Raw genomic sequence first — 72,089 nt, 5'->3', positions numbered from 1 at the left:
TCCCCAAGAAACGAGAGAGGAGGAGCCCGAATTGGTGGTTGAATGTGGTACATAGTTAGAGGGAGGAGTGGTTGATTATTAGTTGTTTGTTGATTATGTAATTTGTTTACAAATATGTATGGTGGGATATGCTAGCTAGTGTGAGAGAGAAACCCCAGAGAGAGGGAGAAGAGTTAGAGAGAGAAACCCACCACATGGGTTTGTTCTTACAGAATGACATATATTGTTGTAGTATGATTGTTTGTGAGTACTATTAATTTTTTTCTCCCACGATCACCAAGTAAATGAATTTGCTCTCTCTTGAATTTGATTTCTCTTAAATCTCACCTAAGTACTTAACTTATTGAACAAATTCAACTAGTGAAAACACATCCGGATAAAATAATTGATTAATATAATAAAAGACTTGCTGAGTACAAAATTTTCATATAAAAACATCATTTCACATGACACGTAATTTGAATTTCATTTTCCGCATCTTCTCTTGTTGTGACCTTATTGACCACATTTTGAGCACGTCTGTGGCGGTTGGTGCTCAATCAAATCATCCATCTCATTTCGGATTCGATTCACTTTCGGGCGGCTTCGGCCTCAGAGACGTTCATTGTCTGGAAGGAGATTGCGCACCTTCGGAGGTCGCGATCGACGTAGAGTGAGAAAAAGAAATATCAAATAGGAGGAGAGATGGGGATGGTTTGATTAAAGTCTGAGTTTTTAACCTATAGCTCCTTTCCAAAAGGAGCTATAATGCTTACAATTCGCCTTTGTAAAAAGGCGTTATAAATTTGACTTGGGACTTTTTGCCACGTAGAAAACCTATAACACCTTTTTGAAAAAGAGCGATAACATATTTTTACAAAAGAAAAATGAGTATTCTCTCAATTTGATTACAATTTATGGCCTTTTCGGCCAAAAACTAACAACAAAAGGGGTTCGCACGATCCGGCCTGTGTTCGCCCCGCCGAAGTCCAAATGTTATTTTGGCGGTAGCCCAGAAGGGAAGAGCTCGTCTTTTTTAACAGCTTTTCCAGTTCACGTCCAATCAAACGTTCCTTGTGTTGACTGTTGAGGCCGGACGCAATATCGATCACCCGTGTAGGTTCCAGCTTCTCGCTCTCTCTGTCGAAGCTTCCACCATTCCTGCCATTCAAGTTTCGATCACGCACAGTTCTTTAACTTTCCAATGGATCTCTCTCTCTCCAAAATTCCTCCACCGCTTTCTCTCTCCGAAAATACATCCGTTCTTTGTTCTCGGTACTCAATAAAGCCGCTTTCCACTTTCCCCTATCTGAATTTCAAACCCAAGGCCTCCATCAGAAGGCCATTGCTTTGGCGCCATGTTCAACCAATAAGAGCTCAAAATCAGGATCAGATAATCAATGACGGATTTGTCCTCGAGGACGTTCCTCACTTGACGACCTTTCTCCCCAATTTACCGGTAATTCTTTCTTTCAATTAAATACTTTTTTTTTAAAAATTTATGTAAGACATGCATACTGCAACATTCTGCTTAAGTATTATTAGGTTAAACGTGTAAGTTATAATTTTGGCAAAGTCCACTTTCACTGCGGTAATCGCCATGTACCGATACCCATCATGGTTCAAAACTGAGCATATTACGTATATGTGGTTTTGAAAATGTGCGGATAGACCCTGCTGTCATGTTTTCCATTCATATTAACGGAGGTGTATTTCACACGCCTCTAGAATGCAATATGAGTCGTTCATAATGTATTAAATAAAGAATATAGTATCTCTGTAAAAAAATCATCTCGATCATGCATCAATAACCTAGTGATCTAATTTTTAGTAAATTCAAATTTGAAATTTTAATTTCATAACAAAATCGATTTGACCATGAGCTTTTCATTTTTTGATTGATTTGAATTTTGGCATAGATGTAGTACTCGTCAAAATTTACAATATCAACGGTTTGGATTCAATTTTTGGTATAGAGGATGGTATGGTTAGATTTAAAAAAGAAGAAGAATCAAGGGACGTGATGAGGGTATATCGGTATTTTAATGTTGTGTTAGTTAATATGGATGAAAAATATGACGGCAGGGGGTCTATCCGCACATTTTCAAACCACAGGTAGGTTATGTGCTCAATTTTGAACCATGGGGGTATCCGCACATGACGATAACCGTAAGGGGTCAAAGTAGACTTTGCCCTTGTAATTTGGTTAAGCTGTAGTCTTTTTATTTTGTCAATAGATGGAAGATATCATTTACATCATATATGGAGTACTAAGTGCAAATCCGGGACAGAGTCAACGAGATAACCAAGCCCAACAACTCAACCAATATTAGAAATTAGCCCATCATAGGAAAGAAACAAAGAAAGAAAAGAAAAGTCCCTCTAAGGGAAAAACACCCACACGCAGGTGGAGAGATTTGAACTTCCGACCTCCGAGTGAGATGCAAAAGTCCTGGCCAACTGGGCTAGCCCCAATTGATTGGTTAAGCGGTAGTTAAAGACTTAAAGTTGTAGCGCGTATCCAATCCTAAATAAGATCCAAATTTGGAGAGACTATGAAAAAGGCAGAAGACTAGCATCCAGGGAAGGGAATTTTATTTAGGAGACATTTTTATAACTATCAAACGTGATGCAGAGCAGGTTGCCGAAGAATTTCTCAAGAAGTTGGACAGTTGCAAGTCAAAGTAGTCTAATAGTTGCTTATTAACACTATGGGAATTCTAAATACAAAAATGCTATTTGCACAACCGTTGTGTTGATTGTGTGCGTAATTCTGACCGTCTAGATGTATTTGGACGGTCTAGATTTTATAAAAGCTCTTCCAAGGAAAAGTTTAACTTTTATGGGGAAGAGTTTGAGCGAATCCTGGCCATTTATTATAGCAATGGACGGCTAGAGATTGGTTGTGTGTTGTGTTTTACACAACTGTTGTGTGTGTAGCACTTTTGTTCTAAATAAGTGTCTTTCAAAGTTCCTAGGTTGGTTCTTTGGATTAACTAGTCTTTTGCATCAAGTGTAGGAGTCTAAGGGTTCTTTGTATTTTACACAAGAGTCGAAGGGTCAGTCAATTGTTTGGCTTATCTAGTTATCTTTTATCTAGTATAAATATGGGTTGTAATCCTAAGGGAAAGGCATTCAATCAAAACTTTTAAATTAAGAGATTTATCTACTCCTTGTGTTCAAAGTGTTTATCTTGCTCTTGTGGATTCATGAAGACCGTCTATTAGAACGTGGTCTAACCAACTCATCTACTATAACGATATCTAGTCATTACTTCCGTCTTCCGCTACAATGCTGCTTCAAAACGCTAATGTCTTTCCAAAGGATTATAATTGGTAAAATTGTATTAAACTGAAGTAAAGAAGTAAGAGATTTTTCACATGCAACTATGCAAGTGTGGGCATGTATCCTTGAAATGGAGAAAATGAATATGTTGCTGAGGTTGTAAGTTTTGTGAGTGATGCTAGTGCAGTAAGTAAATGTAAATATTTCTATTGGATTATTCATGAGAAACAATACTGCATAAGTACATTTGACTCATCTATCTGTGATACCAAATCGTCATCAACAAGGAACCATCTTTGCTTTGTGTTAAATTAGCAATATCTTGATTGTACAGTGGGTAACGTTTCGTGTTATATTGTTTTACTTTGCTTGTTTTTCTAGCTATGTGGTTATGCCTTAGTGAAATACAGTGGGTAAACAGTTGTTGCGGAATCACGAGTTGGAAGTTGGCCAATCTATCTATTCTAATATATAAAGGGAGAGCACCTTTGGTGTTTCCCCTTTTTGAAGCCCTGTCACAAAAGTGATTTTCATCATTGTCCTTATGAAAGGAAAAATTTGCAATTACTTTAAGGTCATGTTTGATAGGAGGTTTGGGAGGGGGGGATTGGATTAATAATCCTATGGGGCCCCTAATACCTTGTTTGGTTAGGCTTTTGTGGGAGGGACTAGTTGTCCCATGGGATTGTTAATTCCCCAAAATGGGGGTATTAGCAACACCATTGGGGGGGTGTGTTTACTATGAATCTCATTCCCATGGGATTGAGCAAGACCAGTCTAAAAATCCACCTCAATCCCAATCCTAGCCCAAACAAACATGTTATTTACAATCCTACAATCAAATCCTGTGCAAAACAAACATGAATAAATGATTCATCCCCTCATTAATAATCGCATCTCATTCTCAATCCCAATCCTAATCCCACCTCATTACGAATCCCCCTAAAACGAAATCTGCAATCAAACATGCCCTAAGTATAACACAAATTAACTGTTAGGGGGCAACGTGGTAAAATCACTCATGCTCAACTACCCCACTTCCCTATCCCACGTTTCAATTTCAACATACATGCGCACGCGTCTCTGTGTGCCTAAACTGCTAGTATGTATTAAGTTGTTTAAATTTGAGACCTTAATATGTAGCTTGGGATGCAAATTTTATAGATTTACTCCCTCTGTTTGGTCATCTTAAGGATCTGATTTCAATCTTTGGATGATTAGTTGAGATTTAAATTTTCTTTTTTGTTGTTTTTTCCAGTCCTACCCGAATCCTTTACAGAGGAGCCAAGCTTATGCCATAGTCAAGTAAGTTCACATTTCCTTTACATTTTTTCGTCTGTTAGGTATTTCCATTTTGAAGCACATACCAACTTGAGTTTCTTTGCATGGTAATTCGATGTGATTACTAGGCAAACTTTTGTCAGCCCAGAAGATGTGGTCGCAGAAGAAGTATGTGACCTCTCTTTCTCTTGTAATGTTTTTGTTCCAAAATTTTCTGTTTGTATCTTAATCTATGTGTCATTTTTGTCCTTCAGATTGTCGTTCAAAAGAACAGTCCTAGAGGAGTACACTTTCGGCGTGCAGGGCCTCGGGAAAGGGTAGGTCATCAGTATACTTTGTCAAGGTTGGCATTGGGTTAATCAGATGCTGTTGCAACTTTGAACAGCTTTCACCTATGTTTTTTCCCGTATCAGGTTTATTTCGAGTCTGAGGAGGTGCGTGCTTGTATTGTCACTTGCGGGGGTTTGTGCCCAGGGATCAATACAGTGATTAGGGAGATAGTTTGTGGCTTGAATTATATGTATGGCGTTGATAACATACTTGGAATAGAGGTGAGTTTGTCTCGGACCTATATGCTTAATGCTGAAGCATTGGCAGTGAAATGTTATCGGCTGTCTATTTAGTACTCCTCTTTTGTAAAAGTTTCCGACCATATAATTGTTTCCGTTATATAACATCATCTAATTAAACAGTTAGTCTTTTAGTTTACACAAAATTGTGTTGTATTCTAGTAGTTGTCTGCTGATCGGTGTTATTTTTATGGCTGCTTTGGCCCTTCATGCGATCACAGCGAGTAGTGCACAAATCTGAAAGCTTGAAATATTATAAAAGATTGAAGCTTCTATATGAATCTTTTTCACCATTTCAGTCTATCATGTGCTATATGCTCAGTTACGTCCTATCTCCTTATTTGCATAATACTTGGATTCATGTTCACATCATGACGCTATTGGAAATTTCCAGGGGGGATACAGGGGCTTTTACTCTAAAAATACGATGCAGTTGACGCCTAAAGTTGTCAATGATATCCATAAACGTGGTGGCACCTTTCTTCAAACTTCAAGAGGCGGTCATGATACAAACAAGATTGTTGATAACATCCATGACCGGGGGATAAACCAGGTGACTTGCTTTTTCCCTTTGGCTTCCATTTGGATGAAGGTTTTATTAGTTTTCTTTCTGATTTATAGGTTTATATAATTGGAGGTGATGGGACTCAAAAAGGGGCAGCTGCTATTTACAAGGTATTGAATTCCATAAATATGATCTTGTTTCTCTCTTATCCACTCTTTGCTAGGAGTGTGCCCCGCAAGATGCTAAACGTGCATACTTTTGTCAAGGAAGTTGTGAAACGTGGTCTTCAAGTGGCAGTGGCAGGAATTCCCAAGACAATCGATAATGATATTGCAGTTAAGTCTTACCAACCATTCCCATACCTTGTTGTTGTGTGAAGCATGCATGCTTCGAATGTAAATCTGAAGGCTGAGCTACAGAATTTTGACGAGTAGGGTAGGACACAAAATCAGTTGACGAATATGTATATTTGTTTGATTTTTCCTTCATGTAGTTTGGTGTCTTTACTTGGGATAACCTATGCCTGCAAATAAGTGTAGCTCTAATTTATGGGCGACTATGTTACGTTTTAACATAATGTAGTGACTATTTCTTCATCTCGGTCCTGGTTTTATTGAATTGAGTTTTGGCAGACAATTTCTTTAAGAGTTATTTTGATTTGCATTTAATTCGTTTTAGATTAGTTTTTTGCAGCATACAAAGCCTGAAAGCAGGATCCATTCTATAGCAGATATGTTGTTGCAAGAAGACTCTTGTCTTTAGAAATACAGTGAAGTTACAGTAGAAAATCATGACCAATTGACCATACATATATTTTTTTTTGGTCGAACGGAAATTCTACCATACTTATATATGTTCTCCAAGAACCGTCTATTCGGGAGACCAGTGAAGGGAAATGGCATATAGGGACCATGTCAGCAAACTTGAACGTATTTGAAAAGAGAACTTAGTTGACAGCCAAGCACTAGTCTGGAACTTAAAAATGCATGTTGGTTGGGGACCAAACACTTTCTTTGTTTAAAGTCTCTTCTTTGCTTCTACATAGTCTAAATGGGATGAAGAAACATAGTGAGATTTATGGCTTCATGGTGTCCCTAGCACTTACCTTCCTGAAGGAGGATAAATAAGTATACATGTTCATTAGGATAATGATGTGCTTCCTGGTCTCTCTCAAGTTGAGGCCCTAAAGTTTCGGTAACTAAGCTAAACCGTGCCTTAAGTCCCAATCAATTGGGGCCCTAAAGTTTCAGTAAATAATGTAGATGATACCATTCACCTCAGATGCAGATTGAAGGTGCTGAAGTTGAACACAATCATTAATTGAATATGAAGTTGTAGCATTGTCTTAATTTCGAAACGTACTCTTTTACTTTCAATTTGATTGATCCAGTGGAGGGGATTCGTAGAAAAGAGGCATAAAAAGAAACTCATTTTTGCTTAATCGAGCTATTTTGGTTGTGTAATTTACTTTGCAAGTGCCGTTTTTCTGATTTGGTCGGACTCACATGGATTGCTAAGAGCCTGGGTTGATAAGTTGTGCGGATTTCATCTTCCATTCTCATGCAGCCTGAAATTTTACCACTGCACCAAGCTAACATAACTTAATTTTCGTATGCATGCTGTTTATGTTCGTTGAAATTTGGATGTGAATTCATGGGTATTTTCATCACAATTGGGTTTAATATACTTAACTTGTTTCAGGTGATAGACAAATCTTTCGGTTTTGACACAGCTGTTGAAGAAGCTCAGAGAGCCATTAATGCTGCACATGTGGAGGTTGAGAGTGTGGAAAATGGAGTTGGAATAGTGAAGCTTATGGGTCGATACAGCGGTGAGTTGAGCACGTGCAATGCATTGATTACCAGATAGATATTTAGCGATGGATTTCTTATTTCTGCTTCCATTTTCCGACTTTTCTGCTGCAGGCTTCATTGCTATGTTCGCAACTCTGGCTAGCCGAGATGTGGTGAGACAACCCGATTATGATGGTTTATACAGTAAACTACTCATGTATTCTCTATTGTTTAGATCATTGTGAATGGTTCTCAGTCCATTTTGGTTCCGGTTAGAGTTTATTACATAACTACCTCTTTTATCTCCAGCTTTCTTGATCTGGCCATAGTGTAGTTAGAGTGCACTGTTTTATGCATAGATGAGGAACTGTATCTGTAGATATACGGTGCCGGACACCACGTTCAGAACTTCAGACCCAGTTCATCTTGTTTAGTAGTTTGCATAAATTAGTGATCATAATTATAACCAGTTGTGCAAATAATACAGTTTACGAGAGTAGACACCTTTTTGCAAACAATGCCAAAGGTTAGGCCTATCTTGTGTCTCTAAGCATCCTCGATTAATGGGGACCAGCACCAAGTAATTCCTTTTGACATCCTAGTTGTATTGACGTATCTATAGGGTGCCTCTCCAGAAGTTTCCACTGGCGAATTTCAATTGCCTAAATTTCTTGCTGACATATCCCATTTGTAATTTCTAGTTTGGCCTGTATTGACTTAACATAGCAGTTCTTTCTTTTTTTCCATCGGTGTATACTATACAGTGGTATGCATACATGTCAGATTAATATAGAGAAAAATTGTGTCTATACAAGCTTCAGTTTTGTGACAGACAATACATCTGTGTCTATCTGTTATCATAAAAGACATTTTCACCTGTCACGCATGTGACCTGTTAATTCCCTACCCATCATATTGATTTGGTGAGATAACTGACAAAGCCAATAGTTGCTTAATCTGGAAGGACATAGGCGCTCAAGCAGACTTATGATCATTTGTTGGTTACTGTTTCTCCTTAATCTCAACACCGTGCATGAAAATCTGTATCCAAACTTGTATTTAGTGCTGGAGTTGTATGTTTATTGGAATTTTCGTTTGGTGAATGTATAGGATAAAGTTTTTTCTTCATAGTAATTTAACCTAGTAAGTGCCTGCTATCATTGGTCAATAGACTATATTTACAGCTCAAAAGTAGAAACAGGACTGGGGGATTTGAAACATTTTTCACGTTTGTTATTACGTCACTGGTCTTATTAACAACATGACTGTTACGAGATTGGTTGATATGTTTCTGATTGCAACAGGATTGTTGCTTGATTCCAGAGTCTCATTTCTATCTAGAAGGCCAAGGTGGGCTTTTTGAATTTATTGAACAGCGGGTGAAAGAAAATGGGCATATGGTTATTGTGTTGGCAGAAGGAGCAGGACAGGAATATCTTTCTCAGAGCATGCATCCAGTTGATGAGAAAGATGCATCCGGAAATAGGCTACTTCTAGATGTTGGTCTATGGCTAACTCAAAAGATTAAGGTGTTGTACCATTTCCTTTACAAGTTGAATTTTTTTTCCCCCTTTGGTAAGAGTACATTTCACTAAAAGACCAAACAAGGACACAAACACCAGTCCAAGCAAAAGATCTACGCTCTTCTGATGGTCATGCAAAGACCAAAACTAGAAACACAGACATGCCATAGCAGAACCATGCCCAAACTAAACCTAAAAACAAATGGAAACCATCCAAAATAGATTACAGAGGGGCAGCCTGAAGAATCCAATGAGGCACACTCCAAATTCTGCATATATCTCTATTCTCCTGTCTAGGCTTCATATTCCTCCAAGACATCGTAGAATCTCTTATAACATTGCATACCAAAAGGTGGATTGCTTCTGTGTGACTTATTGTGATTCATTAGCTTTTTCAGTAAGCTTTTGGCTCTTGATCACGCCCCAAAACATGAGAATTGTCATTTCCTATATATTTTCTTCTGTCAACCATGCACTGTCCATGACAGTGGAGATTCTGCAGGCATCTAGTTGTATTTAGGAATCTCTCAAGTGGTATTTATGTCGTGGTGTAGAACTATGACTTTTATCCTTTCAATTGTAAAATCTATCCCATAGGGTTGACTTGAGAAAGCAATTTTATCCATCAAATCCTTTTTCTTCAATGTTGATCTCATCAATTATGGAAACCTCTATTTCTGGTCTTGGCAGCCCAAAGCATGAATGGTTTTGACTTTTGTCCATAAGAAAGAAAAGGTGAAAATGTTTGCAGCTTAAGGTGTTTGACTACTCTTATTTCCATATTTTATGATGTTCTAGCTCCAGTACCATTCTCAATCTTTCTTCACAATCCGGCCCTTTCCTGTTTGGTGTTTTAAAATTGCCAGTAGCCCAAAAAAGGAGAGGGAGGGGAAATAAAAGAGTCAAGACCATGGATTATGTGTTACTAATATTCATCCTGATGGGTTGTTTCTTACTTTGTCCAGTGTCCACTATTTCATTTCTTCTCCTCATTATTATACTGGATTTGTTAATTTGGTGTATATGTTCCCCATCACAGGATCATTTTACAAATGTCCGGAAGATGGCAATAAACCTGAAATATATAGGTACTTCCCATTTTTCTGTATGATAACTTCTTTGTTGCAGTTTGGGAACCATGTACCTCCAAGTGACATTTATTCTTTTCACCCCCCCCTCCCTCCCCAACACCACCACCACAATTTTTTGTTATACGTCCCTATTTGTTCTTTTCTTTAAAATTATGGGTCAGAATGGTGAGAAAAAGGAGTTAATTGACTTAATATTCATCATTCATTTAACTACTCTGATGTAGAAATCTGTTTTCTATCTAAATGCTGTTTGTTTGTGAAAGAAATTGTGGGGAGAATAATGGGCTCAACTGTCTGAAATAAATATTAGAATATTTAGATCACAGTTTGGTTATTTTGGTCAGTATGAACAACCAATGTGGGTGCTATATATAACGAGGGCTTTTGGAGTTGCATGCAATACCGAGTCATCGACTCTTAAGTGATCATCTGAACTCATCATATGCTTCACAGTTTGGAGGAGTAGTTGCAGGCGTCATAGCTGATATTTCTGTAAAAGAGGACCATAATATAGGAACGGACAGTTGTTTAGCTGTGTGACATTGCTTATGTCATTCTTGCGGATAGAATTCTTTGGAGGGTGAGAACAAATTTTACTCTGGGCTAGGAGAGGTAGTCGTGTAATCAACCAGAGTAATTTCGTTCACATGTTTATGTTTAGACCCAGATTAGATTAAACACTTGCAATGGAAGTGATTGTGGAGAGTCTTCATTTAAGCATCCTTTGGAAGCTTCATTACCACTATCATTAGTGGTAACCGTGCTCTAGTAGTCCAGTGTCATGAAAATGATAGTTTTATACGTATATCTATACAAGAGTATCAAAATCTGCTAAATGAACTTGTATAGTTTCACAGATAGAAGAAGGTTTTCTCTAAATGTCACTATACAAGGTCTAGCAACATGTACAAGTCAGAGCATTCAACATACAATCTTCTCCTACACTTTCTTTGCTGAATCTAGTTACTGTAGATATTGTTGCTTAAACAGTTTTCATTGTTCTGAGATTCCTTTATAAATTTTCTTCAGATCCTACATACATGATCCGAGCTATTCCAAGTAATGCATCCGATAATATTTACTGCACACTGCTTGCTCAGAGTGCCGTGCATGGAGCAATGGCAGGGTACACAGGCTTCACAGTTGGTCCTGTGAACAGCAGACATGCATATATCCCAATTTCTGTAAGCACTTATGTTGTTTATTTGGGTTTATGCTTGAAGCTGTCTGTAAATTACAGTTCACTGCCCTGTAGTTGGGATAAGTTTTACTTTGGTCAGTGTAGTTGGTCAGTTGTTCACTCTCATCAAGGATTTGGATGAAATAACCACGTGTCGACATCATGACTTTCTTGACCATGTCGGAATAACCGTGACGCCGTATGACTTTCTTTACCATGTGGATCTCATATGGATCCCTCATGGAGGTAGTGCCAATGTCCTGTGGAGCATGTGGAGCTCATGTTTTATTTATCCCCCTTCAAATCCCGAACTGGAGTCAGTCCATGGTTACTGGCTAGACCCAATTGAAACTGATAGAAAGTATTATACTTGGTGGCAAGAAAAATATAATTGACCTTCCTCTTCATACTGGTAGTTTAGCTCATAATCGAGCCTTAAACGAGTGGTAATGGCTCTGTCACCGTTAAATAAGTTAAAAGTAACTAGGAGGAAAGCCAACCTTGGGCTTTTGCTAGTCTGTTATGGTGAAAATGGAGACAAAAGGACTCATTTTTTTCTACATGGGATATAAGAAGTATTATCATTCTTGAGGATATGAAGGTTCTAGACTTTGAATTATTTTCTTGTACTTGATTGACGTAATTGCTGGATCCAAAAGAGGACAGCATAATTTTCACTTGTTACCTGATGTGAAGTGTGCATGCAGAACCAATGATGTTTTTAATCCCCTTACAGAAAATTTTATTTGATCTCGTGATCTAACAACATGATCTTGTTGAAGTCTAATACTGAGTGCCATTGGCATGGCAGCGTGTAACGGAAACCCATAACATTGTCAAGGTAACAGACAGGATGTGGGCTAGACTTCTCGCGTCGACAAATCAACCCAGTTTCTTACAGAATGAAGAAGGGACGGAAAGCTTTGACAAAAAGACTCTAGATGTGATCAACTAAATGTAGATTACTTCTATTTAATACTCAAGGATTGCAGCTGGAGAAACTGAAAATGAGGACTTTTTAAGAGCCACCCTCTTTTTTTAGCATTATACACTGAAAGGCCTATCAAGCAGCTCTTAAAGGTGACTTCATTATTGTCTTTTTACAGTATTCTTGCTGTGCAGTCAAGTACAGATTGGCTTTAAGGATAGATTTTTTTACTAGATTTCCAGGGAGGTGTTACTGTGGCTGTTTATGTTTGTTCTCAATATATTGGTTTCTTAGAAAATATTTTGAATTATTTTAGGTGACGTCAAGTAAATATGTTTTGGTAAAAGTTCCAACATGTATTATTCGTGGTTATTGGTTGATGGCAGTCAACAATATCAGTATATTGATTATTGAGCATTTCAGCTCTTGTTTGCACATGTGTATTGCGAAGTTAGTTAGTCCCTTTTGTCTTATTGCTTGCAAAGTTGCAATACTGGCAATTGGGACCTGAATATCGCCTACAGACAACTGCTTGGAAGTAAAAAAATCTATCTTCATAGCTCATATTACTCGCATCAGGGAAGGGAAATGATTTGAAAAAGATTGCAAAACAATCATTGAGAGGTGTCGCACCTTTGTATCTCGAAACTAATAGAAACTCGAACATGGTGCATCACACGTCCTAAATTGCGGTAGAACTGCAGTAGGGTAACAATCGTTACGTTATTTGCACTTACTCTTTCGAGTGATCAACATCTAACAAGGCTGAGTAGTATTTCTCACAATACATGTAGAATCCACTTTTTAGGAGCATTTTAACCTATTTTTTCTATCGCGTTTTGCCCAAGTTCAGTTTGTCTAGAGTTTTAGCCTATAAAACATAGATATGGATACGATATGACACGGATACGGTGATACGTTAAAACCTAACAAAATAGGATATAGATATATGTCAGGGATACGTCTGCGTAAATTGTGTACTTTTACAATTATAAGTCTTGTACTAGGCAAAAAAATGAAGCCAAAAGAAATAAAAGAGTAGTTGATAGGCAAATGCTAAAAGTCATTAAAACAATAGTATAGGTATATAGAAGAGGTATATATGTACTTTATGTACATCAATTCTGCATATACATAATTTTGATAGGTAAATTTACTAAAATATAGTTAAAGCGAAGTGTATGGAGTGTATATAACACGCATACAGCGTGTTTAATACTCCATAATGTATAAAAAGAGTATATAGATACACACAAACACGCAAAAATAGAGTGTAAGAACACTATATACGAATGTATATTGTATCACAAAGGATATGAATATATAGTGGGGGTGTGCGACTATGTATGAGTGCGAGAGAGAGAACCTGTGAATCTTTACTTGATTCTTTAATTCTTACTTGTGCATGTACTATTATTATAGTTTTCCCCTTAATAGTTTTTCTTGATTCTTTCAAATATTTCATTTTTCTCCCAGCTGTATCCCCACGTATCCTTCATGTATCCAAAACGTATTTGATATTAAAATTAAATAATTTTAATATAGGATCCTTTTTTTCCGTATCCGATACCCATACTCGAGGAGTTTCGGAGTATCCGTGCTTCATAGGTTTTAGCTCATTACATTTGATTTTTTATTTAACTTCGTCATGCTAAATTGCTGTTTTGGAATGAACTTGTGTCATGTTTCAGACTCGGCATGTCAAAACATAATCCGGTGAGGTACTAGTAAGCATTTTCCGGTAAAAATACCTTCGCAAGGATGCCAGTCCAAGTGACGCGCGCCAGAGGGCAGAGGTAAATAAGGTAGGCAATCTTACCCTCTAAATTTTGTGGGGATGCTTATTATTGTCGGTACAAAACTACGAGGCCAATAGTATTTGTCACTATGCCGGATTGGCGTTTCAATCTGAGTGGACCAAAATCATCTGTTACAAGATCTGAGACCATCCCTATAGCAACAAATTAGTCCCAGAATAGCCCTGGATATGATGAATAGAGCGACCTTACATATTTTGTGGAGGAAAAAGCTTGGGTTATGAAGACAAAAATAGGCTTCCTAGGATAAATATCTTACCCTTGGAATTCAGAGTTATCACTTGCAGCTGTTGGGTCCGATGGGAACGTTTGTACAGAGACATGAAAGGGGATTTCGGAGACAACTTATGCCAAATGGAGGGTCCTGAATGCAAGTAGAAGAAACAAGCCTTTTGTCGCTTTCTCTGTTAATTGTGAATTATTAATTTATTGCAGAATGGCGTTATAGGACTGATGTCGAGATGACTGAGCTGCCATTTGGGCCCCCATTATTTAAACCCTATCCTCAACTTGGGGGCTACGGCCGACTTGCCCATGGATGATGTACCTGCATGAATGTAGTGGGGTAGAGGTTTTGACACCTGGAAGGGTATAAAATTTGGTGTATATGTTAGTTGTTAGGTGCTATCAACAGTTTTGCTCCGATTTTAATTGGGCTCCTCTCAGGTAGACGGTGAGATTGGACTCCCAATTGACCTGAGTGTAATAAGTTGGTTCGGACGCCTGAGTTGTCAAAAGATTTGGTGTATATGGTACTTCTATTTGCAATTTTTTTGCCAAGTTATGTGTAAGGGCAAGGGAAAAGGTCAAATCCAAGCACAACCTCTAATAGTGTCAAACTTTTTTAGGGACCCAAAATGGAGATGATAGGTTGGAGTCGTCTCATTCTCCAAAAGCTAAAACTGCTAATTGATCAACCAGAGCAACTTCTGCTTCTGCCTACATGGCTGTCGTCAGCTCGTGTCGTGAGCCCTTTAACGCATTCTATAACTGAATATTCTTGGAAAGGGGTTAAGTTATCTGTTTTATCCCGCCTCATAAATGGAGTTTTGAAGAGTTGGGTTGGAGATGCTATGAAAACAGGATTGACAAGAAATGAGTGGACAAAGATAGGTAGAGAAACGAGGTTAAAATTGGAGTAAAAATTTACTGGAGACCATGCTGAGGGTACTGAAAAAGCAAAGTTAACAAAGTCTGGTTGTTTGCTTATTAATTTGTTCTCCTTCATTAGTTTGCCATATACTAGTAGCAATGTGTAACTGTGATGATCACACGAAGTAGGTAATCTCTCTCTTATTCTTTACGGTGAGTTGAATGGTTGAGGTTTAAGTCTTGCTCGAGTGTGAACAAAGAGAACAGAAAAACAAAAACCAAGAAAAAAGGAGAACCTAGTATTTGAGTGTGCCCAAGTTTTCTCTTGCCACTTGTTACTTCTTGATTTGGACAAATGAGCTATTGAGAATGCAAAAATTAGGGTGTTGATCATATATTCCTTGTGCCCTCCCATGCATGGATTTTGTCATATTTCCAGTTCAAACAGTGTGTGGGTGACCATAGAAAGAGAGAACTATACAAATTTTGTAAGAAAATTAAAGTCAATTGGAAATATCTTCCTCCATGGCGATAGGTCATTTTCCCTCTTTCTCATTGTGTATAAGCAAACCCATGTGCTGTCACTTGCATTAATGCAATTGACAAACTTTTAGGTCGAGAAAATAAAGGCAATTGATTAATTTTATCTTGGCATCCTTTACGTAGGCTGATGTCAGAGAAATGGATCATCATCAATTTTTCTTGCAAAATGCTAAAAACAGCCCACTAGTCCGTTGTGAAGGTTGAAAAAGTGTATGGAAATTTAAGGAAATATATTGAAGAGTGTAAAGTTTATTTGAGTATGTGTTTTATTGTCATTTTCTTTAAAACCACCTCTCCTCTCTCTTGTTGATTCATAAAAAGAAAATTGGTTTCCTCACATGATTATTCTATGATTAGGCTTTTGTTTGCTTGATTTTCATGTTGACTCTATTCGATTGATTTTTGTTGTGTCATGTTTTATTTGATTCTTGAATTAATCAGGACGGTTCATGATAAAGCTTTTGAAATCTTTATCTCATGCGTAGCTTGTTTGTTAAAAAATTATGCCTTTTTAAATTTGAGTACCAATCATTTTCAGGACTTTGAAACATGGATCCAAAATAAACATTAGGCTGAAAAAAAGTTTTGAGGTCATGATTAATAATTGTCTCTCGGGATAGTTGTGATGATCGAATGGTATGTGTGGTGAGTCTGGTGACTTGATTTAATCGCAAAGAAGATATATATCTCATGCAACTCTACGAGAGCATAAAAAAAAAAGGTGGAATTTGGTCACGTAATCCATTGCAGGATGTAATAATTTGGTTAAGTTCAGGGTGTTTGATGGCTTGTCGTTCTCTTTTGTCCCCCCAATAAGAGTGTCCGGGTCATTGTTCATGTTGTAGATGCACATTTTTTTTTTTTAATCAATTTTTTAAGCTCACGATCGAGGAAAGGTTTTGGTGGCACTTATTGTCGTTGTTTGATACCAACTTTCATGTAGGCCATGTTCCGCGCTAAGGAAAATAATAATAAACTCCATCCTCTTATTTTTTAGAGTTCAGTATTTCATTCTGATTGTTTTTTAATAAGTATTTATTTTGTAAAGTTAGTGGGTACAAATTGGTACATGATGAGTATGGGCTGACTTGGACGCACCATCAACCGATTCATCTGTATACTTTCCATTTTGTCTTCAAAAGTAGATTTCATTTTGAAAAGTTAGTAAATAAAAGTGTAAAGATGATGTCTCCTTAATAAGTTGGAGTTACGAAGCTGGACACTTAAAAAGATACGAAGAGAGTACTTATTTTTCAAATAAGTACTCATTTTTTGAATTAAAAGGTGATTTATTGTGAGATAATGATTTATCTTATAAAGCAGAAAATAAGTACTTAAAAAATAGTAGAACTTTAGCAGAATGAGTAAGTAACATTTTTAAGTGCATTGAGAACGAGTTTGGCTCCTCTCCAATCCATGAGGAATTGGAGGATCCTCCAATTCTAATCTAACGGCTAAGAATATAACATTGAACACAATCTATGAGGATGAGCACACATAATTATTTACCCCCACACACTCCCTCTCTCCCCTCCCTCCCCATTCACCACCATTGGCAATTTTTTTTTTATGCATCACCTATTTCAACTACTGCTCCATCAATACTTCATCCATTCTAAAATGTTTATCCGGTTAGCAAAACAACTTAAAAATTAGTACATTTTTTTTTGAAAAAATTCAAACTTTTTAAACAAATCAAAAGATTTCATTGTACATAGTAAATCGTTGAAAAAAACTGGATTTTTTCTTGAAAAAAGTGTATTATTTTTAAGATCCCCTTTATGGACCGGACAAACATTTTGGGACAAGATGAGTAGTTCATAATTTTGCCTCCGGAAAACATGGCCGCTAACTGATTTTTGTTGACCGTGATGATTAAAGATTTGAGAGTTAGGGGTGGGCTATCGCGGGGAAGGGGTAGTGGGCATTAGCGAAGAATTTGTCGGAGCAGAGAAAAGGGGACGGAAGAGGCGGAAAACAGTGGTGATGGCTAATGGCGAGTTGGACGGAAATGGAGGGAAGGGGCGGTGATGTTGTCTGGAATAATGAAGGGGAAGTGAAATTATTTGGTGTTTCGCTGGATGACAAGGATTATGTGGCCATTAATAATCTTGGCCGTTAAATTTTATACTCCCTCCATCCCTTTTTAAGTGTCTTGCTTCGTAATTCCAACTTATTAAAAAGACATCATCATTATACCTTTCACATCAATTTTTTCCTCTACTTTTCCTACTTACCCATCATCATTACACTTTTACTCACTTACTTTTTAAAATGGAATCTACTTTTAGGGACAAAATAGACAATTCACCAATTTTTACCCTCTAACTTTACAAAATGAATACTTATTAAGGGACAGCTCAAAATGGAATACCGGATTATAAATAAGGGACGGAGGGAGTAGTTGCCATGTGTCGCCTTATTAATACGACTTGAGGATCCTCTAATTCCCGAAGGATTGAAGAGGAGCCAAACTCATTGAGAACATTGTATTTGTATAAGCACGTAAAATTTTGCATCATGCATTTTGTTAAGACAATATTTTAACAGTTCGATTATTGGCACATATTTTTCATGCACAGATCGTACACAGGTCTATGTGTGGGGTCCATCCTGAGTCTCACAAAAAAGATCCGAACTGTTCACTAAAATTAAAAATATTTTGTTGACTGACCTCATAAAAAATCAGCTCAATTGTATAAGTTAGTAATCGATTCAATTTTCTAACTTTTCATTCATATTTCAGGATAAAAAATCTAAATGAAAAGTTCAAAGATTGGATCAAGTATCCAATTGAGTTGGTTTTTTACGAAGATATTCGAAACAATATTTTAAATTTAAATCGCTCAGATTATTTTTGTAAGACCCGAAATGCGCAGAAAAAATCAGTGCCGACAAACTTTCCGATATTTTAAGCTTGACATTATTCCGAATATTTCACCATCATAAGCATGTACAGTTCTTACACTGGAATAGGATCAAGTCCACATAACTAATCTACACAAGCATTCACTTGATTGCTGCTTCGGATTAAGACCCCGTCGTTTAACCCGAGAAATTATTCAGTGGGACTTGGGCACTGCCGTCCTAACACCGGCACCATTCTCCGTTTAATCCAAGAAATTATTCAGTGGACTTGGGACACTGCCACCATAACACTGGCACCAATCCCCGCCCCACATCCATATTGTTCGCAGTACGCTTAACTAAGCGTGCGAATCCTGTATGAACGCGTTGCGAAGAAGGTTTTTGGGCACCTTGTTATAGTCCCAAAAACCAATGAATAATTACTCTGTTTTTAACACATGCCACGGGGCCCCACAAAAGTCCCTGAGCTGTCGGTGATGCGTTAAACTCACCGTTAACCGACACCAATCCTATTCCTCCCTCCCCACGTAAAAACCACCTAATTTAACAACGCTCTGCTCCTGCTCCGCCGCCTCTCAGCCTCTTACGGCCGGTGCTCACCGGCGGTTCGGATTTCCCGGCAGCCAGCGGGAAGTTCAAGATGGCCTTGGTTCCCCTCATCTTGAAAGCCGCGCAGTCGTAAGCTCTGGCAGCATCCACCGCCTCATCGTACGTCCCAAGCCAGACCCGGGACCCTTTCCGGGCCGGGTCCCGGATCTCCGCCGCGTACTTGCCCCACGGACGCCTCCTCACCCCTCTGTAATGACTCCTGTCGTAGTTGACACCCGAAGGATCCCTCGGGCCCGACCCGTTCGCAATCGGGTCCGGACCCGGTACCCGACCCTTGGGGTCGGGCTTGTTGGCTTCCGGTGGGAGGGAGATTAGGATTGGGGGCTTGGATTCGTAGTCGGGGAAGTCGAGGTCGGAGTTCAAGTAGTCGAGGACGGATGCGGGCGAAAGGTCGGATTTATCGGAGGAGAAAAAGGTGTTGCATGCATCGGAGGCGGCGGAGGAGGAGGAGGAGGGAGAGAAATTGAGGGTGCTGGCGATGAAGGACTCCATGGAGGTGAAGTCTTCGAGGAGATGTTGGCTTATGAGCTCTAGAGTTAAGAACTCGTCGGTCGTCATCTCACTTCAGAGAGAGAGAGAGAGAGAGAGAGAGAGAGAGTGTCTTTGAATTGGGAGGGAGTTTTGGAAATGAGGAGGGTGGGGTGGTGGTATGGTTATGATTATGGAATGGGTGTCGTGAGGATATATAGGGAGGGGGACGGGTTTTTTTTTTTTCACGTGGTGTATGGACCAGCTTATGAGCATCAAGATTATTGTCTTATTCAGTTCGGTAAAAAACAGATTATTCATACCGGGACTAGAAAGTCACGAGATTAATTTCTCTCCTCTGACCTGGCCCCAAAAAGTTGCACTTAAAGATGTTTGGATTTTTAATTAATTTATGTTTCCACGTGAGAATTTTTGGGGTACAACGATTATTTTAACGCATTTTCACATGAGGTGAGTCCTCGTATATGTATAAGTACTCGTACATGATGTGAGAGGAGCATTACTAGTCACCGTTCTATTGGAAATTTTTTTCCTTCCACTTGAGCTGGGTTGTGGGAGTACCATATACTATAGTATATAGAAAACGGTTTACACGGTGAGCTAATCATAGATATTTGTTTATGTTGTCTATGACGAGATCATAACAGCTGTTCAAAATGCTTTATGAAATACTATATGAGAATTTTTTCGGTGTCGGGTGGGTATATCCTAAGTGCTATCTGCTCACAATATCCGGGGTCATTCAATACACTTTTAGACGACTCGGATTGAAACACTTCCTCTCTATTTTTCTCTCTCCAAATTCGAGCCATTCAAAAACGCAATAGACGGTTTGGATGCGCCGAACGGACATCACTCGGTACACACCCAGCACTGAAAATTTTTCTTGCATGTATGGTATGGTCTTCCGTCCCACTTGTGTAAAATTCTAAATTAGTGATTAGTGACAGGTTGAAATAGAGAGTAGAATGAGCCCAAAGTATTGGTCCACTAATTTGGTAAATTCTACTACAGCTCAATGGTCGTGTTTTAAGAGGCCAAATGACAGATAATGATCACATTTCTGTTGGGGGTCTTGTGTTGTGAATTGGGTGGGACAAAGCACCTACACATCTCAAATCCACTGTAATCCGTGGACCGAGAGTTATATGAGCTCCGATCAGACACTTAATGATATCCAATTAAGCTGATATTTTGCATAGTTATTCTACTCGACGAGCTCTACAAAGTGAACAATTCCGATCATCGGAGCGAGACCGGAGTGGGCCCAGAAATCGGACACAGCAGCACGCTGCTGTCCCCGCCCCCACCCCACCCCACCCGCCCGCTTCCCCAAACTTCTCCCCCAGTAGTGGCGTGAGATAATTGTTGAATTAATTAAGCCAAGCCGAGTTCTGTAGCGTTTGTTTCTTTTACGAAGTTATTTGCAATAAGCAACAAGAACAATGTTTGAGCCAGAGGTACTCTTTCTTTGAACAAACGAATTTGAGAAATAATCTTGATTTTTTTCATTAATAGTAAAAAATAATCATCTTGCCCTAAGTCTTATATCCTTATTTATAACGATAGCATTCTACCCTAAAAAACTAAAAAAGAAACAAAATAATGAAAAGTTTAATATAAGTCTTGGAGAACAAAAATAATAATAAAAAAGAAACAGAATAAACTTAAATGAGAAAATTTAATATTCTAGGTAGTTTATGCTAAAACGAAAAAAATAAAATAAAATTCATATATTTTAAAATATTGGCTTGCATCACTTAATCTGCTAGTGTTTGAGCTCGGCTCATTTGCTTAACGTGCCGAAAAGCCGAACTCAAGCTCAGCTCATTTGTAAACGAGCCAAGCTCGGATAATTTTCATAATGAGTCTCTGTAAATGAGCCGAATTCCACACGAATGAGCAAATCGATCAGCTTTTTCAAGCCGGGTTGATTAGTTTTATAGCATATCTTGGCTTATTTACTGCACGAGCCTAAGACTCAAGCTTGAGCATGACTCGATTACTAAAGGAACCGAGCTGAGTCTCGAACTGCTCACGAACAGCTCTGTTCGTTTGCAGCCCTGGTTATACTGCAGAGGTACGTCTCTAGCTGACACCCAATCCAAACCGACCCGACCTTATCCTTGGTGCAATGAATTTTGGGGGACAAGGCACACAACTTGGTACTGTAATCCGGTACCAAATGATAGCAGCTCTGATATTATCATTTGCCAATCAATTGGGTAGGGACGTAAATAATTGACACACTTGATGGGGAGAGATTCCTCCTATACCGGTTACATGAACCATATTATCGTTTGTTATGTAGTAAATTTTTTTTGCTTTGTTGGTTAGTTGCGGTTGGATAATATAAAGTTGGTTTCAGTTTCCCCTTCTTTATCTATCAAATCCGTCTCCGTCTCCGTCTCTCATCACAAATGAGAAAATTCACTTTTTATCCTACACGAAACGGGTGTCTGCACAGTAGTATGTATTTCCGAACATCGCGTTTGTATCCAAATGCTTTTTTTTTTTTTTGATAACTTGAGATCCAACTGAGTAGACCGATTAATCGCATGTGCAACAACTTAGCTGAAATAATTTTTTTTTTATAGCTATTTTTGAATTGACAATACGTAAAAATAAAGTTCCAACAGACTCAACAAATTAAATAAAAATAGACAATAGAGACAAATAAAGTTCCAACATCCCTCATCCGTAGGGTATATATCAAATAAGCTTTCAGTTTCAGCCGCCCCACTTGCCATAGTTGGAAATCTCTACTAAAAATACAATAAATAAAATACTTATTCTCTGTCATTACTTTTCTGTTACAAAACCAGTGCATACTAAATTTTTGTCCCTTACAAAATTACGAATGAGATTTATTCTAATGACTGTGCCTTAATATTACTAGGCATAAATGAGATGTAAATCTAATACATTTGCAAAGGAGTATTTTGTCAACAGTAATGCTACGGACTCGCCTACCGACCAGAATCCAGAGGTGATTTCGAGTGCCACGAAGGGTGTGAGTAGCATGAGAAAAAAGGAGAAGATATGCAGTATTCTTGATTACTAATTAGTTCTATGTCTATTTTCTGTTGTAGTGTCAGACACTTAGTTCATGACTCGTTTAAATCATTTTGTTGGTCGTGAACACATCAAATATTGGAACGAGGGAAAGCTTGTGAGCGCTTGAATTGAGCTTTGGGATTAGTACACTCTTATTGAACATTCACGAGAGGAGGAATATTACCATTAAAACAGTGCTCTTAGCACGCCTATCATTATCAGAAGCTAGCTCTTTCGTACTTTCACTATTTTCAAATCATTCGATTTTCCCTGAGTGTATTTTCATGTTGATGTGTTTTATTAGTAATTTTCGTGCTAAAATGATACTTTCATTAATACTAGTTCTAACGGCCGTAAAGTTGTCCTTTGAATGAGTAGTAGAATATTGTTCTAGATGACGCGAGAGAGAGAGAGAGAGAGAGAGAGAGAGAGAGAGAGAGAGAGAGAGAGAGAGAGAGAGAGAGAGAGAGAGAGAGAGAGAGAGAATGGGTGATGAATCTAGAGCCATAATATTGGACTTCTGAATTTTGGGATTTGGCGATTGGGATCTGTTGGGAGGGGTATACCTTAATTTCAAAGTCAGAGAGATCATAACTGCCCAAAGGTCATGAATTGAAATTATACCCGGCTTACAAAGTCAACAGTCATGTCCGCACGAAGAAATTAAAGATTCAGTTTTGAATTGGCTCGATCCTACATTAAAATTTGTGCTATCGATATAAGCTACTTTAGTACTGTCTGTTTAAACACACAATAGGAGCCCAACCCAACATTAATAGACCGACCAGCAGATAAACTGTCTTACCCTTATTAAGCCACCAATACGGAGACGGCGAGGTGGTTGCAGACAGCACTTGCTACAGCTAAAGTTACGGCAGGGATGGTGGCGGCCCGAGGCCGGGACACAATAAAATTCCACGTTTTACTCATATCGTTAAATAGTTTATTGTACATATCTAGTTTGCAATCGATCGTCTTAACTGTAATAATCCTCTATACAATTATACAGATAGGTTAAAATTAGACAACAGATCAGTTGTAGAAGTGAGGAAATAAACATGTTTTTTTGGTACTGTTTCCACTTCATGCCAACATACTAAAAGAATTTAACTAGCTAGGTGCATATATATATATATAGGTCAATCGCTTGAAAAAAATGGAGGTTATCTTAATTTTTTTTGGTAATGCAAGGTTTTCCGGGCTAGTCCACCTCTAACTAATTCTTACTGCGTCTTCCATAGCCTTTTCATATGCTTATGCGTGGGGTGAGGTGACTTCAAAAATTGCTGGCAAGGAAAATAAAAAATGAGACTTTTAGAAGGGAGCAAATTTCGAAATCGCAGGCCATGCCACCGGACCAATTCCTTTGTTTAGGTTTTGTCAAACTAAAAAGAAGCAGAGCAAGAACACAATGGAGTTTGGCCAAAGTGCACCAAAAAAGTCAATGAAGAACGTGAATATCTGGACTACTACTAAGTAGAATTTATCTCTATACATGTTAGGAAATGATTGCCCTATTCCTACGATCCAGCCTTGGAAATAGTTGTTCAGCTTGACGATTAAGTAGAATTTGTTTGAGGAGTAATTGTTGAATAACGAGTTCGAAACCCTCTTTCTATGTAGACCAAAGAAAACAATCATACATATTCACCAATGATGCCAAAGTTCGGATGTCACTTATCGGGTCTGCCTACTATGGCGGACTCTGCAAAGCAAGTTCAAGGACTAATGGTGTTTCCAACCACGAATGCTTTGATGTTCAAAATTGGTCAGGAGGTATAGAAGTATATGTATGCTCTGCGATATTGGATAATGTGATAGCGTGTAAATCCTTGGAGGCGTGAAACACCATCAGTCTTGTCGTAGCCAGAAAACACCATTAGCTCCGAGGGCTCTGACAATGTTGGTTACTAGAGAAATTTTGATGGTGTAAATAGGGTATGGCTGCGTGGTCTTTCGTACAGCACATTCGAGTCGTCCAAAAATACAACCGATGGTTTGGATTGAAAGGTACCGAACGAATTTAAAAAAAGAAAAAAAAAAGGGTGTTTCGATTCGAGCCGTCGGTTGCATTGTTTTGATGGCTTGAATGTGTTGCACGGATACCCGTGGTACTCGATTTGCAACAAAAAAAATTTCTCTGGTTAGTTTGAGAGTCAGATTATGACTCATCATCCACTATGGGACTTGTACCTTTGTTAGATAGTTCTTAATTATCATTCATAAAGAAAAGATTTTTTTGATCAGCTTCATAAAGAAAAGATTAAAAATTAGTTTTGGGCTTTCAAAGTTTATACACACCAATACTCCATTTGCCAGGGTTCCTTCCCAAACCCAAGCTCTACATTTGTTGGGCTTTGGAAGACTCGAACTGTAAACCTAATCAAACAACGATGACCACTACGGCTGCAAACGAATCGAGCCGCTCGTGAGTGGCTCGCAGCTCGGCTCGTTAATGGCTTGTTCAAGCTCGGCTCAGAAGTTAAACAAAAAAACTCGAGCCGATTTTTTCAGCTCGTTTTGTAAACGAGCCGAGCTCGAGCTAGAATAAGCTCGGCTCTCGAGCCCGGGTATATACACTTAAGTTTAGAATTTTTATTGTTATTTCATAATTTGTTCTTTTTGTTTTCAGTTTCCAGTCAACCAAGGGAGGCGAGAGCACCTACACACCAGCACACCATCCCTCTATAGGAAAATGAAAGATATATACCTTCACAATCAAAATATTTTTGGTTGTATTAGGCTTATGCGAGGATATATATACATTTTTTATTGGTCCGTTGAGGCTCGTGAACAAGCTCGAGCTTGAGTCAAGCCAAGGCCCGTTCGGCTCGAGCTCGACTCGTTAAGTTTTCATTGAGCTCGAGCTCGTGTTCGTTAAAAACTTAATAAACAAGCTTAAACATAGTAAAACTCGGCTCGGCTCGTTTGCAGCCCTAATGACCACCATAAGCCTCAGCCTCCTCATTACAACGGAATGAGAGGAGCTGTAGTGCACCGCCGCACTACACCGTGTGGTGCGGCGGCGGTGGTGAAACATCACTGAAATTATGAGTTTTCCATATTCACTATTCATGCATCCATGTTGCATTGGATAACTCGAGTACTGCAAACAAACAAATTAATCCAAATCCATATTTCTATTGTCCCCGTACAGATCCGAACATAGATATATTTGCGATCGCCGGATGTGTTTTAGGTACACAATTTATGCTCCAAATAACTCCAAACATAGACGGAGAAAATTCCACCCTACCTCTCTCACATATGTACGAGCTTCATAGCGATTTCGCTCCTCCACTCTCTCTCTTCTCTCTTTTCTCATTAGTTTTTTTTGTTGTGTTTACTTTTAGTATAGTTCCCCATTACATCACCTTTAGACCATTTGGCATCAGGTGGTCCTAAACTTAGTAAACGCCGTCAACCACCTCCCGTTTCCTTAAATTAGTAAACGCCGTTTTTTATGACCTCGTTCGTGTTGGTATTATATGACCACGAGCTGCGAGTATCCCAGGGTAGGGTGAGGCGATAACGGCGATAACGGAGGCACATCGAAAATGCCCTTCAAATCACTCCACTCTCCCCAAACATCCATCCAACTCGACGGCGTTAACGGCGTAACCGCCGCTGCCGCCGTGTCGTCACTCTCCCCCACCTTCTCCCTCTTCGCCTCCGCCCTCTCAACCTCTCCTCCTCTGCACCTCTTCCGTCGTTTCTCCACCGCCGACGTCGGATAGCTCTCGACCGTACTCCCAATCTCGTGAGGGAAGTTCAGTATCGCCTTGCTCCCCCTCAGCTTAAACGCCGCCCTGTCGTACGCCTTCGCCGCCTCCACCGCCGTGTCGAACGTCCCGAGCCAGACCCTGGCCCCTCTCCGGTTCGGGTCCCGAATCTCCGCCGCGAACTTCCCCCAGGGCCGCCGCCTCACACCCCTGTAGTGCTGCTGCCCCCTCTCTCCGCCGCCTTCCGCAGGCGGCGGCGGCTGAGACCCCTGGATTTTCTTGAGGCCCGCCACCGGAATCGATATGTTTATCAAAGGGCGGCGTTCGCTTAATTTAGACGTCCTTGGGCTTGTGAGTTGAGGCTTTGTTTCGAATTCGACGTGATCAATTCCGTTTTTGGTGGAATCAAAAGAGAAGTCTTGTTCAGCAGGACTAGGATTCAGCTCAAAAGGAGGGGATTGGAAATTCGGAGTTTGTGGGAAGTACTGGGTATTGGGCGAATTTGAGGAATTGGAGAGATCAAAGGAAGTAGTAGCACTGAAGGATTCTGCAAATGAAGAATCTTCTAGAAGGTGTTGGCGGATGAGATCTAGAGCAGAGGATTCATCAGGTGAGGCCATTAGAGTGAGAGTATTAAGAGTGTGTTAAAACTTCAAATAAATTTTCTGCTTCAAAGTGAGACAATAATTATAGAGAGAGAGGAGAGAGAGAAAGGAGGGGGTGGTGGGTGTTGAAATTCAAAGGTGGGTTGAGGGATGAGTGGAAAGAGGGGAGTGAGGCAGGGGATTTATAAAGGTGTGGAATTTGTGGTTTTAGAGAGAGAAGAAGAGGAGAGAGAGAGGTGGTTTCGGATGAGGTTTCTGAGGGGGAGGTAGGAAGCATCGGTTAGGAGTAAAATCCAAATCCAAATCCAAATTAAAGGATGGATGGATGATGGTTGCTTTTGTGTTGTTTATTATGTATGGTGATGGGTTTAAAGGTGGTTGGTTCTAACTCACTTCTACGGGTCTATGCTTTTTCCTATTTCCACCCAAGCTCTGCTCTGCTTCCAGGGTACTTCGTTCGGGGTAGAAGTTAAAACAGAGCATTTCTATTTCGGATCGTGACATTGTGGAAGGGAAAAAGGAACAGAGAAAGAAGATGCAGCCTTTCTAATAAATCAATCAAGAATCCAAAAGGACAAATATCTTACGTATACTTCTTCTTTTACACCATACGGCTCAATTATTGTAAATTTAATTTTCTTCCGTTGTTTTGTGTATTTTGTCCGATTTTTGTTAATTTTTTATTAGATTTGCATCATATTATTCGGATTAATCATTTGTCTCAACAAAAGGAGTCTAAAAAAATATAAAATTGTGGCAGAAAGTAAAAAAAAGTTCACTAAAGACGAAAAAAGTATCAAACAGCTGCTTATTTGTTTAAAGTGCCGTTTTTTTTTGAATTTTTTCAATATTGTTCTATATTTTTATATTTTTTTTATTCGTCTTGTCGAGATAAATGATTAACCCAAAAAATTACTCCTACGATGAAAAGCTACACAAAAAATTACAAAAAATAAAAAATATTGAAATAAGACGCAACCTAAGAACAAATTCACCCGTTGATGCTGAAATGAAATTGTTAAAATTATCTTAATATAGTTATTGATTTTGACGCTCAACTTTTTTATAATAACACTTTATTATTTGTCTTTTAGTGTTCAAAATACATATAAGATGAAAACTAAAAGAAAAATATTGTAGTGCAGCTATCAAAATATGAAGTGTTAAAATCATTTCTCTTTTAATATACTATATGGCTTGTTATTATAGTGTCTAAAAGCTAAAATAGCATTGCCATTGCACCGGTTTGGTATCATTTTAGCACAATTTCTAATCCAAACCCTTTGAATTAAAGTCATCTTGCTTTTGATATATTAAATGATGAGGATGATGCGCCAAATTTTAGCAATTGCCGTCCTTGCCAGATTGGATGTCAAATTTGGTACTAAACAAGGATGATTGCGACTTGCTACAGCATTAAAAAGTCAAAAAGTTAACAATGTTACTCCGATTTGGTACCGTGTGTGTCAATTCATTTTCCTCAAATATACTCCATTCGTCACAAAAATGATGACAATTTTTGAAATTCGTGTTATTTTTCATCGCTTATAATTTTTAATCTATAATGTTTTTCATGAGTTTGAAAACTTTGTATAGTAAAACTTATCGAGAATTATCAAACAAGATCTATATTACATATTTTCTAAGATCCATATTGAAAGTTATAAGAATTGTTTAGTAAAACTTATCGAGAATTAAAATTAGAATTGTTTCTTCAGATTCCCCACTTGTTCCTTAACCTTAAAACTGCGATGGCAATGCTTTGACTCATATATATATGGAGTGGAATGATAAATTCTTTATGCATGTAGCATAATCATAGACAGCACACATTCAGTATAACTAAAAATGTTAGTCTCTCAATAGTTAAGGTTATGTCATCTCAATGATTAAGGTATGCACGGTTACGTTTATGTTACATCTTTTAATGGTTTTGGTTACACCTAAAATGTTATGCCTATGGTACGTCTCTTAATGATTTAGTTACTCCCCTCAATAGTTTAATTATACGGATGAATATGGTCCATACTTGTGTACCGTAGTTTTTTCCTTAAATTAGATAAAAGTACCACTCAAGCTTAGTTAGTCATTAATCTCTGTAACCTAATCATGATTTCTGATTGATTATGTTGAACCGAAACAAAAGAAAACGTAGAGAAAATAAACTCTCGTGGACCTTCGTAGGTCTTCGATGATGGCAGAGAAATTAAACACGACAATCACAAGGCCATGTTTTCCCTTCGTTTTCATGTAACTCCAATCGATTAATGAAGCTAACCAAGGTTAAGTGATACCTATTTGATTTAAACCTTGGTTTAACAGTTGGTAGTTTTCTTAAATTTCTCAATCCATAATGACGTGTCATTTGCTAATTGGGTACGTATGCGTAAAATCCTATATACTCCTTATATTTTATATTGCATATGTAAAGAATTTATTCTCTTCTTATATATGGCGTGGAAGGTCAAATATATTGAAATTTTCAACTTTTTGGATGGGTTATTCCATTTACTCCTATTTTTTGCGTTATTATATTTTACGCCCCATGTACCCAAAGACTCACAAAACATAAAAAGGGGTTGTCTTTGTAATGTGGGTTATTAAGTTCAAAAATGTTGGGATATACATCATGCTGTGAATCTAAACCGCTCTTTTTTTTTTATGAACATTTTCATGTTTCGAATGGCGGATGTCATGTATTGTACTACTCCTCGGTAAGTTTTACCGGAACAAACGGTTGACACCTTCAATTCATTATAACTCGAATCCAAGTCTTCTTCTTTAAAAACATGAAAGTGTACTGGGATTTTAATTACACGCAAGGCAATTATAACTTGTGATCTTCAACTACCTTCCATTTCAAAAAAAAATGATTGGGGGCGTACCAAGTCCTTATCATGTAGTCACAAAGGAAAAAACGAAGAAATGAGTTCTTTTTGAAAATCTGGATCTTCAAGTATAATCCAATAGGAGAGAATTAAAAATTTTGGGTCTCCTCACGTCTTCTTTTTTCTTCTCGTTGGATTTCTTTCACAAAAACTTGTCATGGTAAGAAAAAAGGGGGGAGCAACAGAAACATATGTTTATACTGTGTAAAGGCCTATTATACTCCTTATGTTTATACTGCATGTGTAAAGAATTTATTCTCTTTTTATATATGGCGTGGAAGGTCAAATATATTGGAATTTTTGACTTTTTGGTTGGATTTGGTTATGCCTTGGTTGGTTTTTTGGATATTCTTTGTTATGGTTTTGTTATGCTTGTAATGGGTTTTGGTTATGTTCATAATGGTTTTGTTATGCTAAAAGTTACGGTGTCCCCAAAATGACTGGAGACACCGAAGTCATTCCCTTTAAACAATTGTTTGGATGTTAATTTTATTTTCGTTGATCAATAATGATACTTTTATAAAATGTAATAAAATATAATTAATTGGGGTAAGGGAGGTCAGAGGTCAATTTTTGACGAATTGAAAGATTAAATTATTTTGTTGTTCTTGTTTTGGGCAAACGCTCATAGACGGAGTATTACCTTTGGCTTTGCTTAACCATATTGTAATATTCACCCTAATTAATACTTCCTCTGTCCTGAAATGTTGATCCAGGAAATTCAACTTTCTAAGATCGAGAACACAATTGTTACTCTTCCAAATAAAGGAATTTCCAAAATTATACCCTTCTCTAGAAAATGCAATGAAAACTTTTTATGCTCCAATCCAATTCATTCCTTCTCAACTTTTGTGTCTGAATTTGAATACAACCATTCAAAATGGCCAATAATTTTACTTATCAAAAAAAAAAAAGGACAATAATTTGAAGACATTTCTAAACAGAAAGATGAACGAATATTTTGGGACGGAGGCAGTATCATGCCATCAAAGGCAAGCACAATACCTTTTTGAAAGAAAAAAAGAAAGGCACGGGCAACGACCAAGAGGAAATTTGGCTTGACTTGGGAAGCTCTATTTGACGAAATTGCCCTGTCAAATGACGCCAGATTTTGGCCAAAGCCGCACCAACTCGACATATGTCACTTTCATCAACTTGGAAAATTTAGGGCTGTTGCTTCACGGGACCGCTATGTGAAGATGGTACTCCGTATCTGGCCAACTTTTTGTTGGGAGGTGAGGCCACTTATGGGCACACCAGATGCACACCGTTTTAAGTTTAACTCATCTCGGGATCACACAAGAAACCGTTTAATTTGTTAAAATATAGGAGTATATTCGAGGAAGGATTCTTGTAAAAAGCTAGAAAATCAAGCATAGAATTGAACAAGTCCTTACCGATATTCGATTGAATTAGTTTTCTTTTTACAGAAATTCTTAAAAATATAAATTGAGCAATTACGATCATTTGTGCAGCACCCTGAGGAAGTTCCCATACAACCGGTGTGTATTTGGTGTACACCAAATACACCAATATTTGTACCCATAGTTTTTTTGATGTATGGGAGCCCATAACCCAAAAAATTATGGCTACACTATTCTGTGTACACCAAATACACACCACATTGTATGGGATCCGCTTTGGTGTATCATATTAATGATCGGGCCGCTTAATGTGCTCAAAATATGCTTTTAAGAGTCTGTAAAAATTCAGCTCATTCGGACATTGAAAAGAGATTGATCAATTTTTGTTCTTGAATATCCTCCTAGAACAACTAAAAGGATAGATCAAGCCCCTTACCGATATCTAAATGATCTCATATTCTCCGGGGATTCTTCGAATAATGTTTTAAACAAATTGAACGGCTCCGATTTTTAGTGTGAGACATCGCAATGAGCCTCATGCAATGTGGTCCAAATTTAGTGTACACTAAATGGTGTACTCATAGTTTGGCGAATGCTACCATCACACACAAATACACAGTGTGGTGCAAATTTAGTGTTTGTGTATTTGTGTGTGGTTACATACTTATTGCTCCCCATTGCCTATGATTGAACACGATTATGGGTACAGATTTTTATGCACGCAAAGATAACTTTGGGAGGCCCACTTTGAGACTCCACACAAATGATCTGAGTTGTTCATAAATTTTAAAAAATTAGCTTAATCAGATATTTGTAAGTGTTTGATTCTATTGTTTAACTTTTCATTGAGAATTTAGGATTTTAAATGACAACTTAAAAGATTAGATCAAACACTTATAGTTATTCGATTGAGTTCATTTTTTTTTTACTCAAAAAATATTTTAAAATTAATGAACGACTTAAATCATTTGTGTTTTGACCCACAAAAGTGTGCCCACAAAGCCAACTGTGCACAATCTCTGCACAAGGATCTGTACCCATAGAAACTCGTTTTGCTTCAAAAAAGAGTTTCGTCATACATATTTTCACAACAAAAATGCTAAGGACACATACATTTGTACACATATCTTGCACATACACTTTTATGGGGCCCACCTCGGGTCCCACCAATATGATCCGAACCGCTCATTATTTTTAAAATAATGTTTTAAGAGTTTCTGTAAAAAATCATCTCGATAGGATATCGGTAAGGGCTTTTTCAGAAATCGCAGTGCGAATCAGACTGTTTCACCCTATGATTTTTGAAAAAGCCCTTACCGATATCCTATCGAGTTGATTTTTTTACAGAAACTCTTAAAGAATTATTTTAAAAATAATGAGCGGTTCGGATCATATTGGTAGACAAGGAAGTGGGCCCCATAAAAGTGTATGTGCAAGATATGTGTAAAAGTGTACGTGCAAGTAGCATGATTGTTTTCACAAATAGTTGATAACTTTATTTATGTAAAGAAGTACTCACTTTTGCGTGTTGGGCAATCAATTGGTTCCGCTTCACTGCACGGAGGCGGACTAGAAGGTCGTTGAATCTTAATGAAAGAACACCAATATAGGTCGTTATATCTTTAGGAAAGAACACCAATATTGATCAAACCAGGTGAAGAAGGTGGTGTATTGATCCTAATAATAGCGCGGGTTCACTTGCTTCGACCACTCCATAGGCTTTTCTAATTTTTTCTCTATAGATATTTGGGTTGATTATTTTATTCAATCATCAATATTTTTGATTGATTCACTTATTCGTTTTGGGTCTCAAAACTCCTGTACATGGTCTCCAATAAATTTCGGTTTTGATTTTGAAGGAGGTTTTTGAGTGTAGTGAGTCTTCGTGTTGAGATTCTAATTCTAGCGGAAAATCCTATACCACCTATTATATTTTTCCAACATATATGGTACCCCAATTTCACTACAATTAAGACCCGCGATGAGTTCATGTTAATGATTTGAATCATTCATCGTGCATATGCTTTAATGTGTAAATTATACATTCAAAGAGTCAGGTTGATCGGATCTCGATTGGCAAATGAACAAAGCATAGGTTTCTTGGTAAAAACAAACTGTAAATCTTTTGAACATCCATTTGTCTGAAGACAAAATTAATTTACTCATGAATTTATCGGTATACGATCAATATTTTACAAGCAGAATAAACAAATTGTAGTCTAGATGGTAAGCAATTTCACTAGATCATTGCAGCAATGCGGTAGGCCTCATTTTACATTATAGAAGGATTAAGATGGAATTTATTAGAATAGATAGACTACAGAGAGCAACTTTTCCGACTGGGGAATGTGTGGGGAATGATCATGGTTTGGCCCAACTCATGTCTCAGACAGTGACAACCTTCAGCACCTCAACCTAATTTTGGTGACCCTAATAAACTTCTCTGACTAAGAGCTTTAAACAGAGCCTAAACGTTAGTGGTTCTCTCTCTCTCCAACCCTAAAGAAGCCGCCGTCGTGCATCTCCTCCTTTCCCTCCCCCCAGGATTTTATGCCCCAGTGGGTGACAGGAGGAGAGGAATTTCTACCCCTCGTGCGGTTTTTCCATCTCCCGATCTTAAATCTTAGAGGTTTTCTCTCATTTCTCCTTCACCCCCATCCTTCTCCTCCCCAAACCACCATCTGCCGCCCCTCCTCCACCTCTTCCGCCGTGTAATCCGACGGCTTTTGGAGGTAGTACCTTGTAGGTCGTGGTCGCCGGAGGCGTCCTTTCTCGCCAGAGTAGGAGATCTAGGTTGGTGGATGAAGTCTGCTTCGGTATGGTGGACTCAGTCCGGTTCCGTTACCGGTTTTTCTCTGTTTTATTCTCTTCTTTGGTGCCTCATGTGTGGGAATATTTCTCCGCATTTGTGGGACTTCTATCACCCCCCTGTGTGCGTAATTTTGGTTGTTTTTTGAAGTGCTTCGACTGTTTGGAGCGATGAGTTTAGTTAGAGTTGGGTACTAGTTTTTGGACGGAGTTCCCTCCTGTGGTTTCTTCATCTCTTGTTTAGGGATGGAGTTTCTTCTTGATGTACTATTTCTTGAATCCATAATATCATTTTGTTATCATTTTGGCCACACAAAAAAACCCCCTAATTGTGGTGTATGTGTTCAAAGTTCTCTCACATTGAACCAAATAAGACAACTAACTATTTGAAGCTCGTCCCTAATATGAGCAATTTGTTTGGGGAGTAATTTTCGCACTTCCCAAATTATTAACCGTGCCTCTCTCTATGAAATATGAATAAGTAATTATTATTATTTATATAAAGTAGTACACATGGTTAGCGGTATCGAATTTGGTCGTGGTTAGAATGAGTGACAATGGAATATAATGATATTTTCAGTTAAGTTGCTGTCATATTCTCAGTGTTAGTCATAGATTGATGCAATGTCACTTAAAGCTAGTAGCTAGCTTACTTCAAGGAATCAAGGTGGTCATAGCTAGACTCTTTTTTTTTAAAGTACTGCAGGGTGTTTCGGGTTAACTTACGCGCACTTCGAACTAATCTCTTCAACTCATTCCATAGTCATTTTATACGCTTAACGCACGGTGGCGAGGTGGCCTGAAAATTCCTACTGAAGAAAATCGAACCTGAGATCTTAGTCATGATTAGACTTGTTTACCTGAAATAAAAATAATATTAAGCGAAGTCGTTATCATTATTGGGTCATAAATATCTGCAAGAAAAATAAAATGTCTGCAAAGAAATTCAAATATGTAGGCCGACAGTAGAATTTTGTGGATTCGCAATCAATATCATGTGCCATTTTTGTTCTACTTATAACTTTTTGCCGTTTACTATATGTTTTATAAAAAGACACGTTTGTTTTACATCAAAAAAGATTTGACATTATTTTATACTAACTTTATATCAAATCACAATGAAGTATAAAAAAATCACAGTGAAGTATAATTGTCTAACTTATGGGCTATAGATAGGTTTAAAAAGTATGTTGAAATTGAGTTTCTCCACTCAATTTTCCACATGTTGGAAACCAATTTTGTTTTTCAACTTATCAAGTAGGTGAACCAATTGAAGCTTTTTGCCTTTGCGATCAAGCAAATTGGGAAATAGTATTCAAAGAGGATGTTAAGTTATGATTGTTAATCGAGATATCTTGCTGTGTTTCTCCGACTTCTAACCGTCTGATAAATTTATCGTTGGTGTATATCCTTCATTTGATATAGATTTGTTGTTTGTCTCATTCGTGTACAATAAATCTTTTTTAAATTTTATTAAATGCACACGATGAGATGTAATTTCGTTGTTATTAATATATTTCCTACCCTTCCACATAAAGCCAGAGATCAATTTTGGTTGCTTTACACAGCTAGCTTTTTGGAGTATATAAAAGAAGATGGCGGGTCCGCCGTTTTGGGGCTGGACTGCACTCGCGCAGTTTGGCCAGTTGTATTCTTATTTTGGGTCAATTCGATGATCAGATTCATTGACATTGTAGAGCTTGTTGAGTGTAACAAATACATGAAAAATCAAGTCAATCACATGCCATGTACTAGTATATAATTGGAGCACATTTATATGGAAACCAAATGAATTTGGCATAGCTTGAAGGGCATATTTTTTTCAATCTAAATGTTCTTTGATTAGTTATTATTCGGTATTCGATTGTGACTGTTGTATTCAATGAGCTATGTCAATCAATCCGCTCATTGCATTGACCCGAAATAATAAAACAACTGGCCAAACTGCTCGGGTGCAGTCTAGCCCCAAAACGGCAGACAAGCCGTGTCCTACTTTTACTAGCCGACTATCTTTGTACATTTTCAACTTAGAAGTTAAGGGTTCAAATCCGAAGACAGTAGTAATTACTCTCTCTTCTTTATGAGAATCTTTTTTTCTTTCGTGCCCGTATGAGACTATTATACGGGCACTATAGGTTGCCTTCTTGTCTATTAGGCTTCTTCTTTCTTTTTCTTTTTTTTCTTTTTCTTTTTTCCGTCAAACGAAAGAATTGATTTTATAAATGATAACAAAGAAATCGTAAACATCAGAGCGGGCATCAATCCCTGGAGGGGAGACAGAAGCCGCAATGAAGGGCTAAACTCCCAAGTACAGCAGCACCGATCATGCACATACAGGCAAGGGCGGAGCTAGTTTGGGGGGGGGGGGGGGGGGGGGTGCGGCGGGGGCGGCCCCCCAGCTGTGATCCACTGAGTGTGAGTTTTAAAATTTTCATTTTGTATATACCTGATTTCGAATATTATTCATAATTATTCGCATATAGCTACTTATAATCTTAATAATTTTGGTTTGATTTGATAAAAACTGGTTATTTTACATTCTCAACAATTTCTTTCACAAATAAAAAATAAGCACGTGATGGTTGAAATAGCCCGAAGAAAAAAAATAAAATGATTGGTATACTTTAACATCATTAGGCTAGAATCATTTCAATGTAGAAATGTAATGTATTTGAAATAAAAAAAAACCTTATGATATATAATAAGTTTGTTCCGATCAAAAGTATATATCTATTAAGCCGCCCTCCATGTCCTAATCCTGCCTCCGCCACTACGTATAGGTGTAAAGCTTGTTGGGGTACACTATGAGCCACCCACACCCTATTGGCCCACTCCTCCTCACAAAATTGACTTCAACTTTCTCAAGATCATCAAAAGACCGTAGAATATATATATGGGCAAATTTTCGTAGTCATCCCTGTAGTTTTACGGTTGTCTCACTTTCGTCCCTCTAGTTTCAAAGTGCTCCAATTTCGTCCCTATAGTTTGTTTTACGTTCCAAATTGGTAAAATCATTAACACCGTTAACGAAACTAACGGAAAAAAAAAAATAAGTGTTCCAATTTTCAATCCGTTTGAACCGGTGCAAATATCTTATTTTTCTGATCATTTTATCTTAAATGGTCATAATGGATTTTTGACTCTAAGGCCTTTCAATGAGCACCCTAAGAGAGCCCTGAAACTAAATAAGGAGTCTACGGGTGCTTGTTGAAAGGCCTTAGAGCCAAAAATTCATTACGACCATTTAGGATAAAATGATCAAAAAAATAAGATCTTCGCACCGGTTCAAACGGATTGAAAATTGGAACACTTTTTTTTTTTTCCGTTAGTTTCGTTAACGGTGTTAACGATTTTACCAATTTGGAACGTAAAACAAACTACAGGGACGAAATTAGGGCACTTTGAAACTAGAGGGACGAAAGTGAGACAACCGTAAAACTACAGGAATGACTACGAAAATTTGCCCTATATATATATATCTGTCACGATAACGCCAACAGTCCGATGCTCCGCCTTGCACCGGTGAGCATATTAATTAACTGTTTACATCACCCTCAACCGCGATTCTTAATTTCTATTCCCAATCAAAACTAAAAGATTTCTAAAGTTTGAAATATTGTTGGTCCAAAATATGACTCACAATGACATAACTAAATTTAGCAACTTCTCAATCAATAATTAAATTAATTAAATTTTAACTTTTGAATAACCAAAACTCGCAAACCATTTCTCTTTAGATAATCAAATTTAATTGGGACTACACACTCCCTCTTTTCCTTTCCCTCCCCTCTCATTGCTATCAATGGATTCACTTACTTACATTTATTTTCAACTCTCTTTATATCTTTCTACTGGAGTAAAAAAGTGTTTTTGATTACGGACCATTGTAGGACTTCACATTATAATTAAGCTTTGCAACACTTTAAATGGATGCTATGAACTTCCTTGTAATATTAATCCCCACCATCAAGTTTACAGCAACAATCACAATCGAGAAAGTCAAACCAATATATAAAGTTCTACTAACCATTACATACGATTCATACGAATACAAACCCAAGTAATAAAAATATTTCATTCTATTAGGCTAACTCATTACCTCCAATTGGACATTTTTTCTATTGGTTTAAAAAGAGTATGCTTGATGGATTTCTAGACCTAAAATAATGGGTTGCCCCAAGCGTAGAGCAGAGACCGACGCAGCACAATATCCGGTAAATCCGGAATCGAATCCACAGAGACGGTGATGTGTGTTGCTTAAAAACTCGGGTTGTTACTAATTAAACTGACTCTTAGGTAGTCACCCTTTGTTGTTTTGATTGAGATTAATTAAAACCTAAGAAATTGATTGTTCTTTTCAAATAATTAAAAAGAGGTACGGTCGTAGGATTCATAACACTCGTAACTAGTTCCGATTAACCTGCTCCATTCAATGTTCTTAAAAACGTTCAACTTTAATTTGGAAAAGATACCCCGCAAGATGTGAAACCTCATGGTCGCCGTTTACCCATACGCAACGGAGAATGAGTTTTGGACCCCCATTCTCCCGTTCACATGGGGGTTTGTCTGCGGGAAGTATTTTACCAATCTAAAATTACCTAATTCAGTGTTTGAAAATAGGAGCAGTGCCCGAACCGGTCACAACGTGCTAATCACCCGCGACCTTACCTAAACGACTACTCACTAATCATTATGCAAGAAATAGGAAAAATCCTAATTTGAAAGATGCTTCTAATATGCGAGATGAAAAATAAACAAGAAATATCAACTAATCAAATATCAATAAATAACTTTTATAAAAAACTGAAATTAAAACGAATTACCAGAGTACGAGTAATTGAACAACGCTTCAAAACTTGAAAGAAAAAAAAAACATTAAAAACCCATATGGGTCGCAGCCCCGTCCGTCTTTTATTCCGTTCGTAACTTTTTCTTGTTTTTTTTCCAAAGCTGCTGTAGCCTTTTTGCCTTTTTTTCTTCGAAACCTACTGTAGTCTGTAGTGAGTAGGTGAATTATTTATGTAGGGTTGACGGCTTTAATCACACAAAGGTCCTTGAACTTTAAGAAATAATAAATGAGCCACTCAATTTTGGATCATTTCGCATTTTAACCCCAAACTTCTTTAAAATCTTCTTTTTATCCAAAGTCTCGGACAACGGGCTCGAACAACCTATAAACAACAAAAGAACAAAATAAAAATCAATTAACCAAAATAAATGACTAACAAATATAGTTTGGAGGGCCAAAATATGTATATTTTGGCACTTATCAGTACTATTCAAATCTAAGTAGTTAAAATATTGAAGTGCCTCTAAAATTTTGGGATTTTTGGTATGCCGAAGACTCAGGCCTTTTGGCACTTGTGCCTCGACCGGCTCTGTCCCTAATAAACGCATGGTGGACCCACAATGAGGTGGTGGAAAACTCATGGTTTGCATTGCCCCCAGGAGGGATTTAATCTCTTTCCCATGACTTCTCCAAAACATAAGTGAATTTCACTCAAACGTTATGATAAATTTTTCATATTCGCACAAGTACGTACATTTAAACCAGTATGACAAATTTATCATATCCGAACGGACCAGATTAATAAATTCATCACAATGTCACGTGTACGTAAATTAATTCAGACACCTGAGTCACCAAAAAAAAAAACTTTATCATAATGTCCTTTTTTTCTCCCTTATCATAATAGTGTCCATTGTCCATGGCGTCGTTTAGTAGCCGACTCTTGAGGGGGCCGGGGGTAGTTGGAGGTTCATCTGCTCTTGGCCATGCTTGCACTGGCATGGATAATTGCTCTTACCAAATACAGTACATAATTGAAACCATAAAGTACTACGTACTACTAGTACACATTTTAATAGTCACACTTGATGACCACATGGGAAATTAGGATCGATCAACGTCAATCTTTCAAAATGTTGAAATGTTTTTTCCTTTTTTGGATTTTTTTGAGGTTTTTTTAAGAAGCAAGTTGATTGGATGATTTGTATATTGTGAGACCGTTGAACCCCTATGTGAAAACAAACTAGACCACGGCATTGTTTATTTGGAACTTCCGTTTGAAAGTTGTGTGCCAATTTTGAAGGACAATTGGATACTAGCAAAATGGGGTTGTCTGGGTGCTTTGCATTGTTGTTTACATAGTTGTTTTAATTCAAGACTTTTGTGTAGATTGGAAGTTTTATCAGTATGGTGAATCACGTGGCTAGATCTTCTCATTTAATTTGTAGCTTTTCATTCAATTTATTTTAGCCTGCTTGACTAATTATTAACGGATATTACTTGTGCCGCATTAGCGGCATTCGAGCATCCTTACGCGCACCTCGACTAATCTTGGAAAATTAATCTAACCGTTCATTAACGGAGGTGCCATTTAAAGGTAGAACACAATTATGTATGGTTGGCTCTGAAAGAGTTGATAGAACCTAAGGCACTACAAGAAATTTGGTTTTTGGAAACGAATGAAAATCGTGACAGATTACATTAATTTATCCCATCTTTACTTTACTTTTTGTACTTTTTGAAAGAATTTTGGAGGAACCCATCGTCTTGTTTATGGATTTGGTCTCAAAATTTACTTTTGGGTCTCCAAATATAGAGACCGCACTTTCATTTTGGAGGCCAAATTTTTAAAAAGGACAATGGGTCACTCCAAAATTCTCCAAAATAGTACGGAGTACAAGAAGTGAAAAAAAAAATTTGAGAGGAAATCAATTACACAGTCTCCCATCAATATACCACTTTCATTATCTATTATCTATTTTGAAGAAATGAAGATGGGTTGGAGAAGAATACTATTTAAACGTTGAAGATGATTCGTGTCTCAAAATTTTTTAAAAAAAAACTTTGTAGATTATTACGATAACTATTAATTTCTGGAACAAAATTGATTTTAGCTAAAGTGGCTAGACCCAACACCAAAAAACATGACCCAGCAGACTAGCTTCAAACTCGGCAATTTAAGGTATTGCTACATTATTACTCGCTGGGTCAGGTGGGTTTTGATGCTGGAATGTGCATTCTGTCGAGTTTAGGGTTAAACAGCCTCTAATTGATTCACGTGCAGAGGGTTAGGTTTGGGGAGAAAAATTCAACGTTGGAGAAAGAAACCACGAATGGGGGAGCTCAAGAGGCCAGGTGTAATGACCTGTACCAATTAACCTACTTAATTCTTAATCTAATCACGTGGCTCAAAAAGTTAATCCCAAATTATACAATAACTTCTCGTTTCCTTATATTCCACATCAATTTCCTATAATCCACTGATGTGAGATTCTCCCAAGTGGGTTCTCACACTAGGGTTCTTGAATTAAAAAAAAAAAAATGCTATTGGGAGTTGAATGGCTAAAATGATTAGGCTGTTAGCGGAATAAATATATTTGGTGGCCAACTAAACCGGATAATATCTCTCCGCTTCCAACGAATGCGTGGAATGAAATATACCAATGAATTCGATAGGTGCGTGTCTTAATTCGTATCTCTTCTCATACTTAGGAGTGCTAATAATAAGAAGCTCGTAAGCTTTTTCCTAATTATCCTCGTGTTATGATGGAGATGGCTATGAGTTTTGAAAACAGAGATGGATAAGTTTCTTATGGCTATGAGACTTTTTAAATTAAACTCTCTCTCTCTCTCTCTCTCTCTCTCTCTCTCTCTCTCTCTCTCGTCCGTAAAAGACGCGCGTGTCGCTAAGGCTAAAGGAGTAGTGCTGATGTAACCCTTGTACTTAATTATTACGATATGTTGTTGTTCTTCGCCACATGTATACATCCTCTCTGCCATATAAATCAACTAGTACTTTGGACTTGAAATTTCACAACACATGAATTTCTTGGGGTCTGGGTTCGAGCATCATCGTCAAGGGCGTTTGTGATTTAAGACTATAGACAATCTTTAAATCTCATGTGGAATAATTAACTAACTATCTGTTAGCTTTCGTTAATGTATACAGTATGTCATTTGGGAAAAAAACAAAAACAAAAAATTTATCTAGTCTAGCACCAAAATTTCGCCGACGCAGGTCAATTTCAGGAATGCTGGGAGTGTGCTGCACAGCTACGTGTTGTGCAGCGTGCTGCGCGGCTGCCGGTGCCTCCTTGCCGACATCGGCCCGATGATCGGAGACATCCACTGCGTAGAGCTCGTCAAGTACTACAAGTGTGCCAAAAATCAACCCGATCGAATATCGTTAAATACCTCATCGGAACACATATAATTCGAAAAGAATGGATTCAGTGGTTTTGATCCAGTGTTTCGTATCCATTAGGATTCATTTTTTTCCAAGTTATATGTATTCCGATGAAGTATTTAACAATATTTGATCGGGTTGATTTTTGGTATACTTGTAATACTCGACGAGCTCTACGCAGTGGACGTCTCCGATCGTTGGGCCGATGCCGGCAAGGCAGCACCGACGGCCGCGCAGCACGCTGCACAGCACGTAGCTGTGCAGCACGCTCCCAGCATCCCAATTTCAGATGTCCGGTTATGACGAATCAGTTATGAAGGGGACATTTAATAATTGAGATCTTATATTTTGAGGTGAAAAAAGTTGCAAAATTTTGTTATAAATTTTTTACTACTTTGGTAGTGTTTGTTTAGTGTCTACCCATCAACGACGATTACTATAGTGTTCTTTTTTTTAAGAGAGACAGAGACCTATTACTATAGCTATGCAAACAAAAATAAATAAATTAAAATAACTTCCAGTTTTTTTACAATCGGATTATTTTTGGCCTTTAGTAAATATCTTGAATTTTAATACTGTTTAGATTCCTCTTAGCGATGCAAACACTTAATTTATGGAAGAAAAAAAATTTAACACAGAGTTTACGAAAGCTAATTCAAGACATGCTTGCACTTGCACGCTATATATGCATGGATAATTTGCTTTTTTACCCAATAATTTGAAGACCGAAAGCGTAAATGAAGTGAATGGAAGGATGTCTCTTACCCCTCCCGGGCACTAAAGAAAAGAAAAGACTAATGACTTCCTATCTACCTTTCAAAGACAAGTTTACGCTTGCCTCTCTTTAGGGAAAAAAGCAAGCAATGCTATGGTGTCCAATCTAACGCTTTCCGATTTTGGACCAATGAGCCGGGCTTTGACAAGAGAAAAAGAAATCTCTCAGTAACGGGGTAGAGAAGATGGAACAAGGATGGTCACATAATTTATTAGCGACTTTCATTTTAATAGTCACATAATCTCTCAGTATCGTAAGTAACTTGCTCCCGGTTGTTCCAGCATTTCAAAACCAAAAAGTACTACTAGTACACATTTTAATAGTCACACTTGAGAAGTCCTGCTATCTGTACATAAGCAATGTACATACCATGTACATATGGGTTTTGTGGAGCCCACCTTAGGTCTCTCAAAAATGCTTCGAACTGTCCATTATTTTTAAAATATTTTTTTATGGAGCTCTGCAAAAAACCAACTCAACCCAATAATGGTAAGGATTTTTTTTTGAATTTGTGGGTGTGAAACCGAACAGTTAAGTAGTTTCAACGTCAATTTTTCAAAATGTTGAAATGTTTTTTTTGGATTTTTTGAGGTTTTTTTAAACAAGTTGATTACATGTTTTGCATAAAAAATTGTAAGACCGTTGAACCCTTCGTAAAACAAACTAGACCACGGCATTGTTTATTTGGTGCTTTTCGTTTGAAAGTTGTGTGCCAATTATGAAGAACAATTGGATACTAGCAAAATGGGTGTCAGAAAGTGCATTGTTTACATAGTTGTTTTAATTCTAGACTTTTGTGTAGATTGAAATTTTATCAGTATGGTGAATCTCATGGCTAGATCTTCTCATTTGTAGTTTTTCATTCAATTTATTTAGTCTGCTGAACTAATTAACGGATATATATTACTTGTGCCGCAGTAGCAGCATTTGAGCCGGTTTACGTGCACCTCGACTAATTATGGAAAGTCAATCTCACCGTTCATTAGCAGAGGTCCCATTTAAAGTCAGCGTAAAATTATGTATGGCTGGCTCCAAAAAATTGATAGCACCTGAGGACTACAAGAAATTTCGTCTTTGGAGATGAATGAAAATCGTCACAGACTACATTAGTACATTACTTTATCCCATCTTTATTTTATTTTTTGTACTTTTTGGAAGAATTTTGGAGGAACCCATCGTCTTGTCTAGGGATTTGGTCTCTAAATTTATTTTTGGGTCTCCAAATATGGAGACCACAGTTACATTTTAAAGATCAAATCTCTAAAAAGGACAATGCATGAATCCCTTTAAAATTCTCCCAAAAAGTACAAGAAGTGAAAAATAGAGAAAATAAATTACCAAATCTCTCATCAATATGTCACATTCATTCTCTATTTTAAAGAAATAGAAATGGGTCGGAGAAGAATACTCTTTAAACGTTAAAGATGATTCGTGTCAGAAAAAACAAAAAACTTTGTTGATGATTACGACAACTATTAATTTCTGGGACAAACTTTGATTTTTAGCTAAAGTGCCTAACCCCAACACTAAAAAGCATGACTCAGCAGACTAGCTTCAAACTCGGCAATTTGAGGTATTGCTTCATTAACTCGCCGGTTCTGGCGAATTGCCATAGCACTTGACACAAGCTGAATAGTTGACTTCTTCTCTCTCTCAACTCGCATTTTCTCAAATTCAAAATCGATTGATTTTGGCGATAGGTTTTGATGCTAGGATGTGCGGCATGCGTTCTGTTGATGTTTGAGGGTTAGGTTTGGGCAGAAATATTCAACTGTTTGGAGAAAGAAACCATGAATGAGGGAGCTAAAGTGGCTAGCTAGGGTTCTTGAATAAATTAAAAAAATCCTGTTGGGACTTGAATAGCTAAAATGAATAGCTGTCCTAGGAATTTTGCACAGCTAGAAACTGCTAGATCAGATGCTCTGACCGACCTAAAATCAATTTAACAACTGCAAGGGGCACAATTGAAAAAATTGGCCAAAAATTGGCAAGCCACCCAATTTCGCTCTCACGTTTTTTGTTTTTAAAGCTTTAGATATCTCAGCTTCAACGAATGCGTGGAATGAAATATACTCCGTACCAATGAATTTGGGGAAAAAGGACTGATCGTTCCAACTTCTTATCACCATCATCAAAAAATTAAACAGTAGGTGCCGTGTCTTAATTTGAATCTAATCTCATACTCTACTTTTTTAGGAGGAGGAGGAGTAAAGCTCATAAGCGGCCTTTTCCTAATTATCCTCGTGTTATTATGATGGCAACGTAACCCCATGGACGCACGGCTATGAGTTTTTCCATTGAAACAACCAAGAAAAACAGATCGATGGTAGGGCCAACAAGCCTCTTGTCCGTAAAAGTCGTGTCGCTGTGGCTAATGGGGAATCGGAGGTGCTGTAGTGCACCCGGTGTAGTGCGTATCGTTGATCTCATCAATCAACAGTTAAGATGTGTATTTTTAACTTTGACCGGTAAAAGATCATTTTTAATCTGAACCATAAATTGATAAGATCGAACGTTGTGTATCGTCCTACACAAGCACTACGCAGGGGTGCAGTAGTGCACCCCTGGATCCCGCTAAAGGAGTGATGTAACCCTTGAGCTACTTACGATATGTTGTTCTTCGCCACATACATCCTCTGTGCCAAATAATATCTAGTACTTGGACTTGAAATTTCACAACACATGAATTTTCACATTAAATCATTAGCATCTCTTACCCCCTCAACCTCGACTCCTCGAGGGGCTGAGGGGTAGGTTAAGTTGTGTGAATTGCAGCATTAAGAGAGTATTTTACTTTTCGAAATTCTCTCAATACATTTGTTTTCGTTACTGTAATGGTTTCATTTTTTAACTTTACAATGATAGAGATTTTCTTTGTCATTCGAAAAAATAATCGCTTATTCCTGGCAAGTTTGTGAACAAAATGATCGCCGATTTATCATAGGCTTAAAACGGAAATTAAAGACGAGACTTTTTTGTCATTACAAAGGGTATCAAAATACGTAGGATGCGCTCTTTCTAGTTATATGTACATCTCAAGGATTTGATACATTATCCCAATACAATTTATTGAGATGTTTTCTTATTTACCCTTTCTCTTAGCATGGTATGGCCAAACAATACACATCAATCTAGTCAACCACCAGCCAATAGAGTCGTAACCCAATGGTATCTTTTTGGTCATTTTCTTGTGGGAGGCCAGAATTTGACCCCATCACGAGCATTTGTGCTTTAGGGCTATAAACAACCTTTGAATTTTTTGTGAACTAACTTACTGAGGCTCTGTTCCAGAAACCTTCTTAAAAAATAAGCAGCTTATTTCATATTTTCAAACTCAAAAATAAAGTAAATAAAAAATATTTTTTTAATTTTTTTTTCATCGTATAAAAGATCTCATCGAGATCTTCCAAACAAGATTCATATTGCATCTTTTTAGATTTCAATAAGCCCATAATTTTTAAGTTTGAAATTGCCTAACTACCCTCTAACCTCTACTAATGTATACTGTGTGGAAAGGAAAAAAAAGTTATCTAGTAACGCACCAAAATTTTGCAAGATGCAGGTCAATATCAGATATCAGGTTAGTCTAATCAGTTATGAAGGGGACATTTAATAACTGAGATCTTATTTTGAGGTGAAAAAAGTTACAAAATTTTGTTATAAATTTATTACACTACTTTGGTAGTGTTTGTCAGTGTCTACCCATTAACGATTATTACTATAGTGTTCTTTTTTTAGACAGAATATTAATATAGCTATGCAAACAAACAAAAAATCACTAAATTTAAATAATTTTTTCGTTTTTTACAATCGGATTATTTTGGCCATTCGTAAATTTTTTTAAGTATTATTACTCTCTAGATTCCTCTCCACGATGCAAACTCCTAATTTGTTAAACAAAAAATTGACGCAAAGTTAACGAAAGCTAATACAAGGCAGCAAATTTGTGAAAACAATTTCAGGTAAGTCCAAACTCCCCCTTAAAAAACTTTTCTCCCAAGGGGTACAATGGAGAATATATATTGTACAGCATTTATAAGACCTAGGCCCCTTGGTGGTGATGCCCTGGACAAGCACTATAGGAAAAGATAAATCCCAAAATTATAATAATATCACACACACAAATTAAATGTGAGCATGTGAGGGAAAAACTTTAAATGGAACCTTAGCTCAGCTAAAAGATAGACATGAGGGGAGGGAGGTTTCCCACCAAACGCACGTGGATGGAGTCTTTATCATCCCTTCATATTTCCCCAATTTTATAAGGGAATTCATTATCATTTTTTATAATTGGATGTTCCGGCCAATTTTCGCATGTCTCGACTAATTTCTGAGCCGTAAAGTTGACAACCGGGCAAACTCTCCGGCTACCTCAAGATTTTGGAATATTTAGCCTCCGTAAAATTCGAACGCTCAATCTCACGGAGAACAAGCACTAAGTGCTTGTCTCATTCTTACTTGGCCCCTTGGATTTCTTTATGCTTCTCCCCAGTTGCATATTTGGGTGCATGCATGTGGTGCAATCTTTATTTGGATTCTCTACACCTTTGCACAATTTATATGCAGAATGTTCCAAAAAGTGTAGTCCCTATGGATAAAATTTTAACATTTTTGTAATAGCACGTTTTTTTTTTTTTTTTTTTGTGTGAAGAAAACGACAAAAGTAATTGTACGTGGATAGAATATTATTACACTTAAAAAATACTACGGACTACTAGCATAAGTTGAGTTTTATATTTTTCTAATGTATCTTTCAAGATTCTTTGCCATCTGTTATCGCCTAGTAAAATACTTCTCAATTGTTTCCAGCCTTACAAAACTCTAAAATTTTAGACTTCAAAAATAATCTTGTGAAATTAGATCCATCAGTTGTATTTCGATCATATTGAGTCTCGACTAGATCGCATTTTTTAAAGATCCTTTTCTGTAATCTTTTTTAAAAAATTCTTGGGGATTAATTTTGGCACTTCTCTCAAAATTACTTACTTTTTTTTTCTAACGACAGTTCTTTTTGTGTCTCTTTTAGATGATGGAGATGGAGAAAAAAAGGAGGGTGCCGTTAAAAAAAAGAAGCCAAAATCACTTCCCAAATTCTTTCATTAAAATCGGCAAATTTTTTTCTCTAACAAAAAGTGCGGCCGATCGTGGGGCGTGGTTAGTGACGCCAGAGGCCAGTGTATGATGTAAGCACCCCAATTGTTTATCAAATTACGTTTAAGACACGTGATTTAATCTACACCTCCAATTTGGCCACTTGCAAACCAAGAAATTTCAACGAACTACCGAAATTTTCAATAAAACCCACAAGTAATTACAACACGCACCCACAAGTTCATGCACCTCTTTCTCTCTCAACACTCATCCACTATAAAGATTTCCCTCCAAACCCATTTCTCCCAAATATCTCTCTCTCTCTCTCTCTCTCTCTCAACACAAAACCCATCTCTGCAAACCACAAAAATTGGACTGATATGTACGGGTGCGAGTGTGCGCCGGTGATTCTCCCGGCAAATAATACCGTTGAGTTTCCGGCGTATCGCCGGAGCTCAAGCTTCAGTAGCCTCATCCCATGCTTGTCAGAAACATGGGGTGACTTGCCGTTAAAAGTTGACGACTCAGAAGACATGGTCGTATACGGGTTTCTACGTGACGCGGTTAGTGTGGGCTGGACGCCGTTTAATATAACGGCCACAAACGTTAAGATTGAGCCGAGAGATGAAATGGAGCCGGCTACGACGATGGCTCAATTGGTGGCGCCGCAGGTGAAGGAGGAGCCGGTGGTATCGCCGCAGAAGGGAAGGCATTATAGGGGAGTGAGGCAGCGGCCGTGGGGGAAGTTCGCGGCGGAGATAAGGGATCCGGCGAAGAACGGCGCGAGGGTATGGCTCGGGACTTACGAGACCGCCGAGGAAGCCGCTCTGGCCTACGACAGAGCGGCTTACCGGATGCGCGGCTCGCGGGCTCTGCTTAACTTCCCGCACCGTATCGGCTCCAACGAGCCGGAGCCGGTTCGGATAACGGCCAAGAGGAGGTCGCCGGAGCCGTCCACGTCGGTTTCGGAGAGCGGCTCGCCGAAGAGGAGGAAAAGAGGGGTGACGGCGGGCGAGGTGGAAGTGGAGAGCCAATCAAATGCGTTCCAAGTGGAGTGCCAGATGAGACAATTGCCCGTCGGCGAGCAACTATTGGTTAGCTAGATTTGAGCTGGCGATGAGGTGGGCATTTTTTTTTGTGTGGGTGGGGGTGGCAGGTTAGGAAATTTTGGTGTGGTGGGGACCAGTTTGGCTGATTTGCAAAATGTCAAATGTGTAAATGGATACTCCTATTCCTACATGGAGTATTTGTTTTAATTACATGATGAAAGTCCAACCAATTAACCAAATGTGTGATATTTGAGAGCCAAGCCTTTTCGTTTTTTTGTTTTTGATTGTTAATGTATGTATTGTTTTGCTTTTGGGGGTAAGAAAAGAAAGAGCTTCGTTGAAAATATTACGTCTTATTTTTTAGCGGCAAAGAAAGTAATATTTCATTGATGATAACAAAACATTAGGAGAGAGAGAACAAGAGAAAGGAAAGAACAAAAGAGAGAGAAGAAAAGAAATGCAAAGCTACCGACACTAAAGAGTAAGGGGCAAATTCACTCAAGCTCCATGAGGTATCTGACAATGACAGACAGTACACCTCAATTTTGAAAAATGACAGAGACCTCCCTTTGTTTCACACTTTGGGTTTCCTCCGTTAGCAAGAAGGATGGAAAAGGCGTGAGAGGGACAGAAAAGGACGTGAGCTGCTTCTACGGCTCTCTTAGAACTCTCATTGAAAGCTGTAAAACCATAAATTAATTATGACCTTTTAGGCAATATCTTCGCCTAAACGGATTGAAAATTAAAACACTTTTGTATCTGCTCTTCATTTGGTTTTACGGCTCTCTTAGGGCTTCTATTGAAAGCTCTAGAGCTAAAAATTAATTATGATTTAAGATAAAATGATCAGAAAAATAAGATCTTCACACCAATTCAAACGGATTAAAAATTGTACTGTAGCACTAAAGTATCTGCTTCTCATATGGGTGTACGGCTCTTTTAGGGCATTTTATTGAAAGACCTAGAGCAAAAAGTTAATTATGACCTTTTATGATAAAATGATCAGAAAAATATGGTCTTCACACCGATTCAAACGGATTAAAAATTAGAACACTTAAATATGTGCTTGTCATTTGTAAAGGCTGCCGGTAGAACCAAATGAAAAACAGGGTTCCCTATTAATCCGTAAAAAACCCCTAAAAGTATGAATGCGAATCACTAAGTTATACTACCAGCAAAAATCATGCAAGTAAAACAATCCCACAACGCATAGGTATATGTGGAAAACTCCAAAATGGGTAAAAACCACGGGAAGGAATTAAATCACTATAATCATTGTGCAGTTACAGATATACATATCCAAACGATGCAAATCCTTACAAAGTTTTAAGTATCACCTGCCGAGTCACACGTACATCGCACCCAGTGATCTTGATTGCCAACGGCCTTGAATCCATAAGCCCTTCAAAAACTAAGAAAAATTCCCCTTAGAAATAGCCAGCACCGCCAAAAACTAATTTCTTCAATGTTTTCATCAACTGCTGCCGCACTTTTTCTTTTTCTCCAAAATGATATATGTATATGACTTCCACACACTTGTATGGCTGCCCCCTTTTCTGTTTATATTGTTGTAGTCAAACCCTAGGAAATAACAAGTCCATCCTTTTTCCTCTTTTTCATGTTGCCTTTCTATTTAAAAGAACAGATGGTGCCGATTGATGACCGATTGATCCGTCTTTACCAAACATCCGTCTTGCTCTAGTCGACTCCCTTTTTTAATCCAAAAACGTTCGCTCTTGAATACAAATAATAATGACTCATTCCACTCTAATCCTATACAAACTCACTAGCATATTAAAAATAATAAAATTACAACTCGATAAAAATTATGTGTTTTGTCAAAGGGAATGCCAATACACAAAGACTCTGAATTTGGTCCTTACACCAAATGAAGAGCAAGTGCTTCAATTTTTAATCCGTTTGAATCAGTGCGAATATGTTAATTTTTTGATCATTTTATTCTAAAGGTTCACAATTAACTTTTGGCTTTAGGGCTTTCAATGAGAGCCATAGAACCAAATGAAATGCATATACTTAAGTGCTTTAATTTTGAATCTATTTGAATAAGTGCGTAGATCTTATTTTTCTGATTATTTTATCCTAGATTATCGTAATTAATTTTTGACTCTAGGGCTTTTAATAAAAGTCTTAAGAGAGTCCTAGAACTAAATAGAATTTAATATGCTCTTTTTTTTTAATCATCATGAAATTTAAGATGTTTCTCACGTGCTTTTCCGTCCCTCTCACTAATGGAGGAAACCGAAAGTGTGAAATAAAGGAGGTCTCTGTCATTTTTCAAAACAAAGGGGTATTGTCTGTCATTGTCAGATACCTTAGGGCTCTGAGTGAAATTTGCCCAAGAGTAAACTATAGCTAGGAGGAAAGCATGAACATATTAAAATTTAAAAAAAACATGCAGCAAGACAATGTACCCTCACTTATCTCTCTAAAATCATCATCCTCTCATCAACAAGACTTGCCCCGGTTCGGTTGGTGTTTTGAGGGAAATTTTTGAAAGTAACGGATAAATAGAGAATTTATCGGAGGCCTTGTCCTGGGAGGGAGGGGGGCTGCTGCACCTCATTTTGGGGCTCATCCCGGTCTCACTTCGATGATCTGAATCGTTCACTTTGTAGAGCTCGTCGAGTCGAACCAATTAAGTACCTAATCAGAACCTTTTTATCTTAAAAAGAATGGATCCGAAACACTGGATCAAATCCACTGCAACCCATGGACTGAGAGTTATATGGGCTCCGATCAGGTACTTAATGATATTCAGTTAAGCTGATTTTTTGCATAGTCGTTCTACTCGATGAGCTCTACAAAGTGAACGATTCAGATCATCGGAGCAAGACCGGGGTGGGCCCCAAAATTGGGACAGCAGCCCCCCGCGTCCCTTGTCCTGGGTTTTGACGGTGAGTACAACGTCAACGTCAACAGCAACACCTACAATCCCACTTTAGACTGGAAGAAAAAAATTTAGGGGATAAGTTCCATAAGGAACGTACAGTTTGCGATATTGACCTTCCTCCAAAAGCTCAAGTGTCCTCTAAGGTCAGCCACCATCACACCAAGAACATGGTCTTGTTTATTTTGGGGTTTTAAAATTCTTGAGCATGGTCTCAAAATCAATATTTAATATTTTTTCGTTTCAAAATGAGTGATCTTTTTGAGATTTAGTGTCATTTTAAAATATTTATATCTTTCGATTTATGAAGTTTTATATGATTTTAAAAACTTTGTTTAATAGAATTAAAATTTATCAAATAAGATCCATATTACATATTTTTTAACATTCATATTAAAATATATAAACAATTAAAAATGACACGTTTTTTCAAAAAATCACTCATTTTAGAACCGGAAAGACTATCCGTTTGTTCAATGTGAATAGCATCTTTTAGTAATTCTTAGCGTTTGAACTACTCCACTGCGTATCAAAAAAAAAAAAACTACTCCACTTGCAATAATTATTGCTTTTTCTGGTGGAGGTACATAACTGTACGGTGAAGACTCGTGCCCACTTGTTAGGTTTTGTTTTCTCGGTCAAGCATTAGATGGGGTATATTAGGATTTTTATTTTGGTTTCTATCCAGGTCAAGCTTTCGAGATGGTCCTCCAATTCATATGAATGAATCTGAGGAGGTTAAATTAGATATTTTTTTTTTCACTTTCAAAAAATAAATAAATGAATTAGTGTACCAGATCAAACTTCAGATGGAGTTTTCTCTTTCTGAGGGAGATAGATAAATTGTAACTTAGAATTTGAGTTTAGCCGTAACGACGAGTGTTAATCATAGTAATAAATATGTGAAGAGCAATAAAGAAAATTGATTAGTGTATATATATAGATGCGAACGTTAAGTCGAAGAGAACCGGAGATCACTATAGAGCTGATTCGAACTGCTGTACTATGAATGTTTTTTTTTTTTTTTTCCGATATTATAAAGTAGAAAATAATATTGAAATATGCATTTTAACTACTTAGGGATGAGGACTGGAGATCACTAGAGAGCTGCTGCTTCTTCTTCTTCTTCTTTCCCTCTGTGCTTGGAACATTTGTATGTCTTCGATGTGACTTATGTGATGTTGATTTGAATTCGATATCTTTTACATCGTAACTTATACCAATTTGTTTGTCCGAACATTTGCTAGCAACTCCTCGAACATTTTAAATTCCACAGGTTTTTTTTTTGGTAAGTATAAATTCCACAGTTACCGTCTCTAAAATGGAATGTAGGAATTTTCAAATTTCGAGCCACAAAAGTTTGTAAACAAACACAAAATTTCGTTATTTATAAACACCACAAAAATGTATCTTGGACCAGAAAAATTTATAACTACCACCAAAAAAAAATCATAATCAATAACTCAAAAATTCATAACCAACATCAGAAATATTCATAACTTTTGCGCCGTCTTGTTTGGACCATCAAGTTCATAAATTGGGCCACAAAATTCCATATGTTGTATCATAAAAATAACCAAAAAAAAATTGCAAAATTATCCTCAAAATTCATAAAATTATCCACCACAAAATTCAAATCTTGGGCCACACACATTTATAAAATGGGTCACAAAAATTCGTAAGAGGTGTACGATACACCCCAAACAATAGGTGTGTATATATTAAAGAATTTCACGGCACTTTTAAAATACTGATATTTGGGAGTTCTATTTCTTTAATTTTTTGTAATTATTATTATTTATCTTTCGTCATAAGTTTTTTTTTTGAAAAGATTTCGTCATAAGTTGAACTGCTACAAATACTCACCTTGTTAGGAGACACTCTCCTAATGACAAGGTGAGAAAGGATGTGACCCATATAACTATTGGTACCCCTACGTAAATTCACCCTTCTCAAAATTACATTTCCTTCACTCTTTTAAATAAAGAAAATTTATCGTCACGTGATATCCCAACAACCTTCTCCTCCGCGAATTTTTTTGGGACTCAATACGAAGTCTATGTACTACCGCCGTCCCAAATTATTGTGTCTGTTTCCTTTTTGTGACCTCAAAAAAAAAAATTCCTTATCCCACAATATTTAATGTTTTTTATGATTTCAAAATTTTAAAAAAATAATAATTGAGATTTGCCAAACGAGATCCATAATAAATATATAAATAGTATAAATTAAAAGATATGAACAATTTTTTGAGAAATGAGCAGAAAAGAAAGGGGGGCCTTGTAAAGGACTAAAGGGCAATCCTTTTTTTTTTTTTATCGGCAAAAAAGATTTGTTAATCTTTGAAAATGATAACAAAGATTAAACTAGCAATAGCCACCCGAGACCTTACAACCAAAAAAGGCAAGGCGCCAACCAAAAACCCCAGGACCAAAGGAGAGAAAAAACCAGCAAACAAGTTCTGCAAACTGACTAAATTCAAAATACTAATTAATGATGTAGTCATAACATGCTAGACATATTTTTCCTTCTATTATTTTCCTTCTTTTCTCTCTTTGTCAAATCATTTACAATCCGTTGTATTGTCCAATGTGAAAAGGATCCTTCTCAAGTCCACTAATCCTTTTTTTCTAAATATTGGAAGTACATAATCAACTGTACGGTTAGACTTGTGCGTTCTTGTTAGATTTTGTCAACCCCTGAACGAGTTTTTCCTGGTCAATTGTGAGGAGGTTAATTTTAGTTTAATGTAGGGATGTTGATTGTGGTTCTATCACAATTTTCCAATCGATCGAGTGTTTCATATGAGGGAGAGCCGATAAATTTTAACCTAATTAAAACCGAGTTTAGCCAAGTTTTCGTATAATTAGGATACCTGTAAGGAAAGCGTTAAATCATATAATAGATATGTACGTGAAGAGCATTAATAAGGAAAATAGAATATATACCGGGTGACCTACAAGTATAACAAGTGATTTTGTTAGACTTCTTTGATCGTACGATCGACTACTGATTGTCGCTGAAAATTTGACATGTGAGATGCATGTAATCATTTCCCCGATGATATTGTTAACGACGGGCATTTCTTGATTGGACCAAATAACAATAAATTGATTCATGAATTAAAGGTCAATATATACCTAATGGCAAGAGAAGAATTGACATGCAAGAATTTGGAAATATTGAAACTTGTCTGTCACTTCAATATCAAAATGTATTCTTTGTTGAGAGAACCGGTTTCAAATTCTATTGGATGTAATTTCCCTTTTTTCTTTTGCCATTTTCCTTGTTCTCATCTTTCTAATGAGGCTTGGATATGATGTTTAAAAATCCTCGATGTTCCATTTGTTGAGTTTTAATAAAATTTATTGCCGATAAAAAAAGGAGAAAGAAAGAAAGAATTGACATGATTGTACCAATATGCGCTTCTAATCAAATGTAATTAATTAGGGTTAGGACTTGAATTATAAAGGTTAAACATATGAACGGAATAACATACTTCAAATTAGAGTTCACACACAAAGTTTACGCAACTTTCTAAGAAAATAAATAGAGAAAATCTTTTTAACGGTAGAGCCGTGAAGAGTTATTTACGGAGCCAATCGCGACCGTTCAAAAGTGATGTAAAAGAAACTTTTTCAGAAAAGAGCGAAACTTTTCCCTAAATTTTTTTTTATTAAAATCCTGACTGTTCAGAATATTTTTGAACGATCACAATTAATTACTGTTATAAACAACTTGTTCACGGCTTAGCCCGTGAATAGGTTTCTCATAAATATCCTTTCTACAAGTGAATAGTCAGTCAGTCTACCGACGTTGGCACGTGGTTGACATCTTTTTAAGTCTTTCACTTGGGAAAAAAAGTAGGTGGGAGTAATTATTGAGATAAAGCAAAGGAAAAGTATTTAGGAAATATCTTAAAAGTTATTGCAACTTTTCCGTCCACGAGCTTCTTTTGGTCAATTCTATAATGAATGAAATGAAGCACTTCCTCTCCGAAGAACTCCCTCCGTCCAATTTAATTATTCCTAGTTCTGTTTTAATCGGATAAAAAATTAATTATATTTTTAAATCGGTAATAAATTTTTAATCCAATATGAATATAAATCTTGATTAGTTCTATAATATAATATTTTTCAAATCGCATAAAATATTATAAATTACGAGATATAATCAATTAAAAAGTGACACAAATTACAAAAAAATAATTAAATTGGGACGGAGGGAGTAATTGTAAATTACGAGATAAACCGTACATGAGAATGATTAGCACGGACGTTTCAGGACTAAATCGCATTCCTTTTGATTTAGACACTGGCCTCGATCTGACTTCTACTTCAAAATTAATAAATGGTAAGTCGTTAGCGATTGATTCTTTGCCTCAACGGAGAGGACTTCCAATTCAGCTAAATGCTCAAGAATGATATCGATCGGAAGTTGAACTTAATTAACCAAAGAAGAAATTTCATTACTCGTCAAAATAACAAAGTTAGAGCATCCTCACGTGGCTCGTCAAACCATTGTTTTGGGTAAACTAGCAAGTGGAAGGGCAAAATATGCAGTGCACGTGGCTCGCTTCATTATCACGGCAAAGTAGAATTGCTAAAGTGGCTCGGGTTTTTTGCCTTGCCATGACTAGCTTGGTAAAGATGCTCTAAGAAACGAAGGTGAAAATGGACGTGGAAAGGAAAAGGAAAAGGAAAAATGAAAATGTACTAGGCTAGACTAGACTAGACCAGGCTTTAGGAAAAGGAAACATAGCTGAACGGGTTGAGCAACAACAAATTGGAAAAAAGTAAAGTAAAGTAAAAGAGAGTGCTGGGCTCAAGATAAGAATTGAAGTGCTTCAGTACTCTCGAGCTAAGTTCAGTTGTAGGAAATGTTGTGTGAAAAATTAGTTCTCAAAAAACAGTGAAGTGAGATGAAAGAAAGGAAAATGAAATTTATTTTCTTGTTTGTATTCTGTTGATAAGAAATCTTGCAGGAAAATAAAAATTCTTCCTAACCTATTTTGTAGAAAAAGTGTTTTTCAATGATGAAGTTGAAGCTTTGGATCAATCTTACAACTGAATGGGGCCTTGGTGTTGGAATTCTTTTTCATCTTCGGTTTTCGTATTTATAGACACTGTTAAAGGCTTGGAATTCATAACGTACAAAAGTTTTTCATAATCTCACACCCGGAAAGAAAGGTTTATGCTCGAGATTCATTTTTGTGTAACCATACCAAACCACAATTGAGCTAACACCGTAAGAATTGTAAGTACTTACAAGGAAACCAATCACGCGTATTTAAGTTAGGGACGATATTCCAATGATGATAAAAAGATAGTAGTAACGTACATCTTTTGTCGTTTAAATTAAAAAAACCGACAGTCTTGTTATATATAGCTACTTCATCACTGTACAAACAAAATTAACAACTCGACGATGAGGGTGATCCCTTGCTCTTACGTTCCAGTGTTTGCTCGCACGTGAGAGATTTCTAAAATTTGATTTTTCCAAAACCAGGACAAATAGTTCGTATGTGAGATATTTCTATTTTTGGTCATGAGTGCACTCTGCACATACCCCTGCGTACGGTCTCCAATAAATTTTCATAATCTATTTATCTTTATTTATTACTCTCAAAAAACTCCTTGAAAATACGAACCGAACAGGGTCTAGCTAGAGACCTCGGTAAAGTGTCAATTTGGGTTTTAAAATGGGCTGATCAATATAAACAAGTGTATGTTATCGGCCTAATCCTACGTAAAGCCCAAACTAAGGACGGCAGCCCAACTTCTTTGCGAGCTCAACTTTGGGCCAGCATTTATTTAGCCCTCGTTCAAAATTTTCTTTTCTTTTCTTTTTTCTTTTTAACCAAACGATAACATTAAAACTTAAACATAAATAGTCTTGGTTTGGAAATTTATGACCTGCTCCTTGTGCACCTCGTGGTGCCCCATAACCACAAATATTTAATTTGGAGTCCAGAACCAAATGCACAAACATTAGATGAATATTATTATAAATATTTTGGGACACGTGTAACGTGACAGTGTCATAAGACCACTAAGTAATAATCCACCTACTAATGCAAAATAATTCTTTCTTGTCCCGTGCAGTGATAACCACAGCGGAATTGTTTGAAACTATTCAGATTGTATTTTCTCTCCAATTTCCACCCCAAAATGCATTTGACAAGATTATGTCACATATCCAACTAGTCCTCAAATCAGAGTAAGCTTCTATATATAATAATCATCACCAAATAGAATGGTTCCCCTAGTTATTCAATTCCCGCACCTTCACAATTAACTCCATGCGCGCCCTCGCACATGATCCCTGCCACTAGCTTTAAATATAATCTCCACCATCCTTCTTATTATCCAAATGGAACTTTCTCACTACTTTCACATGATAAAATGTGAGGATTCGGTTCTTGTCAAGAGCGCGATTGTTTGGTATCTTTTTGGCTTGCTCTACCTGTATGCCGCTGACGGTATTCTCTTTTTCATCTCCTAAAAAGTAAGCTAGACATTTTTCGAGTCGAGAAAAAAAAAAAAAAAAAAAAAACCCTTCTTATCTCCTCCCTCTCTCTCTCTCACTAAACAGTTTCAAATCCGACAAAAACCCAACGTGTCAAAACCCCCAGCCACATCGTTACATGCAACCTATGCATGAGAAGCAAAGGAACACGTGACACATCACTCCCAACACCTCCCCACTCCTGCCTCTCTCTCTCTCTCTCGACCTTTATATCCCCCCGCATACCCCACCACCCTTTCTCTCAGAACGCTCCAATATCCTCATATGTTAACCATCCCAATACCAATACCAATAAATATTTTAACAACTAGTCCCATACTATCTAAACTGATCTCCCCCAGTCTGATTTCACGACCAAAATGGCTGATCTACGTCAGCAGTTCCAGCTGCACGGCCAGCAGCACCAGCAGCCGCAGCGGCGGACCAAACAGGTGGTGAAGGCGGCGACGGCGGTCACTGCGGGCGGATCCCTCCTAGTCCTCTCGGCCCTGACCCTGGCGGGAACGGTGATAGTCCTGACCCTGGCGACCCCACCGCTGGTGTTGTGCAGCCCGGTCCTGGTCCCGGCCGCAATAACCATCTGCCTGATCCTGACGGGGTTCGTGGCGTCGGGAGGGTTCGGGGTGGCGGCGGTGACGGTGTTCAGCTGGATGTACAGGTACCTGACGGGGAAGCACCCGCCGGGGGCGGACCAGCTGGACCAGGCGCGGCGGAAGCTGGCGAGCACGGCAAGGGACATGAAGGACAGGGCTGAGCAGTTTGGGCAGCAGCATATCACGGGTTCGCAGCAGTCTTCTTGAAGGATGAGCGTGTTGTTCAACGCGCTTGGTATGTGCATTGTAATGGACGGATGGTAACGGACGGATGGTGATCGACAACAGGGGCGGTGAATCGAACGGCTTTAGTTTCAAGTGTTGTTGAGGGTTCATTCGGAATGTGTGTGTGTGTGTGTGTGTGTTTGTTTATTTGTTTGTTTGTTAGTATGTTTGTTTCCTGTCTCTTGTTTTTGTGTCTGCAATAATAAGCTGGTTTGGGTTCTGCAAATTGCAAACGTAAAAGGAACTGGGAAAAAAGAAGTGGTTTCTAATTAATTATGGTGAGTGATGTTTAGTAGCAATTATTCAATATTTTTGGGCACTGCCGTGTAGTGCCACACCACACAATCTAGTGCCACAGAGCACTCCCTATAGGCTGCTGGTAATATGCGCTGCCCTATAGTGCCACAGGCTGGTAGCTGCCCTGTAGTGCCACAGGCTGGTAGCATGCACGGCAGTAGCATGCACTGCCGTGTAGTGCCACACAATCTGGAGTGCCACAGAGCACTCTCTATAGGCAGCACTACAATCTGGAGTGCCACAGAGCACTCCTTATAGGCTGGTAGTAGCTCGTAATCATAATCTTGTGCACTCCCTATTCAAATCTTGCATGTGCACTCCCTACTGGCTGGTAGTACGCGCCATTCGTAGTCATAATCTTGTTCTCTGTCTTCTTCGATGGAATCCCTTTTCTTCTAGGAAGTTAATCCACTAATTGGACTCACTCTCACATAATGGTACGTACCGGTTATTACGGACCAGAGTTTTTAGATTCAAATACAAGTCTTCAGAAGTTGATTAATCAAGCAAACATGTATTGAAACGTTTAGCAAACATGTATTGAAACGTACGCTTGATGCTACGCTTAGTTATATGAATGATGGTTCTCTAGCTGTAGAGAATTTTTGGGCCTTTTTAATGGAGTACTAAATTTCTCTATTTCACTTCGTCACGAAGTTGGAATATTCCTAGCTACCTCATCGCCATTACTCCATCCTGATCCTGCAGCCATGCGACCGCAGTAGTGCATTTTTATTCCTGCATATTATTCGATAAAAATGTGCAACGCTAAGGCATCTTGACATTTTTGGAAGACTGGATCTTAAACTCTCCTGGCTTTCAAAACTCAATACCCGTCCCCTTTCATCGTCGACCCATTTCCATGGGATTCGGCTACTGTAGAGATCAGAGTCGGTGCACTTCAATCTCGACGGTTCAATCTCGACCATTTAGCTCGAGTGTGGTTCAATCAATCTCGACCTAAAAATCTTGACCATTTAGCTCGAGTGGGGTTCAATCTCGATCATTTAGCTCGAGTGCAATATGAGATGAGTTCAATCTCGAGCTAAAGAAGAGTCGGTGACAGTTCAATCTCGACCATTTAGCTCGAGATGTCTTCAATCTCGAGCTAAAGAAGAGCGAGATGAGTTCAATCTCGAGCTAAAGAAGACTCGGTGCAATTCGGGATGAGTTCAATCTCGAGCTAAAGAAGAGTCGGTTCAATTCAATCTCGATCATTGGACTGTCGGTGCAATTCAATATTGACCATTTAGAAGAGTCGGTTCAATTCAATCTCAATCATTGAACTGTCGGTGCAATTCAATATCGACCATTTAGCTCGATAATTAGAAGAATCTCACCAATTAGCTCAATAATTAGAAGAGCCGGGTGCAATTCAATCTCGATCATTTAGCTCAATAATTAGAAGAATCTCGACCAATTAGCTCGATAATTAGAAGAGCCGGTACAGTTTAATCTCGATCATTTAGTTTGATAATTAATGGTCTAGAACTTAGGACTGTAGATCAGAAGTTGGTGTAGTTCAATCTCGACTATTTAGTTCGATAACTAACTCTTGACCTTTTAGCTCGATAATTAATTGATGCAGAAAAAATAATGGCGCAACAAGAATCGAAGAGTTATTTTTATCTTGTCTTGTAATTTCTAGTCTAAGTATTCATTCACACAATTTCTGGTGTCATTTGTTGGTTCAAGGAGTCATGTAGTCAAGTCTTTGTTTTTATTTAATTTTAGCTTTGAAAATGCAAGTATCTTTTCTTATTCTTGGAGGATTGTTCCAAGTAGTCTATAAATTCTATTGCTATGAATGAAATGAGAAAGTTTTGAGTGTTGAATTAAAATAGCCTTTGGCTTGTGAGAAGATAATTCTTCTTGTAACTCTTATCCTTCGGTGGATTCCGATAGGTAGCGAGTTTCCCGTTTCTGTATCTTTTAGGTGGATTTCTTCGAGTGGTAAGTGGTTCCCTAGCCCTGTATTCTTAGTTAAATCCTCAGATGGTGATATCTTATCCCGTTGGTTCCCTAACTTGGGGGTGAGCGACTATCCCCTTATCCCTTTTTACCTTACTTCCGTCCCATTTGGAAAATCCACCATCATTAATGCTCAAGAAAGTACTTATATTATCTGTAGGATATCTCAACCATTTAGCTCGATAATTAATGGTCTAGAAAGTATTTATCATATATATATATATATATATATATATATATATGTATGTGTGTGTGTGTGTGTAAGACTAGCCGGTGCACTTCTATCTCGACCATTTTTTTTTTTGGTCAAGCTGAAAATCAGAATCTCGACCATTTAGCCTGATAATTAATGGTTTAGAAAGTACTTAGTTTATCTGTCGGATATGTTGACCATTTAGCTCGACAATTAATGATCTTGAAAGTACATCTCAACCATTTAGCTCAATAATTAAATGGTCTAGAAAGTACTTATATGTAGGACATGCCGGTGCAATTCTGTGAGACCCCAAGTCTAGGCATGAGTCCCACATCGGTAGTGTACGGAAACTTGATTCCGTATATCATGAAACGCGACGAGCTATTGTATAATTTGAAAGTAACCTTTTGAGCCACGTAGTTAGGCTAAAAGTTAAGCAGGTCAGCTGGAGCGGATCGTGACAGGTGGCATCAGAGCTTGCACCAACCGGAAGTGTAGGGTGAGTCCCGAGAGGAGATGTGCTTGGATGGACCCGACAAGTGAGGAGCTTGAGGTGCTTGTCGTGCTTAAGTGGGGACTTGTCCTACATCACTTGGTGGGTGGAAGTAATGAACCTTGGGGCACAACGGGGACGTTGCGGTCCAAGTGGGGGAGATTGTGAGACCCCAAGTTTTGGCAAGAGTCCCACATCGGTAGTGTACGGAAAGTTGATTTCGTATATTATGAAACGCGACGAGCCATTGTATAACTTGATGTTAACCTTTTGAATCACGGGATTAGGCTAAGAGTTAAGCAGGTTAGCTGGTGCGGGTCGTGACAAATTCAATCTCGACCATTTAGCGTGATAATTAATGGTCTAGAAAGTACTTAGCTTATCTGTAGGACATGCCGGTGCAGTTCAATCTCGACTATTTTGCTCGGTAATTAAATCTTGACCATTTAGCTCGATAATTAATGGTCTGTACTTATCGTATATGTATGACATGCCGGTGCAGTTCAATCTCGACCATTTAGCTTGATAATCAATGGTCTAGAAAGCTTATATCTCAACCATTTAGCTCGATAATTAATGGTTACTTATCTTATATGGAAGATATTTCAATCATTTAGCTCGATAATTAATGGTCCAGCAAGATAGAAACCAAAGTATAATTTACCTTTGAGGTCCGGCCGATTCCTCAATTTCCAACATCCAAATCTACCAAATGAAGACCTGGATTTTGAAATTTACCTTGGCTTTGTGGTCCTGAATTAATATATTTCCATTCCCCGAATTAGTATACCATAAATCCATATAACGCCTAATTCAATACAATTTATTAGGAGATAAAAATAGAATATTTGCATTTCGTTACATGCCAAAAAAACTGCTTGTCATATCTTTGTTTGGTCCTGGTGAGTTGGCTATATAAGGTCCCTTCAGCAAAAGCCCAATGACCACCCACCTATCTCTTTCTTGGGAAAAAAGGAAAAGAAAATACAAATTACTTCAATCTGGTCGTGTTCATAGCATCTCACCAATTCAGATATACAATGTTGGTGATATGCCATGAACAACGATCAGTTTGTAGGAAATTTTGTTTGATGAAGTGGAATTCAGGTGAATACAAATTACTTCAATCTGGTCGTGTTCATGGCATTTCACCAATTCAGATATACGATGTTGGTGATATGCCATGAACAATGACCAATTTGTAGGAAATTTTGTTCGAATAAGAGGAATTCAGGTGAATACAAATTACTTCAATTTGATTGTGTTCACGGCATCTCACCAATTCAAATATACAATTTTGGTGATATGTCATGAACAACGACTAGTTTGTCGGAAATTTTGTTTGCAGAAGAGGAATTCAATCAATATCTATTGGTTCTTTAACGTTCAGTTACCACACAATTCCAAAGTGAACAAATGAATTACTTACTCTATAATCTGATTGTGTTCATGGCATCTCACCATTTTGAACATGTGTACATGATATGGTGGTGGTGATGTGCCATGAACAACAACCAATTTGTAGGAAATTTTCCGGATGGTGCGTCTTGATGAATTCAACCATTTTAATTAGGTCCATTAACATTCAATTAGCTAACAATTCAACGCAAAAATCCAAACAATTTAAATTTTTTCCGCCTGCTATGGAAACCGTGGGTTTTCTACCTCTGTCATTGTGGATCCCACTGCGCGTTTATTGTAGTAATCCAAACCGTTATCTTGTAGGGTACGTAGAGCAATACATCCATTCAAAGAAAAAGCTTGATTGGATCGGTATCGGCAAGTATATCAAATAAATTACTACTACAATATATAAGGGTGGTTCATGGGATTTGATCACCACTTCAAATTTATCAAATACTCCCTCCGTTCCAAAGTTTTGATCAATTTTTTAGGAATGGAACATTTTGAAAGACACCATCAGTACTCCTCAAATTATATGGATTTTCAAAAGTTACCCATGTTGTGGAAATTTTGAAATTCAACGTATTTTTTCAAATCCCTTCTGACACTACAAGAAAAATGAAAATTAGTGACGAAAAAGTGGCGACGAAATTTAATTTTGTTACTAAATGAGTATATTTGGCGACGAAAAAATAAATTCGTCACTATTTTGATAACTTTCGTGACGAAATAATTTCGTCACCAATTATGCCTGTTTAGCGACGAAAAAAATATTTTCGTCACTAAAGGTACCCATTTGGCGATAAAATACATTTTTCGTCGCCGAAAGCTTAAAAAGGTGACAAAATTATTTTTTGTCGCCAAAGATAATCATTTGGTGACAAAAAATATATTTCGTCGCCAAATGTGAGCAATTTAGTAACGAAATATTTTTTTCGTCACCAAATGCTTAACTTTGGTGACGAAAAATAATTTCGTCACCATTTTAACGCTTTCAGCGACAAAAAATATATTTCGTTGTCAAATGGGTACCTTCCGTGACGAAATTTATGAATTGCGCTTTGTCACTAAATGTATTTCGGACATAACTCTTTACTAAAATCTCCGATTGAGATAATTCAAATTGGGTTTGAACAATAACTCAATTGCCTACAACTTTCATGTTTATCAAAATTGCTAATTTTAATGTTTAAAGGTCCAAAATTACATTCGAAATATATTTTCACGTTAAACATATGTGTTATATATTAGATATTTCAAATATTTACTGAAAAGTGTGTGTAGTGCAGTTGGTTGGAGCTTGCGCGAAAAACTCAAGGGACTCGGGTTCGAAACCCAGCAGGAGCAAGAAAGATGGATTTCTTTTCCCATATGAAAACATCATTCGCAACGAAAAATTTCGTCACCGATTTCTTATATTAGTGACAAAAAATTTCGTCACCAATGTAACCCATCGGTGACGAATTTTTTCGTCGTCAAAAAGCACAATAAGTGAGGAAAAAAATTTCGTCACCAATTATTCACTTTTTGGTGACGAAATATTTCGTCATCAAAAGGCACTATAGGTGACAAAAAATAGATTTCATCACCAGGTAGGAATCCTCGACAACCTTTAGTCGACAAAATTTTTTTCGTCACCTATATTATTTGTGACGAAAAACATGCAATTTGTGACGATTTTCATTCGTCACCCAATTGAATTTTTCTTGTAGTGTGAAATTTGAATATGGAGAGGAAGCAAAAACTAAAAGTGAAATGTTTCATCATTTTTTCATTCACTATTCAAGAATAAACAAAAAAAAATGTCAGACATCTAAAAAAGAAATAACAAACCAAATTTTGGAAGGAGAACTAATTTTGCATCTGTTTAAGAGGACAGAAATGCAAGCCAATTATACGAGCATCCTCATTTGACTTTTGAAAGCCATTCAAAGATTTATAGCAGAGACGGAATTGTATATGGGCACATGGGGGCCAACGCCCCACGTTGTTTTGGGGTTTGTTTTTGTTTTTTCAAATTTTAATGTTAATATTACTTTCTTTTTCTTTTTCTTTTTTGTTAAGAACACCTATATAATATATTTTGCATTAATGGATGTAATTTAGACATTTAAATACTTTAAGAATGCATTTATTTTGGGTCCCAAAGCCCAATCTCTTATAAGTTTTTTTTTCAATTATTAATCTCATTTTCCTTTCTATCTCTATCTATTTATTACCCAAAAAACCTCCCTCAATACCTAAACCAAAAAAACTAATAGATTTTCGAACCTTGAAATTTCAAAATCTTGTTGTTAACTCGGCCCCCGCGTTCACTTTCCGTCCCTGATTTGTAGGACACATGTCAGATTAGAGAACATTCACCCCATCGTATGCTGCACCACAAATGGTAATCCAAGCCATAACAAAAACCAGCAGCCAGCTTGACCCAAGTGAATCTATACGCACCAGCAGAATTTTTACAGCAGCAGCAGCAGAAACAAACACCTTAGGACCAGAGAAGCAGCATGCAGCAGTAACATAAGAACGGGTGAAGTTGTAAATGGGCACTTTACTTAGCAGATAAGTTGTAAACACAGAACCAAATCATGCGCTTGGTACCAGCATCGAACCGATGGTGATAGCGTATGCGGGTGGTAAATGAATCCAACGGCTTAATTAGTTTCAAGTGTTGTTTAGGGTTCATTGGGAATCTGTGTGTTTGTTTGTTAGTATGTTTGTTTCCTGTCTCTTGATTTTGTGCACGTCTGCAATAATAAGCTGGTTTGGGTTCTGCAAATTGCAAAACTAAAAGGAACTGGGAAAAAAAAAAAGTGGTTTCAAATTATGGTGAGTAATGTTTGGTTAGAAGCAATTATTCAATGATTTTGGGCACCCATGTTGTGCCACACAATTCTTATCCACCACACGTATATGTGGTGTCTATATACAGAGCTAGTCTAATAGACTGTCACAAAAATGGGATTCAAATGTGTGGTAGAAAAGGGTGTTAGGGCATCACATGGTGGTTTTCCAATATGGTCAAATCATTTTTTGTAGTTAAAGACTGTGGTGCTACCGGCTGTTATGGTCCAGAGTTTTCAAATACAAGTCTTCAAATGTTGATTCAAGCAAACATGTATTGAAATACCACCTAGCTAGCTCGTCGATCGCCATTACTCCTTCCAGCCATGCATGCGGCCGCCCATGCCATTACAGACCTCAGTCTCTTCTGTATAGTATAGTCAGAAGAATCAAAGTAGAGCACTGATCGAGCACGCTGGTTTTCGTCTGTGGCGAATAATGTTATTAGATGAATTTTGGAACACTCGCTAGCTAAGTCATATTGACAATATTTTTGGAAGAATGGATCTTAAAATTTTCAGTTTGACGTACATGCAAAAATATTTGAACAAAATCATACACATCTCCTGGCTCTCTATCTCAATACACGTTCCCTTTCATTGTCATTCTGTAAACACCTCAATCTGGACCTCTGAATAATTTTTAAATTTCTCCGATGATGAAATAAGGAAAAATATACCTTCAAGACTTGGATTGTTGCTCCTTTGATACTTCTTCTCTAAACCTCAAGAAAATCCCTTTTTAAACATGTAGGGTAGCCCCCGGTTCAATTGCAAAGAGAAAAACTCGTTTGCTTGGTAAAAAATAACTTTTTCCAAGACACACTGATAGTAAAATGGGCACACATTTTAATGTATAAAACGTTTTTGAACGAAACCAATTGGGTTAGAAAGAAGACTCGACAAGCTTTCCAATGCTTTGAACCATGCTCAAATCTGAGTTCGGGAGTGTCCGGGGCGCCCCCGTGAAGTTTGGCGACACACAATACTCCGCGGTGTTTCAAAGCATCGCACAGCATTTTAGAAACGTCACGCGGCATTTCAAAAAATTCCAAAAAAATCACTCCACCGCACGAGATTTCAATATACAGCACGACATTTCTCTTTATGTCGCGCGGCGTTTTTGGAAAAAAGTTCTGACAGTTGCAGAAAGTTGTCTGTCACGCCTGCAGGGTGCAGAAAATAAATTTTATTCACCCCAGAAGCCACCTCTCCTCTTTGTAGTGTTCATCTTGGCTTTCTTACCTATAAATACACTCTCCCTCTAGTTGAGAAGTACCCCTTCAACTCCAAATAAAGTTACTTTGCCATTTTCTAGACTCTCACTCTCTCTTTCTAAAAATACCCTCATTCTTCTTCTCCTCTTAAGTTCAGTAAACTACTGATGATTTAGAAGGACATCCACCTCAAAGCATCCAAACAACCTCACATCCTTTAATCCTCATTCAAGCATTTCAAGTCCAAATCAACTTTCATTCCTCCATCTTCAAGTACATCCAAGCTTCGATCAAAAAGTATAAATAAATTTATTGGGCTAAACCACGTTTAGCTTTGAGGGGGAGCCGATCGAGGCCCTTTTCGGTTTTTCTATACCGAGTTTGGGTCTCAAACGAGCTTTATATTCAAAAAGCAAAAAAAAAAGTTTTTGTACCAGATATGCTGCATCGTGCAGCGTTTTACAACTCCGCATGGCATAATGTGTTACACCTTGCAGTATTTTATTTCTTGTACATATTCCTTCTTATGTTATTCTGTTTAGTCTGTTTACTACTTTTATGTGCGGCTACATTTCAAAATCAAGTTTTATATTAAAAGTCATCTTTTTGACTTTATTAAATCTTTCAACATTTCAAAAAGCATTTAACATTGTTTTACATGATAAGATAAACAAAATAGTCTCGTAAATCATTTTTCAGAAATTCGAAAAATATAACAAACTATTTTGTGGACATATGATTTGTTTTGTCATGTAAAAGCAAACTGATTATGGAATGCGTAGACAGGTGAACTGCACGGTGTTTTAGTTACACCGTGCGATGTATCCGGTCCGTCGCACGACGTTTCACATGATATTGGCAGACTGCTGTAATGCTGTTATTTCATTTTCTGTACATTGCTCATCCATTTCATACTGTATAGTTCGCGCCACAAGCACGCCAATGTGTTATATTTAATCCTGTGTTCCTTTCCCGTACATGTTTTAAAGTTAAGTTTTTCAAATGATATTAAATCTCCCATTTAAAATGCTTAGTAGAGACCGATTGTTACCGGGTGAGTGGGGTGTTTTTTTAATAAAACCTTCTCCGCTCGTAACGTGGCCTCCGGATCCAAAATCTCGACGTTTTTCGCTAGACCAAAGCCTTTTTCTCTCAAACAAACTATCGGTTTCTCGGATCATCCATCTCAAAAATCCGGGTGACAACTCTTCGAGCGCGCGCCGGGCGGGAAGCCCACACATTCGTCAACCCATTTCCATAGGATTTGGCTTTTAACTAGTTGAACTGTAGAAGAGAGTTGGTGCACTTCAATCTCGACCGACTTTCATAGGATCCGGCTTCTTAGCAGTTGGACTGAAGAAAAGAGTTGGAGGAGAAGCGTCAGACTGTGGAGGTGGATTCCATCTCGACCGACTTTCCATAGGATCCGGCTTTCATATAAAAGGCTTCTTAGTAGTTGGACTATAGAAAAGAGTCGGTGCACTTCAATCTCGACCAACCATTGTTCGATTGTATTGTAGAGAAGAGTCGGCCTGTGGAGCTGGACTGTAGAGAAGAGTTGGATGGACCATTTTGCTCGATAATGTATTAATGATCTAGAAAGTACATCTCGACCATTTAGCTCCTCAATGGTAGGATATCTTGACCATTTAGCTCGATAATTAATGGTCTAAAAAGTACTTATCTTATATGTAGGACATGTCGGTGCAGTTCAATCTCGACCATTTTGCTCGATAATTAAATCTCGACCATTTAGCTCAATATTTAATGGTCTAGAAAGTACTTCAATCTTGACCGTTTTGCTCGATAATTAAATCTCGATCATTTAGCTCAATAATTAATGATTTAGAAAGTACTTATATGTAGGATATCTTGACCATTTAGCTTGATAATTAATGACCTAGTAAGTACATCTCAACCATTTAACTCGATAGTTAATGATCTAGAAAGTACTTATCTGATATCTAGGACATGCCGGTGCAGTTCAATCTCAACCATTTAGCTCGATGATTAAATCTCGACCATTTAGCTTGACAATCAATGGTTTAGAAATTAAGTACTTATCTTATCTGTAAGATACCTCGACCATTTAGCTCGATAATTAATGGTCTAGGAAGTACTTGTCTTACATGTAGGATATGCCGGTGCAGTTCAATCTTGACCATTTAGCTCGATAATTATATCTCGACAATTTTGCTCGAATTAATGGTTACTTAATTACCTTATATGTAAGACATCTCAACCATTTAGCTCGATAGTTAATGGTCCAGCAAGATAGAAACCAAAGTTAACCTTTGAGGTCCTATTCCTCAATTTCCAACATTCAAATATACCAAATGAAGACCTGGATTTTGAAATTTTCCCAGGCTCTGTGTTTCTGAATTAATATTTTTCCATTCCACGAATTAGTATACCTTTTATCCACATAAAGCCTAATTCAATAGGAGAATAGATTCTTTACACCGCCGGTGTAAACATTTGTTTCCTCCAAATCAATTACATTGCGCCACGTTGCAAAACAGTGATCCCAATCAATAAAACATGTCGACGTAGTGCAATATAATTGATTTAGAAAAAACAAATGTTTATACCGGCGGTATAAAGAATTTAATCTCAATTTGATAGTACAATTTATTAGGAGATAATATCGAAGATTTGCATTTCTTTACATGCCAAAAAAACAGCATGTCATATCTTTGTTTGGTCCTGGTGAGTTGCCTATATGAGGACCCTTCAGCAAAAGCCCAACCACCGCCCACCTATCTCTTTCTTGAGGAAAAAAAAAAAAGAAAAAAGAAAATACAATCCGACATTGGCATGTCTCTCTCGATCGTTCAATGATTGCATTCCAATGTGAAATACAAATTACTTCAATTTGGTTGTGTTCATGGCATCTCACCTATTCAGATATAAGATGTTGGTGATATGCCATGAACAATGACCCATTTGTAGGAAATTTTGTTCAAAGAAGAGGAATTCAATCAATATCAGTTGAAGATCGTTCAATGAGTGAATCCCAAGGTGAAATACAAATTACTTCAATCTGATTGTGTTCATGGAATCTCACCAATTCAGATATACGATATTGGTGATATTCAATTGGGTTCTTTAACGTTCAGTTACGATACAATTCCAAGGTGAAATACAAATGAATTACTACAATCTAATTATGCTCATGACATCTCACCATTTCAAACATATGTACATGATTTGGTGGTGGTGATATGCCATGAACAACTGCAACCAATTTGTAGGGAATTTTTCGAATGGTGCGTTTTGATGCATTCAACTTGCAAGAAGAGGAATTCAACCATTTAATTTAGGTTCTTTAACATTCAAATTCTTTCTGCCTTCTGTGGAAACAATGGGTTTTCTACCATCGCCATTGTGAGTCCCAATATGTGTTTATTGTAGTAATCCGAACCATTATCTTGTAGGGTATATAGAGTAATATATCCATGCAAAAAATACGATTGATCGGATATCGACAAAGGTGGTTCATGGCGTCTGATCACCACTTCAAATATTTCATGGTGTTGATGATATGTCATGAGCAAAAGACTAATTTGGAGAAAATTTTGCTAGAAGCCGTGGGCACCAAAACAATATTCTCTCCGTTCCAAAGTTTTGAGAGACACCATCAGTACTACTCCTCAAATTATATGGATTTTCAGAAGTTACCCATGTGGTGGAAATTTTGAAGTTCAACGTATTTTTCCATATCGCTTTTGAAGTTTGAATATGGGGAGGAAGGAAGAAATAAAAGTGAAATGTTTCTTCATTTTTTCATTGACTATTCAAAAATAAACAAAAAAATGTCCGGCATCTAAAAAAGAAATAAATAAATAAATAAACCAAATTTTGGAAGGAGTGCTAATTTTGCATCTGTTTAAGAGGACAGAAATGCAAGCCAATATTTATAAGAGCGTCCTCATTTGACTCTTGGAGGCCACACGTCAAATTAGAGAGCCCGAATTGAAATTTTATCACTTTTATTGTATTGCTAACTACCTAAAAATGTTATCGAGGTGAGAGTTGTATTTAAATGGAGCTATGGGCAAGAGAGAGAGAGAGAGATGGGCACACAACAAATTTTGGTCATTAGATAATCAAAACTAGTAATTTTTTGTCAATAATCAAATTTAGTTGTCCTCATATTTTCTCATACACCAGTATTACACAAAAACTCTCCATCTTCCATTTTCAACATGTTTCTAAGAAAATTACTTTTAAATACAGTTTTTATTTTTTTGCAAAAATACTTTTTTTCAAAATGGTTTTATTTATTAAAATTATTTTTCCCAAAAC

The 72,089-nt window shown here is 37.5% G+C and overlaps 5 protein-coding genes and 1 long non-coding RNA gene across 7 annotated transcripts; 3 read left to right on the top strand and 3 right to left on the bottom strand.

Annotated features, from left to right (window-relative positions):
* Nucleotides 1-929: 929 nt before the first annotated feature.
* LOC131320724 (ATP-dependent 6-phosphofructokinase 4, chloroplastic-like) lies at nt 930-14,698 on the top strand. Of its 2 annotated transcripts, XR_009198329.1 has the most exons (16): nt 930-1,438; nt 4,523-4,569; nt 4,674-4,713; nt 4,800-4,862; nt 4,959-5,096; nt 5,509-5,667; nt 5,736-5,789; nt 5,886-5,954; nt 7,321-7,450; nt 7,545-7,585; nt 8,717-8,941; nt 9,975-10,023; nt 11,056-11,210; nt 12,018-12,286; nt 13,826-13,939; nt 14,072-14,698. XR_009198329.1 is itself a non-coding variant. In XM_058351535.1 (14 exons), exons 1-14 carry the CDS (start codon nt 1,184-1,186, stop codon nt 12,159-12,161), a joined length of 1,569 nt encoding a protein of 522 aa, XP_058207518.1. In that variant the 5' UTR covers nt 930-1,183; the 3' UTR covers nt 12,162-12,569. The 2 variants fall into 2 exon arrangements, 1 of the variants encoding a protein (XP_058207518.1); XM_058351535.1 differs by lacking the exons at nt 13,826-13,939; nt 14,072-14,698 and having other exon boundaries at nt 12,018-12,569.
* On the bottom strand, nt 8,167-8,710 carry LOC131320725 (uncharacterized). Its single transcript, XR_009198330.1, has 2 exons — nt 8,350-8,710; nt 8,167-8,315 (listed from the first exon to the last, which is right to left on the bottom strand). It is a non-coding gene; the product is annotated as an uncharacterized LOC131320725 (long non-coding RNA).
* Nucleotides 14,699-18,475: 3,777 nt separating the features above from the next.
* LOC131320723 (ethylene-responsive transcription factor ERF107-like) lies at nt 18,476-19,714 on the bottom strand. The gene has a single exon (XM_058351533.1). The coding sequence runs from the start codon at nt 19,619-19,621 to the stop codon at nt 18,998-19,000; it is 624 nt and encodes a 207-aa protein (XP_058207516.1). The 5' UTR covers nt 19,622-19,714; the 3' UTR covers nt 18,476-18,997.
* Nucleotides 19,715-25,716: 6,002 nt separating this feature from the next.
* Nucleotides 25,717-27,102, bottom strand: LOC131320722 (ethylene-responsive transcription factor 5-like). Its single transcript, XM_058351532.1, has one exon. It carries the CDS (start codon nt 26,949-26,951, stop codon nt 26,094-26,096), a length of 858 nt encoding a protein of 285 aa, XP_058207515.1. The 5' UTR covers nt 26,952-27,102; the 3' UTR covers nt 25,717-26,093.
* A 21,195-nt stretch (nt 27,103-48,297) lies between these two features.
* On the top strand, nt 48,298-49,450 carry LOC131320721 (ethylene-responsive transcription factor 2-like). Its single transcript, XM_058351531.1, has one exon. It carries the CDS (start codon nt 48,438-48,440, stop codon nt 49,158-49,160), a length of 723 nt encoding a protein of 240 aa, XP_058207514.1. The 5' UTR covers nt 48,298-48,437; the 3' UTR covers nt 49,161-49,450.
* A 9,352-nt stretch (nt 49,451-58,802) lies between these two features.
* On the top strand, nt 58,803-59,608 carry LOC131320719 (oleosin Cor a 13-like). The gene has a single exon (XM_058351530.1). It carries the CDS (start codon nt 58,902-58,904, stop codon nt 59,340-59,342), a length of 441 nt encoding a protein of 146 aa, XP_058207513.1. The 5' UTR covers nt 58,803-58,901; the 3' UTR covers nt 59,343-59,608.
* Nucleotides 59,609-72,089: the final 12,481 nt, after the last annotated feature.

This window comes from Rhododendron vialii, chromosome 3a (assembly GCF_030253575.1).
Source record: "Rhododendron vialii isolate Sample 1 chromosome 3a, ASM3025357v1".
Taxonomy (NCBI): domain Eukaryota; kingdom Viridiplantae; phylum Streptophyta; class Magnoliopsida; order Ericales; family Ericaceae; genus Rhododendron; species Rhododendron vialii.
The sequence above is the reverse complement of the archived record's forward strand: the minus strand, read 5'-3'. Positions and strand labels throughout refer to the sequence as shown.

Bases quoted from the DNA above. Each gene is read 5' to 3' on its own strand.
- LOC131320721 (XM_058351531.1), top strand. From the start codon at position 48,438: ATGTACGGGTGCGAGTGTGCGCCGGTGATTCTCCCGGCAAATAATACC.
- LOC131320723 (XM_058351533.1), bottom strand. From the start codon at position 19,621: ATGACGACCGACGAGTTCTTAACTCTAGAGCTCATAAGCCAACATCTC.
- LOC131320719 (XM_058351530.1), top strand. From the start codon at position 58,902: ATGGCTGATCTACGTCAGCAGTTCCAGCTGCACGGCCAGCAGCACCAG.
- LOC131320722 (XM_058351532.1), bottom strand. From the start codon at position 26,951: ATGGCCTCACCTGATGAATCCTCTGCTCTAGATCTCATCCGCCAACAC.
- LOC131320724 (XM_058351535.1), top strand. From the start codon at position 1,184: ATGGATCTCTCTCTCTCCAAAATTCCTCCACCGCTTTCTCTCTCCGAA. The intron at 4,863-4,958 runs GTAGGTCATCAG...TTCCCGTATCAG, and splicing joins GTGCAGGGCCTCGGGAAAGG to GTTTATTTCGAGTCTGAGGA. The intron at 5,668-5,735 runs GTGACTTGCTTT...TCTGATTTATAG, and splicing joins ATGACCGGGGGATAAACCAG to GTTTATATAATTGGAGGTGA.